The sequence below is a fragment of the Schistocerca serialis genome, unplaced genomic scaffold (genome assembly GCF_023864345.2).
Source record: "Schistocerca serialis cubense isolate TAMUIC-IGC-003099 unplaced genomic scaffold, iqSchSeri2.2 HiC_scaffold_1362, whole genome shotgun sequence".
Taxonomy (NCBI): Eukaryota; Metazoa; Arthropoda; class Insecta; order Orthoptera; family Acrididae; genus Schistocerca; species Schistocerca serialis.
The window spans coordinates 16,451,056-16,523,144 of NW_026047583.1; positions in this window are offsets into that span (position 1 = coordinate 16,451,056).

Sequence of the window (72,089 nt, forward strand, 5' to 3'; positions counted from 1 at the left end):
ATTCCGATGCTTCACTTCAGGTTTACTTTATACCTCGGAACTTCTTATTGACGATGAATCACAGAAATTCCTGCCGAATTTTATACAAAAGGCACAATGCCGACTTAAGTACAAGAGGACTGACACTCTCACTTTCCATGATTTGAACCTCTCCTGTGAGTCCAGTTTTAGATTTCGAAGCTTCACTTCAGGTTTACTGTATCCCTTGGACCTTCTTATTGACGATGAAACACAGAAATTGCATCCGAATTTAATACAAAAGGCACAAAGCCGACTTAAGTACAAGAGGACTGACACTCTCACATTCTATGTTTTGAACCTCTCCTGTGAGTCCAGTTTTAGATTCCGATGCTTCACTTCAGGTTTACTGTATCCCTTGTACCATCTTATTGACGAACAAACAAGGAAATAGCATCGGAATTTAATACAAAAGGCCCTATGCCGACTTAAGTACAAGAGGACTGACACTCTCACTATCTATGATTTGTACCTCTCCTGTGAGTCCAGTTTTTGAATCCGATGCTTCACTTCAGGTTTACTGTATACCTTGGCCCTTCTTATTGACGATGAAACACAGAAATTGCATCGGAATTTAATACAAAAGGCACAATGCCGACTTAAGTACTAGAGGACTGACACTCTAACTTTCTATGATATGAACCACTCCTGTGAGTCCAGTTTTAGATTCCGATGCTTCATTTCCGGTTTGCTGTATACCTTCGACCTTCCTATTGACGATGAAACACAGAAATAGCATCCGAATTTAATAAAAAAGGCACGATGCCGACTTAAGTACAAGAGGACTGACATTCTCACTTTCCATGATTTGAACCTCTCCTGTGAGTCCAGTTTTAGAATCCGATGCTTAACATCAGGTTTACTGTATCCCTTGGACCTTCTTATTGACGATGAAACACAGAAATTGCATCCGAATTTAATACAAAAGATACAATGCCGACTTAAGTACAGGTGGACTGCCACTCTCACTTTCTATCATTTGAACCTCTCCTGTGAGTCCAGTTAAAGATTCCGATACTTCACTTCAGTTTTACTGTATCCCTAGGACCTTCTTATTGACGATGAAACACAGAAATTGCATCCGAATTTAATACAAAAGGCACAATGCCGTCTTAAGTACAAGGGGACTGACACTCTAACTTTCTATGATTTGAACCTTTCCTGTGAGTCCAGTTTTAGATTCCGATGCTTCACTTCAGGTTTACTTTATACCTCGGAACTTCTTATTGACGATGAATCACAGAAATTCCAGCCGAATTTTATACAAAAGGCACAAAGCCGACTTAAGTACAAGAGGACTGACACTCTCACATTCTATGTTTTGAACCTCTCCTGTGAGTCCAGTTTTAGATTCCGATGCTTCACTTCAGGTTTACTGTATCCCTTGTACCATCTTATTGACGAACAAACAAGGAAATTGCATCGGAATTTAATACAAAAAGCCCTATGCCGACTTAAGTACAAGAGGACTGACACTCTCACTATCTATGATTTGTACCTCTCCTGTGAGTCCAGTTTTTGGTTCCGATGCTTCACTTCAGGTTTACTGTATACCTTGGACTTTCTTATTGACGATGAAACACAGATATTGCATCGGAATTTAATACAAAAGGAACAATGCCGACTTAAGTACAAGAGGACTGACACTCTAACTTTCTATGATTTGAACCACTCCTGTGAGTACAGTTTTAGATTCCGATGTTTCACTTCAGGTTTACTGTATCCCTTGGACCATCTTATTGACGATGAAACACAGAAATTGCATCCGAATTTAATACAAAAGGCACAATGCCGACTTAAGTACAAGAGGACAGACACTCTAACTTTCTATGATTTGAACCTCTCCTGTGAGTCCAGTTTTAGATTCCGATGCTTCACTGCAGGTTTACTGTATCCCTTGGACCTTCTTATTGACGATGAATCACAGAAATTGCATCCGAATTAAATATAAAAGGCACAATGCCGATTTAAGTACAAGAGCACTGACACTCTCACTTTAGATGATTTGAACCTCTCCTGTGAGTCCAGTTTTAGAATCCGATGCTTAACATCAGGTTTACTGTATCCCTTGCACCTTCTTATTGACGATGAAACACAGAAATTGCATCCGAATTTAATACAAAAGGCACAATGCCAACTTAAGTACAGGTGGACTGTCACTCTCACTTTCTATCATTTGAACCTCTCCTGTGAGTCCTGTTTAAGATTCCGATGCTTCACTTCAGTTTTACTGTATCCCTAGGACCTTCTTATTGACCATGAAACACAGAAATTGCATCCGAATTTAATACAAAAGGCACAATGCCGACTTAAGTACAAGAGGACTGACACTCTAATTTTCTATGATTTGAACCTTTCCTGTGAGTCCACTTTTAGATTCCGATGCTTCACTTCAGGTTTACTTTATACCTCGGAACTTCTTAGTGACGATGAAACACAGAAAAAGCATCGGAATTAAATTCAAAAGGCACAATGCCGACTTAAGTACAAGAGGACTGACACTCTAACTTCCTAAGATTTGAACCTCTTCTGTGAATCAAGTTTTAGAATCAGATGCTTCACTTCAGGTTTACTGTATCCCTTGGACCTTCTTTTTGACGATGAATCACAGAAATTCCAGCCGAATTTAATACAAAAGGCACAATGCCGACTTAAGTACAAGAGGACTGACACTCTCACTTTCTATGATTTGAACCTCTCCTGTGAGTCCAGTTTTAGATTCCGACGCTTCACTTCAGGGTTACTGTTTCCCTTGGACCATCTTATTGACAATGAAACACAAAAATTGCTTCCGAATTTAATACAAAAGGCACAATGCCGCCTTAAATACAAGAGGACAGACACTCTAACTTTCTATGATTTGAACCTCTCCTGTGAGTCCAGTTTTAGATTCCGATGCTTCACGTCAGGTTTACTGTGTACCTTGGACGTTCTTATTGACGATGAGGCACAGAAATTGCATCGGAATTAAATTCAAAAGGCACAATGCCGACTTAAGTACAAGAGGACTGACACTCTAACTTTCTGTAAATTGAACCTCTCCTGTGAGTCCAGTTTTAGATTCCGACGCTTCGCTTCAGGGTTACTGTATCACTTGGACCATCTTATTGACGATGAAACACAGAAATTGCATCCGAATTCAATACAAAAGGCACAATGCCGACTTAAGTACAAGAGGACTGACACCCTCACTTTCCATGATTTGAACCTCTCCTGTGAGTACAGTTTTAGATTCCGATGTTTCACTTCAGGTTTACTGTATCACTTGGACCATCTTATTGACGATGAAACACAGAAATTGCATCCAAATTTAATACAAAAGGCACAATGCCGACCTAAGTACAAGAGGACCGACACACTCACGTTCTATGATTTGAACCTCTCCTGTGAGTCCAGTTTTAGATTCCGATGCTTCACTTCAGGTTTACTGTATACCTTGGACCTTCTTATTGACGATGAAACACAGAAATTGCATCCGACATTAATACAAAACGCACAATGCCGACTTAAGCACAAGAGGACCGACACTCAAACATTCTATGATTTGAACCTCTCCTGTGGGACAAGTTTTAGATTCCGATTCCTGACTTCAGGTTTATCGTATCCCTTGGACCATCTTATTGACCATGAGACACAGAAATTGCATCCGAATTTAATACAATAGGCACAATGCCGACTTAAGTACAAGAGGACTGAAACTCTCACTTTCTATGATTTGAACCTCTCCTGTGAGTCCAGTTTTAGATTCCGATGCTTCACATCAGGGTTACTGTATCCCTTGTACCATCTTATTGACGATGAAACAAAGAAATCGCATCCGAATTTAATACAAAAGCACAATGCCGACTTCAGTACAAGAGGACTGACACTCTAACTTTCTATAATTTGAACCTTTCCTGTGAGTCGAGTTTTAGATTCCGATGCTTCACTTCTGGTGTCCTTTATACCTTGGACCCTCTTATTGAGAATGAGACACAGAAATTGCATCCGAATTTAATACAAAAGGCACAATGCCGACTTAAGAACAAGTCGACTGACACTCTCCCTTTCTATGATTTGAACCTCTCCTGTGAGTCCAGTTTTAGATTCCGAAGTTTCACTTCAGGTTTACTGTATCCCTTGGACCTTCTTATTGACGATGAAACACAGAAATTGCATCCGAATTTAATACAAAAAGCACAATGCCGACTCAGGTACAAGAGGACTGACACTCAATCTTTCTATGATTAGAACCTCTCCTGTGAGTCCAATTTTAGAATCCCATGCTTCACTTCAGGTTTACTGTATACCTTGGACTTTCCTATTGACGATGAAACACAGATATTGCATCGGAATTAAATTCAAAAGGCACAATGCCGACTTAAGTACAAGAGGACTGACACTCTAACTTTCTATGATTCGAACCTCTCCTGTGAGTCCAGTTTTATATTCCGATGCTTCACTCCAGGTTTACTGTGTACCTTGGAACTTCTTATTGACGATGATGCAAGGAAATTGCATCCGAATTTAATACAAAAGGCACAATGCAGACTTAAGTACAAGAGGACTGACACTCTAATTTTCTATGATTTGAACCTATCCTGTGATTCCAGTTTTAGATTCCGATGCTTCACTTCAGGTTTACTTTATTCCTCGGAACTTCTTATTGACGATGAAACACAGAAATTGCATCGGAATTAAATTCAAAAGGCACAATGCCGACTTAAGTACAAGAGGACTGACACTCTAACTTCCTATGATTTGAACCTCTTCTGTGAATCCAGTTTTAGAATCAGATGCTTCACTTCAGGTTTACTGTATCCCTTGGACCTTCTTTTTGACGATGAATACCAGAAATTCCAGCCGAATTTAATACAAAAGGCACAATGCCGACTTAAGTACAAGAGGACTGACACTCTCACTTTCTATGATTTGAACCTCTCCTGTTAGTCCAGTTTTAGATTCCGACGCTTCACTTCAGGGTTACTGTATCCCTTGGACCTTCTTATTGACGATGAAACACAGAAATTGCATCCGAATTTAATACAAAAGGCACAATGCCGACTTAAGTACAAGAGGACTGACACTCTCACTTTCTATGATTTGAACCTCTCCTGTGAGTCCAGTTTTAGAATCCGATGCTTCACTTCAGGTTTACTGCATACCTTGGGCTTTCTTATTGACGATGAAACACAGAAATTGCATCGGAATTAAATTCAAAAGGCACAATGCCGACTTAAGTACAAGAGGACTGACACTCTAACTTTCTATGATTTTAACCTCTCTTTTGACACCAGTTTTAGATTTCGATGCTTCACTTCTGGTTTACTGTATCCCTTGGACCTTCTTAATGACGATGAAACACAGAAATTGCGTCCGAATTTAATACAACAGGCACAATGCCGACTTAAGTACAAGAGGACTGACACTCTAACTTTCTATGATTAGAACCTCTCCTGTGAGTCCAGTTTTAGATTCCGATGCTTCACTTCAGGTTTACTGTATCCCTTGGACCTTCTTATTGACGATGAATCACAGAAATTGCATACGAATTTAATACAAAAGGCACAATGCCGACTTAAGTACAAGAGGACTGACACTCTCACTTTCCATGATTTGAACCTCTCCTGTGAGACCAGTTTTAGATTCCGATGCTTCACTTCAGGTTTAATGTGTCCCTTGTACCTTCTTTTTGACGATGAATCACAGAAATTGCATCCGAATTTAATACAAAAGGCACAATGCCGACTTAAGTACAAGACGACTGACACTCTCACTTTCTATGATATGAACCTGTCCTGTGAGTCCAGTTTTAGATTCCGATGTTTCACTTCAGGTTCACTCTATCCCTTGGACTTTCTTATTGACGATGAAACACAGAAATTGCATCCGAATTAAATAGAAAAGGCACAATGCCGACTTAAGTACAAGAGGACAGACACTCTAACTTTCTATGATTTGAACCTCTCCTGTGAGTCCAGTTTTAGATTCCGATGCTACACTTCAGGTTTACTGTATCCCTTGCACCTTCTAATTGTCGATGAAACACAGAAATTGCATCCCAATTTAATACAAAAGGCGGAATGCCGACATAAGTGCAAGAGGACTGACACTCTAACTTTCTGTGATTTAAACCACTCCTGTGAGTCCAGTTTTAGATTCTGACGCTTCACTTCAGGGTTACTGAATCCCTTGGACCTTCTTATTGACGATGAAACACAGAAATTGCATCCGAATTTAATACAAAAGGCACAATGCTGACTGAAGTACAAGAGGTCTGACACTCTCACTTTCTATGATTTGAACCTCTCCTGTGAGTCCAGTTTTAGATTCCAATGCTTCACTTCAGGTTTACTGTATCCCTTGGACCTTCCTATTGACGATGAAACACAGAAATTGCATCCGAATTAAATACAAAAGGCACAATGCCGACTTAAGTACAAGAGGACAGACACTCTAACTTTCTATGATTTGAACCTCTCCTGTGAGTCCAGTTTTAGATTCCGATGCTGCACTTCAGGTTTACTGTATCCCTTGCACCTTCTAATTGTCGATGAAACACAGAAATTGCATCCCAATTTAATACAAAAGGCGCAATGCCGACTTAAGTGCAAGAGGACTGACACTCTAACTTTCTGTGATTTAAACCACTCCTGTGAGTCCAGTTTTAGATTCCGACGCTTCACTTCAGGGTTACTGAATCCCTTGGACCTTCTTATTGACGATGAAACACAGAAATTGCATCCGAATTTAATACAAAAGGCACAATGCCGACTTAAGTACAAGAGGACTGACACTCTCACTTTCTATGATTTGAACCTTTCCTGTGAGTCCAGTTTTAGATTCCGATGCTTCACTTCAGGTTTACTGTATACCTTGGACCTTCTTATTGACGATGAAGCACAGAAATTGCATCGGAATTAAATTCAAAAGGCACAATGCCGACTTAAGTACAAGAGGACTGACACTCTAACTTTCTATGATTTGAACCTCTCCTGTGACTCCAGTTTTAGATGCCGATGCTTCACTTCTGGTTTACTATATCCCTTGGACCTTCTTATTGACGATGAAATACAGAAATTGCGTCCGAATTTAATACAACAGGCACAATGCCGACTTAAGTACAAGACGACTGACACTCTCATTTTCCATGATTTGAACCTCTCCTGTGAGACCAGTTTTAGATTCCGATGCTTCACTTCAGGTTTACTGTATCCCTTGTACCTTCTTTTTGACGATGAGACACAGAAATTGCATCCGAATTTAATACAAAAGGCACAATGCCGACTTAAGTACAAGACGACTGGCACTCTCATTTTCTATGATATGAACCTCTCCTGTGAGTCCAGTTTTAGATTCCGATGCTTCACTTCAGGTTCACTGTATCCCTTGGACTTTCTTATTGACGATGAAACACAGAAATTGCATCCGAATTTAATACAAAAAACACAATGCTGACTGAAGTACAAGAGGACTGACACTCTCACTTTCTATGACTTGAACCTCTCCTGTGAGTCCAGTTTTAGATTCCAATGCTTCACTTCAGGTTTACTGTATCCCTTGGACCTTCTTATTGACGATGAAACACAGAAATTGCATCCGAATTAAATACAAAAGGCACAATGCCGACTTAAGTACAAGATGACAGACTCTCTAACTTTCTATGATTTGAACCTCTCCTGTGAGTTTAGTTTTAGATTCCGATGTTACACTTCAGGTTTACTGTATCCCTTGGACCTTCTAATTGACGATGAAACACAGAAATTGCATCCCAATTTAATACAAAAGGCGCAATGCCGACATAAGTACAAGACGACTGACACTCTAGCTTTCTATGATTAGAACCTCTCCTGTGAGTCCAGTTTCAGATTCCGATGCTTTACTTCAGGTTTACTGTACACCTCGGAACTTCTTATTCACGAGGAAACACAGAAATTGCATCGGATTTAAATTGAAAAGGCACAATGCCGACTTAAGTACAAGAGGACAGACACTCTCACTTTCCATGATTTGAATCTCTCCTGTGAGTCTAGTTTTAGATTCCGATGCTTCACTTCAGGTATACTGTATACCTCGGAACTTCTTATTGACGATGAAACACAGAAATTGAATCGGAATTAAATTCAAAAGGCACAATGCCGACTTACGAACAAGAGGACTGACACTCTAACTTTCTATGATTAGAACCTCTCCTGTGAGTCCAGTTTTAGATTCAGATGCTTAACTTCAGGTTTGCTGTATCCCTTTGGACTTTCTTATTGACGATGAAACACAGAAATTGCATCCGAATTTAATACAAAAGGCACAATGCCGACTTAAGTACAGGTGGACTGTCACTCTCACTTTCTATCATTTGAAGCTCTCCTGTGAGTCCAGTTTAAGATTCCGATGCTTCACTTCAGTTTTACTGTATCCCTAGGACCATCTTATTGACGATGAAACACAGAAATTGCATCCGAATTTAATACAAAAGGCACAATACCGACTTAAGTACAAGAGGACTGACACTCTATCTTTCTATAATTTGAACCTCTCCTGTGAGTCCAGTTTTAGATTCCGATGCTTCACTTCAGGTTTACTGTATCCCTTGGACCTTCCTATTGACGATGAAACACAGAAATTGCATCCGAATTTAATACAACAGGCACAATGCCGACTTATGCACAAGAGGACTGACACTCTAACTTTCTATGATTGGAACCTCTCCTGTGAGTCCAGTTTTAGATTCCGATGCTTCACTTCAGGTTTACTGTATCCCTTGGACCTTCTTATTGACGATGAATCACAGAAATTGCATCCGAATTTAATACAAAAGGCACAATGCCGACTTAAGTACAAGAGGACTGACACTCTCACTTTCCATGATTTGAACCTCTCCTGTGAGTCCAGTTTTAGAATCCGATGCTTCACTTCAGGTTTACTGTATCCCTTGGACCTTCTTATTGACGATGAAACACAGAAATTGCATCCGAATTTAATACAAAAGGCACAATGCCGACTTAAGTACAAGAGGACTGACACTCTAATTGTCTATGATTTGAACCTCTCCTGTGAGTCCAGTTTTAGATTCCGATGCTTCACTTCAGGTTTACTTTATACCTCGAAACTTCTTATTGACGAAGAGACACAGAAATTGCATCGGAATTAAATTCAAAAGGCACAATGCCGCCTTAAATACAAGAGGACAGACACTCTAACTTTCTATGATTTGAACCTCTCCTGTGAGTCCAGTTTTAGATTCCGATGTTTCACTTCAGGTTTACTGTGTCCCTAGGACCTTCTTATTAACGATGAAACACAGTAATTGCATCCGAATATAATACAAAAGGCACAACGCCGACTTAAATACAAGAGGACTGACACTCTGATTTTCTATGATTTGAACCTCTCCTGTGAGTCCAGTTTTAGATTCCGATGCTTCACTTCAGGTTTACTTTATACCTCGGAACTTCTTATTGACGATGAAACACAGAAATTGCATCGGAATTAAATTCAAAAGGCACAATGCCGACTTAAGTACAAGCGGACTGACACTCTAACTTTCTATGATTTGAACCTCTTCTGTGAATCCAGCTTTAGAATCAGATGCTTCACTTCAGGTTTACTGTATCCCTTCGACCTTCTTGTTGACGACGAATCACAGAAATTGCATCCGAATTTAATACAAAAGGCACAATGCCGACTTAAGTACAAGACAACAGACACTCACACTTTCCATGATTTGAACCTCTCCTGTGAGTCTAGCTTTAGATTCCGATGCTTCACTTCAGGTATACTGTATACCTCGGAACTTCTTATTGACGATGAAACACAGAAATTGCATCGGAATTAAATTCAAAAGGCACAATGCCGACTTAAGAACAAGAGGACTGACACTCTAACTTTCTATGATTAGAACCTCTCCTGTGAGTCCAGATTTAGATTCCGATGCTTCACTTCAGGTTTACTGTATCCCTTGGACCTTCTTATTGACGATGAATCACAGAAATTGCATCCGAATTTAATACAAAAGGCACAATGCCGACTTAAGTACAGGTGGACTGTCACTCTCACTTTCTATCATTTGAACCTCTCCTGTGAGTCCAGTTTAAGATTCCGATGCCTCACTTCAGTTTTACTGTATCCCTAGGACCTTCTTATTGACGATGAAACACAGAAATTGCATCCGAATTTAATACAAAAGGCACAATGCCGACTTAAATACAAGAGGACTGACCCTCTAATTTTCTGTGATTTCAACCTCTCCTGTGAGTCCAGTTTTAGATTCCGATGCTTCACTTCAGGTTTACTGTGTACCTTGGACGTTCTTATTGACGATGAGGCACAGAAATTGCATCGGATTTAAATTCAAAAGGCACAATGCCGACTTAAGTACAAGAGGACTGACACTCTAACTTTCTATAATTTGAACCTCGCCTGTGAGTCCAGTTTTAGATTCCGATGCTTCACTTCAGGTGTACTGTATCCCTTGGACCTTCCTATTGACGATGAAACACAGAAATTGCATTCGAATTTAATACAACAGGCACAATGCCGACTTAAGCACAAGAGGACTGTCGCTCTAACTTTCTATGATTAGAACCTCTCCTGTGGGTCCAGTTTTAGATTCCGATGCTTCACTTCAGGTTCACTGTATCCCTTGGACCTTCTTATTGACGATGAATCACAGAAATTGCATCCGAATTTAATACAAAAGGCTCAATTCCGACTTAAGTACAAGAGGACTGACACTCTCACTTTCCATGATTTGAACCTCTCCTGTGAGTCCAGTTTTAGAATCCGATGTTTCACTTCAGGTTTACTGTATCCCTTGGACCTTCTTATTGACGATGAAACAAAGAAATTGCATCCGAATTAAATACAAAAGGCACAATGCCGATTTAAGTACAGGAGGACTGTCACTCTCACTTTCTATGAACTGAACCTCTCCTGTGAGTCCAGTTTTAGATTCTGATGCTTCACTTCAGGTTTACTGTATCCCGAGGACCTTCTCATTGACGATGAAACACAGTAATTGCATCCGAATATAATACAAAAGGCACAATGCCGACTTAAGTACAGGTGGACAGTCACTCTCACTTTCTATGATTTGAACCTCTCCTGTGAGTCCAGTTTAAGATTCCGATGCTTCACTTCAGGTTTACTGTATCCCTAGGACCTTCTTATTGACAATGAAACACAGAATCTGCATCCGAATTTAATACAAAAGGCACATTGCCGACTTAAGTACAAGAGGACTGACACTCTAATTTTCTATGATTTGAACCTCTCCTGTGAGTCCAGTTTTAGATTCCGATGCTTCACTTCAGGTTTACTTTATACCTCGGAACTTCTTATTGACGATGAAACACAGAAATTGCATCGGAATTAAATTCAAAATGCACAATGCCGACTTAAGTACAAGAGGACTGACACTCTCACTTTCTATGATTTGAACCTCTCCTGTGAGTCCAGTTTTAGATTCCGACGCTTCACTTCAGGGTTACTGAATCCCTTGGACATTCTTATTGACAATGAAACACAGAAATTGCTTCCGAATATAATACAAAAGGCACAATGCCGCCTTAAATACAAGAGGACAAACACTCTAACTTTCTATGATTTGTACCTCTCCTGTGAGTCCAGTTTTTGATTCCGATGCTTCACTTCAGGTTTACTGTACACCTTGGAACTTCTTATTCAGGATGAAACACAGAAATTGTATCGGAATTAAATTCAAAAGGCACAATAACGACCTAAGTACAAGAGGACTGACACTCTCACTTTCTATGATTTGAACCTCTCCTGTGAGTCCAGTTTTAGATCCCGATGCTTCACTTCAGGGTCACTGTATCCCTTGGACCTTCTTAATGACGATGAAAAACAGAAATTGCATCCGAATTTAATATAAAATTCACAATGCCGACTTAAGTACAGGAGGACTGACACTCTCACGTTCTATGATTTGGACCTCTCCTGTGAGTACAGTTTTAGATTCCGATGTTTCACTTCAGGTTTATTGTATCCCTAGGACCTTCTTATTGACGATGAAACACAGTAATTGCATCCGAATATAATACAAAAGGCACAATGCCGACTTAAATACAAGAGGACTGACACTCTAATTTTCTATGATTTGAACCTCTCCTGTGAGTCCAGTTTTAGATTCCGATGCTTCACTTCAGGTTTACTTTATACCTCGGAACTTCTTATTGACGATAAAACACAGAAATTGCATCGGAATTTAATTCAAAAGGCACAATGCCGACTTAAGTACAAGCGGACTGACACTCTAACTTTCTATGATTTGAACCTCTTCTGTGAATCCAGCTTTAGAATCAGATGCTTCACTTCAGGTTTACTGTATCCCTTAGACCTTCTTTTTGACGACGAATCACAGAAATTGCATCCGAATTTAATACAAAAAGCACAATGCCGACTTAAGTACAAGAGGACAGACACTCTCACTTTCCATGATTTGAACCTCTCCTGTGAGTCTAGTTTTAGATTCCGATGCTTCACTTCAGGTATACTGTATACCTCGGAACTTCTTATTGACGATGAAACACAGAAATTGCATCGGAATTAAATTCAAAAGGCACAATGCCGACCTAAGAACAAGAGGACTGACACTCTCACTTTCCATGATTTGAACCTCTCTTGTGAGTCCAGTTTTAGAATCCGATGCTTAACTTCAGGTTTGCTGTATCCCTTGGACCTTCTTATTGACGGTGAAACACAGAAATTGCATCCGAATTTAATACAAAAGGCACAATGCTGACGTAAGTACAGGTGGACTGTCACTCTCACTTTCTATCATTTGAACTTCTCCTGTGAGTCCAGTTTAAGATTCCGATGCTTCACTTCAGTTTTACTGTATCCCTAGGACCTTCTTATTGACGATGAAACACAGAAATTGCATCCGAATTTAATACAAAAGGCACAATGCCGACTTAAGTACAAGAGGACTGACTCTCTAATTTTCTATGATTTGAACCTCTCCTGTGAGTCCAGTTTTAGATTCCGATGCTTCACTTCAGGTTTACTTTATACCTCGGAACTTCTTATTGACGATGAAACACAGAAATTGCATCGGAATTACATTCAAAAGGCACAATGCCGACTTAAGTACAAGAGGACTGACACTCTAACTTTCTAAGATTTGAACCTCTTCTGTGAATCCAGTTTTAGAATCAGATGCTTCACTTCAGGTTTACTGTATCCCTAGGACCTTCTTTTTGACGCTGAATCACAGTAATTGCAGCTGAATTTAATACAAAAGGCACAATGCCGACTTAAGTACAAGAGGAGTGACACTCTCACTTTCTATGATTTGAACCTCTCCTGTGAGTCCAGTTTTAGATTCCGACGCTTCACTTCAGGTATACTGTATACCTCGGAACTTCTTATTGACGATGAAACACAGAAATTGCATCGGAATTAAATTAAAAAGGCACAATGCCGACTTAAGAACAAGAGGACTGACACTCTAACTATCTATGATTAGAACCTCTCCTGTGAGTCCAGTTTTAGATTCCGATGCTTCACTTCAGTTTTACTGTATCCCTTGGACCTTCTTATTGACGATGAATCACAGAAATTGCATCCGAATTTAATACAAAAGGCACAATGCCGACTTAAGTACAAGAGGACTGACACTCTCACTTTCCATGATTTGAACCTCTCTTGTGAGTCCAGTTTTAGAATCCGATGCTTAACTTCAGGTTTGCTGTATCCCTTTGGACCTTCTTATTGACGATGAAACACAGAAATTGCATCCGAATTTAACCCAAAATTCACAATGCCGACTTAAGTACAGGTGGACTGTCACTCTCACTTTCTATCATTTGAACCTCTCATGTGAGTCCAGTTTAAGATTCCGATGCTTCACTTCAGTTTTACTGTATCCCTAGGACCTTCTTAATGATGATGAAACACAGAAATTGCATCCAAATTTAATACAAAAGGCACAATGCCGACTTAAGTACAAGAGGACTAACACTCTAATTTTCTATGATTTGAACCTCTCCTGTGAGTCCAGTTTTAGATTCCGATGCTTCACTTCAGGTTTACTGTGTACCTTGGACGTTCTTATTGACGATGAGGCACAGAGATTGCATCGGATTTAAATTCAAAAGGCACAATGCCGACTTAAGTACAAGAGGACTGACACTCTAACTTTCTATAATTTGAACCTCTCCTGTGAGTCCAGTTTTAGATTCCGATGCTTCACTTCAGGTTTACTATATCCCTTGGACCTTCCTATTGACGATGAAACACAGAAATTGTATCCGAATTTAATACAACAGGCACAATGCCGACTTAAGCACAAGGGGACTGACACTCTAACTTTCTATGATTAGAACCTCTCCTGTGAGTCCAGTTTTAGGTTCCGATGCTTCACTTCAGGTCTACTGTATCCCTTGGACCTTCTTATTGTCGATGAATCACAGAAATTGCATCCGAACGTAATACAAAAGGCACAATGCCGACTTAAGTACAGGAGGACTGTCACTCTCACTTTCTATGATCTGAACCTCTCCTGTGAGTCCAGTCTTAGATTCTGATGCTTCACTTCAGGTTTACTGTATCCCTAGGACCTTCTTATTGACGATGGAACACAGTAATTGCATCCGAATATAATACAAAAGGCACAATGCCGACTTAAGTACAGGTGGACTGTCACTCTCACTTTCTATGATTTGAACCTCTCCTGTGAGTCCAGTTTAAGATTCCGATGCTTCACTTCAGGTTTACTGTATCCCTAGGACCTTCTTATTGACAATGAAACACAGAATTTGCATCCGAATTTAATACAAAAGGCACATTGCCGACTTAAGTACAAGAGGACTGACACTCTAATTTTCTATGATTTGAACCTCTCCTGTGAGTCCAGTTTTAGATTCCCATGCTTCACTTCAGGTTTACTTTATACCTCGGAACTTCTTATTGACGATGAAACACAGAAATTGCATCGGAATTAAATTCAAAATGCACAATGCCGACTTAAGTACAAGAGGACTGACACTCTAACTTTCTATGATTTGAACCTCTTCTGTGAATCCAGTTTTAGAATCAGATGCTTCACTTCAGGTTTACTGTATCCCTTAGACCTTCTTTTTGACGATGTATCACAGAAATTGCATCGGAATTAAATTCAAAAGGCACAATGCCGACTTAAGTACAAGCGGACTGACACTCTAACTTTCTATGATTTGAACCTCTTCTGTGAATCCAGCTTTAGAATCAGATGCTTCACTTCAGGTTTACTGTATCTCTTGGACCTTCTTTTTGACGACGAATCACAGAAATTGCATCCGAATTTAATAAAAAAGGCACAATGCCAACTTAAGTACAAGAGGACAGACACTCTCACTTTCCATGATTTGAACCTCTCCTGTGAGTCTAGTTTTAGATTCCGATGCTTCACTTCAGTTATACTGTATACCTCAGAACTTCTTATTGACGATGAAACACAGAAATTGCATCGGAATTAAATTCAAAAGGCACAATGCCGACTTAAGAACAAGAGGACTGACACTCTAACTTTCTATGATTAGAACCTCTCCTGTGAGTCCAGTTTTAGATTCCGATGCTTCACTTCAGGTTTACTGTATCCCTTGGACCTTATTATTGACGATGAATCACAGGTATTGCATCCGAATTTAATACAAAAGGCACAATGCCGACTTAAGTACAAGAGGTCTGACACTCTCACTTTCCGTGATGTGAACCTCTCTTGTGAGTCCAGTTTTAGAATCCGATGCTTAACTTCAGGTTTGCTGTATCCCTAGGACCTTCTTATTGACGATGAAACACAGAAATTGCATCGGAATTTAATACAAAAGGCACAATGCCGACTTAAGTACAAGAGGACTGACACTCTCACTTTCTATGATTTGAACCTCTCCTGTGAGTCCAGTTTTAGATTCCGACGCATCACTTCAGAGTTACTGTATCCCTTGGTCCTTCTTATTGACAATGAAACACAGAATTTGCATCCGAATTTAATACAAAAGGCACAATGCCGACTTAAGTACAAGAGGACTGACACTCTAATTTTCTATGATTTGAACCTGTCCTGTGAGTCCAGTTTTAGATTCCGATGCACCACTTCAGGTTTACTTTATACCTCGGAACTTCTTATTGACGATGAAACACAGAAATTGCATCGGAATTAAATTCAAAATGCACAATGCCTACTTAAGTACAAGAGGACTGACACTTTAACTTTCTATGATTTGAACCTCTTCTGTGAATCCAGTTTTAGAATCAGATGCTTCACTTCAGGTTTACTGTATCCCTTGGACCTTCTTTTTGACGACGAATCACAGAAATTGCAGCCGAATTTAATACAAAAGGCACAGTGCCGACTTAAGTACAAGAGGACTGACACTCTCACTTTCTATGATTTGAACCTCTCCTGTGAGTCCAGTTTTAGATTCCGACGCTTCACTTCAGGGTTACTGAATCCCTTGGACCTTCTTATTGACAATGAAACACAGAAATTGCTTCCGAATTTAATACAAAAGGCACAATGCCGCCTTAAATACAAGAGGACAGACACTCTAACTTTCTATGATTTGTACCTCTCCTGTGAGTCCAGTTTTTGATTCCGATGCTTCACTTCAGGTTTACTGTACACCTCGGAACTTCTTATTCACGATGAAACACAGAAATTGCATCGGAATTAAATTCAAAAGGCACAATGCCGACCTAAGTACAAGAGGACTGACACTCTCACTTTCTATGATTTGAACCACTTGTGTGAGTCCAGCTTTAGAATCAGATGCTTCACTTCAGGTTTACTGTATCCCTTGGACCTTCTTTTTGACGACGAATCACAGAAATTGCAGCCGAATTTAATACAAAAGGCACAATGCCGACTTAAGTACAAGAGGACTGACACTCTCACATTCTATGATTTGAACCTCTCCTGTGAGTCCAGTTTTAGATTCCGATGCTTCACTTCAGGGTCACAGTATCCCTTGGACCTTCTTATTGACAATGAAACACAGAAATTGCTTCCGAATTTAATACAAAAGGCACAATGCCGACTTAAGTACAAGAGGACTGACACTCCAACTTTCTATGATTTGAACCTCTCCTGTGAGTCCAGTTTTAGATTTTGATGCTTCACTTCAGGTATACTGTATACCTCGGAACTTCTTATTGACGATGAAACACAGAAATTGCATCGGAATTAAATTCAAAAGGCACAATGCCGACGTAAGTACAAGAGGACTGACACTCTAACTTTCTATGATATGAACCTCTCCTGTGAGTCCAGTTTTAGATTCCGATGCTTCACTTCAGGTTTACTGTATTCCTTGGACCTTCCTATTGACGATGAAACACAGAAATTGCATCCGAATTTAATACAACAGGCACAATGCCGACTTAAGTACAAGAGGACTGACACTCTAACATTCTATGATTAGAACCTCTCCTGTGAGTCCAGTTTTCGATTCCGATGCTTCACTTCAGGTTTACTGTATCCCTTGGACCTTCTTATTGACGATGAATCACAGAAATTGCAACCGAACCTAATACAAAAGGCACATAGCCGACTTAAGTACAAGAGGACTGACACTCTCACTTTCCATGATTTGAACCTCTCCTGTGAGTCCAGTTCTAGAATCGGATGCTTAACTTCAGGTTTACTGTATCCCTTGGACTTTCTTATTGACGATGAAACACAGAAATTACATCCGAATATAATATAAAAGGCACAATGCCGACTTAAGTATAGGTGGACTGTCACTCTCACTTTCTATGATTTGAACCTCTCCTGTGAGTCCAGTTTAAGATTCCGATGCTTCACTTCAGGTTTTCTGTATCCCTAGGACCTTCTTATTGACAATGAAACACAGAAATTGTATCCGAATTTAATACAAAAGGCACAATGCCGACGTAAGTACAAGAGGACTGACACTTTAATTTTCTATGATTTGAACCTCTCCTGTGAGTCCAGTTTTAGATTCCGACGCTTCACGTCAGGTTTACTTTATACCTCGGAACTTCTTATTGACGATGAAACACAGAAATTACATCCGAATATAATATAAAAGGCACAATGCCGACTTAAGTATAGGTGGACTGTCACTCTCACTTTCTATGATTTGTACCTCTCCTGTGAGTCCAGTTTTTGATTCCGATGCTTCACTTCAGGTTTACTGTACACCTCGGAACTTCTTATTCACGATGAAACACAGAAATTGCATCGGAATTAAATTCAAAAGGCACAATGCCGACCTAAGTACAAGAGGACTGACACTCTCACTTTCTATGATTTGAACCTCTTCTGTGAGTCCAGTTTTAGATTCCGATGCTTCACTTCAGGTTTACTGTGTACCTTGGACGTTCTTATTGACGATGAGGCACAGAAATTGCATCGGATTTAAATTCAAAAGGCACAATGCCGACTTATGTACAAGAGGACTGACACACTAACTTTCTATAATTTGAACCTCTCCTGTGAGTACAGTTTTAGATTCCGATGCTTCACTTCAGGTTTACTGTATCCCTTGGACCTTCCTACTGACGATGAAACACAGAAATTGCATCCGAATTTAATACAACAGGCACAATGCCGACTTAGGCACAAGAGGACTGACACTCTAACTTTCTATGATTAGAACCTCTCTTGTGAGTCCAGTTTTAGATTCCGATGCTTCACTTCAGGTTTACTGTATCCCTTGGACCTTCTTATTGACGATGAATCATAGAAATTGCATCCGAATTTAATACAAAAGGCACAATGCCGACTTAAGTACAAGAGGACTGACACTCTCAATTTCCATGATTTGAACCTCTATTGTGAGTCCAGTTTTAGAATCCGATGCTTCACTTTAGGTTTACTTTATACCTCGGAACTTCTTATTGACGATGAAACACAGATATTGCATCGGAATTAAATTCAAAATGCACAATGCTGACTTAAGTACAAGAGGACTGACACTCTAACTTTCTATGATTTGAACCTCTTCTGTGAATCCAGTTTTAGAATCAGATGCTTCACTTCAGGTTTACTGTATCCCTTGGACCTTCTTTTTGACGACGAATCACAGAAATTGCAGCCGAATGTAATACAAAAGGCACAATGCCGACTTAAGTACAAGAGGACTGACACTCTCACTTTCTATGATTTGAACCTCTCCTGTGAGTCCAGTTTTAGATTCCGACGCTTCACTTCAGGGTTACTGAATCCCTTGGACCTTCTTATTGACAATGAAACACAGAAATTGCTTCCGAATTTAATACAAAAGGCACAATGCCGCCATAAATACAAGAGGACAGACACTCTAACTTTCTATGATTTGTACCTCTCCTGTGAGTCCAGTTTTTGATTCCGATGCTTCACTTCAGGTTTACTGTACACCTCGGAACTTCTTATTCACGATGAAACACAGAAATTGCATCGGAATTAAATTCAAAAGGCACAATGCCGACCTAAGTACAAGAGGACTGACACTCTCACTTTCTATGCTTTGAACCTCTTCTGTGAGTCCAGTTTTAGATTCCGATGCTTCACTTCAGGTTTACTGTATCCCTAGGACCTTCTTATTGACGATGAAACACAGTAATTGCATCCGAAAATAATACAAAAGGCACAATGCCGAATTAAATGCAAGAGGACTGACACTCTAATTTTCTATGATTTGAACCTCTCCTGTGAGTCTAGTTTTAGATTCCGATGCTTCACTTCAGGTTTACTTCATACCTCGGAACTTCTTATTGACGATGAAACACAGAAATTGCATTGGAATTAAATTCAAAAGGCACAATGCCGACTTAAGTACAAGCGGACTGACACTCTAAATTTCTATGATTTGAAGCTCTTCTGTGAATCCAGCTTTAGAATCAGATGCTTCACTTCAGGTTTACTGTATCCCTTGGACCTTCTTTTTGACGACGAATCACAGAAATTGCAGCCGAATTTAATACAAAAGGCACAATGCCGACTTAAGTACAAGAGGACTGACACTCTCACATTCTATGATTTGAACCTCTCCTGTGAGTCCAGTTTTAGATTCCGATGCTTCACTTCAGGGTCACTGTATCCCTTGGACCTTCTTATTGACAATGAAACACAGAAATTGCTTCCGAATTTAATACAAAAGGCACAATGCCGACTTAAGTACAAGAGGACTGACACTCCAACTTTCTATGATTTGAACCTCTCCTGTGAGTCCAGTTTTAGATTTTGATGCTTCACTTCAGGTATACTGTATACCTCGGAACTTCTTATTGACGATGAAACACAGAAATTGCATCGGAATTAAATTCAAAAGGCACAATGAAGACCTAAGTACAAAAGGACTGACACTCTCACTTTCTATGCTTTGAACCTCTTCTGTGAGTCCAGTTTTAGATTCCGATGCTTCACTTCAGGTTTACTGTATCCCTAGGACCTTCTTATTGACGATGAAACACAGTAATTGCATCCGAAAATAATACAAAAGGCACAATGCCGAATTAAATGCAAGAGGACTGACACTCCAACTTTCTATGATTTGAACCTCTCCTGTGAGTCCAGTTTTAGATTTTGATGCTTCACTTCAGGTATACTGTATACCTCGGAACTTCTTATTGACGATGAAACACAGAAATTGCATCGGAATTAAATTCAAAAGGCACAATGCCGACGTAAGTACAAGAGGACTGACACTCTAACTTTCTATGATTTGAACCTCTCCTGTGAGTCCAGTTTTAGATTCCGAAGCTTCACTTCAGGTTTACTGTATTCCTTGGACCTTCCTATTGACGATGAAACACAGAAATTGCATCCGAATTTAATACAACAGGCACAATGCCGACTTAAGTACAAGAGGACTGACACTCTAACATTCTATGATTAGAACCTCTCCTGTGAGTCCAGTTTTCGATTCCGATGCTTCACTTCAGGTTTACTGTATCCCTTGGACCTTCTTATTGACGATGAATCACAGAAATTGCAACCGAACCTAATACAAAAGGCACATAGCCGACTTAAGTACAAGAGGACTGACACTCTCACTTTCCATGATTTGAACCTCTCCTGTGAGTCCAGTTCTAGAATCGGATGCTTAACTTCAGGTTTACTGTATCCCTTGGACTTTCTTATTGACGATGAAACACAGAAATTACATCCGAATATAATATAAAAGGCACAATGCCGACTTAAGTATAGGTGGACTGTCACTCTCACTTTCTATGATTTGAACCTCTCCTGTGAGTCCAGTTTAAGATTCCGATGCTTCACTTCAGGTTTTCTGTATCCCTAGGACCTTCTTATTGACAATGAAACACAGAAATTGTATCCGAATTTAATACAAAAGGCACAATGCCGACGTAAGTACAAGAGGACTGACACTCTAATTTTCTATGATTTGAACCTCTCCTGTGAGTCCAGTTTTAGATTCCGACGCTTCACGTCAGGTTTACTTTATACCAAGGTACTTCTTATTGACGATGAAACACAGAAATTGCATCGGAATTAAATTCAAAATGCACAATGCCGACTTAAGTACAAGAGGACTGACACTCTAACTTTCTATGATTTGAACCTCTTCTGTGAATCCAGTTTTAGAATCAGATGCTTCACTTCAGGTTTACTGTATCCCTTGGACCTTCTTTTTGGCGATGAATCACAGAAATTGCAGCCGAATGTAATACAAAAGGCACAATGCCGACTTAAGTACAAGAGGACTGACACTCTCACATTCTATGATTTGAACCTCTCCTGTGAGTCCAGTTTTAGATTCCGACGCTTCACTTCAGGGTTACTGAATCCCTTGGACCATCTTATGGACAATGAAACACAGAAATTGCTTCCGAATTTAATACATAAGGCACAATGCCGCCTTAAATACAAGAGGACAGACACTCTAACTTTCTATGATTTGTACCTCTCCTGTGAGTCCAGTTTTTGATTCCGATGCTTCACTTCAGGTTTACTGTACACCTCGGAACTTCTTATTCACGATGAAACACAGAAATTGCATCGGAATTAAATTCAAAAGGCACAATGCCGACCTAAGTACAAGAGGACTGACACTCTCACTTTCTATGATTTGAACCTCTTCTGTGAGTCCAGTTTTAGATTCCGATGCTTCACTTCAGGTTTACTGTGTACCTTGGACGTTCTTATTGACGATGAGGCACAGAAATTGCATCGGATTTAAATTCAAAAGGCACAATGCCGACTTATGTACAAGAGGACTGACACACTAACTTTCTATAATTTGAACCTCTCCTGTGAGTACAGTTTTAGATTCCGATGCTTCACTTCAGGTTTACTGTATCCCTTGGACGTTCCTATTGACGATGAAACACAGAAATTGCATCCGAATTTAATACAACAGGCACAATGCCGACTTAGGCACAAGAGGACTGACACTCTAACTTTCTATGATTAGAACCTCTCTTGTGAGTCCAGTTTTAGATTCCGATGCTTCACTTCAGGTTTACTGTATCCCTTGGACCTTCTTATTGACGATGAATCATAGAAATTGCATCCGAATTTAATACAAAAGGCACAATGCCGACTTAAGTACAAGAGGACTGACACTCTCAATTTCCATGATTTGAACCTCTATTGTGAGTCCAGTTTTAGAATCCGATGCTTCACTTTAGGTTTACTTTACACCTCGGAACTTCTTATTGACAATGAAACACAGAAATTGCATCGGAATTAAATTCAAAATGCACAATGCCGACTTAAGTACAAGAGGACTGACACTCTAACTTTCTATGATTTGAACCTCTTCTGTGAATCCAGTTTTAGAATCAGATGCTTCACTTCAGGTTTACTGTATCCCTTGGACCTTCTTTTTGACGACGAATCACAGAAATTGCAGCCGAATGTAATACAAAAGGCACAATGCCGACTTAAGTACAAGAGGACTGACACTCTCACTTTCTATGATTTGAACCTCTCCTGTGAGTCCAGTTTTAGATTCCGACGCTTCACTTCAGGGTTACTGAATCCCTTGGACCTTCTTATTGACAATGAAACACAGAAATTGCTTCCGAATTTAATACAAAAGGCACAATGCCGCCTTAAATACAAGAGGACAGACACTCTAACTTTCTATGATTTGTACCTCTCCTGTGAGTCCAGTTTTTGATTCCGATGCTTCACTTCAGGTTTACTGTACACCTCGGAACTTCTTATTCACGATGAAACACAGAAATTGCATCGGAATTAATTTCAAAAGGCACAATGCCGACCTAAGTACAAGAGGACTGACTCTCTCACTTTCTATGCTTTGAACCTCTTCTGTGAGTCCAGTTTTAGATTCCGATGCTTCACTTCAGGTTTACTGTATCCCTAGGACCTTCTTATTGACGATGAAACACAGTAATTGCATCCGAAAATAATACAAAAGGCACAATGCCGAATTAAATGCAAGAGGACTGACACTCTAATTTTCTATGATTTGAACCTCTCCTGTGAGTCTAGTTTTAGATTCCGATGCTTCACTTCAGGTTTACTTCATACCTCGGAACTTCTTATTGACGATGAAACACAGAAATTGCATTGGAATTAAATTCAAAAGGCACAATGCCGACTTAAGTACAAGCGGACTGACACTCTAACTTTCTATGATTTGAAGCTCTTCTGTGAATCCAGCTTTAGAATCAGATGCTTCACTTCAGGTTTACTGTATCCCTTGGACCTTCTTTTTGACGACGAATCACAGAAATTGCAGCCGAATTTAATACAAAAGGCACAATGCCGACTTAAGTACAAGAGGACTGACACTCTCACATTCTATGATTTGAACCTCTCCTGTGAGTCCAGTTTTAGATTCCGATGCTTCACTTCAGGGTCACTGTATCCCTTGGACCTTCTTATTGACAATGAAACACAGAAATTGCTTCCGAATTTAATACAAAAGGCACAATGCCGACTTAAGTACAAGAGGACTGACACTCCAACTTTCTATGATTTGAACCTCTCCTGTGAGTCCAGTTTTAGATTTTGATGCTTCACTTCAGGTATACTGTATACCTCGGAACTTCTTATTGACGATGAAACACAGAAATTGCATCGGAATTAAATTCAAAAGGCACAATGCCGATTTAAGTACAAGAGGACTGACACTCTAACTTTCTATGATTTGAACCTCTCCTGTGAGTCCAGTTTTAGATTCCGATGCTTCACTTCAGGTTTACTGTATCCCTTGGACCTTCGTATTGACGATGAAACACAGAAATTGCATCCGAATTTAATACAACAGGCACAATGCCGACTTAAGTACAAGAGGACTGACACTCTAACATTCTATGATTAGAACCTCTCCTCTGAGTCCAGTTTTCGATTCCGATGCTTCACTTCAGGTTTACTGTATCCCTTGGACCTTCTTATTGACGATGAATCACAGAAATTGCAACCGAATCTAATACAAAAGGCACAATGCCGACTTAAGTACAAGAGGACTGACACTCTCACTTTCCATGATTTGAACCTCTCCTGTGAGTCCAGTTCTAGAATCCGATGCTTAACTTCAGGTTTACTGTATCCCTTGGACTTTCTTATTGACGATGAAACACAGAAATTGCATCGGAATTAAATTCAAAATGCACAATGCCGACTTAAGTACAAGAGGACTGACACTCTAACTTTCTATGATTTGAACCTCTTCTGTGAATCCAGTTTTAGAATCAGATGCTTCACTTCAGGTTCACTGTATCCCTTGGACCTTCTTTTTGACGACGAATCACAGAAATTGCAGCCGAATGTAATACAAAAGGCACAATGCCGACTTAAGTACAAGAGGACTGACACTCTCACTTTCTATGATTTGAACCTCTCCTGTGAGTCCAGTTTTAGATTCCGACGCTTCACTTCAGGGTTACTGAATCCCTTGGACCTTCTTATTGACAATGAAACACAGAAATTGCTTCCGAATTTAATGCAAAAGGCACAATGCCGCCTTAAATACAAGACGACAGACACTCTAACTTTCTATGATTTGTGACTCTCCTGTGAGTCCAGTTTTTGATTCCGATGCTTCACTTCAGGTTTACTGTACACCTCGGAACTTCTTATTCATGATGAAACACAGAAATTGCATCGGAATTAAATTCAAAAGGCACAATGCCGACCTAAGTACAAGAGGACTGACACTCTCACTTTCTATGATTTGAACCTCTTCTGTGAGTCCAGTTTTAGATTCCGATGCTTCACTTCAGGTTTACTGTATCCCTAGGACCTTCTTATTGACGATGAAACACAGTAATTGCACCTGAATATAATACAAAAGGCACAATGCCGAATTAAATACAAGAGGACTGGCACTCTAATTTTCTATGATTTGAACCTCTCCTGTGAGTCTAGTTTTAGATTCCGATGCTTCACTTCAGGTTTACTTTATACCTCGGAACTTCTTATTGACGATGAAACACAGAAATTGCATCGGAATTAAATTCAAAAGGCACAATGCCGACTTAAGTACAAGCGGACTGACACTCTAACTTTCTATGATTTGAACCTCTTCTGTGAATCCAGCTTTAGAATCAGCTGCTTCACTTCAGGTTTACTGTATCCCTTGGCCCTTCTTTTTGACGACGAATCACAAAAATTGCAGCCGAATTTAATACAAAAGGCACAATGCCGACTTAAGTACAAGAGGACTGACACTCTCACATTCTATGATTTGAACCTCTCCTGTGAGTCCAGTTTTAGATTCCGATGCTTCACTTCAGGGTCACTGTATCCCTTGGACCTTCTTATTGACAATGAAACACAGAAATTGCTTCCGAATTTAATACAAAAGGCACAATGCCGACTTAAGTACAAGAGGACTGACACTCCAACTTTCTATGATTTGAACCTCTCCTGTGAGTCCAGTTTTCGATGTTGATGCTTCACTTCAGGTATACTGTATACCTCGGAACTTCTTATTGACGATGAAACACAGAAATTGCATCGGAATTAAATTCAAAAGGCACAATGCCGACTTAAGTACAAGAGGACTGACACTCTAACTTTCTATGATTTGAACCTCTCCTGTGTGTCCAGTTTTAGATTCCGATGCTTCACTTCAGGTTTACTGTATCCCTTGGACCTTCGTATTGACGATGAAATACAGAAATTGCATCCGAATTTAATACAACAGGCACAATGCCGGCTTAAGTACTAGAGGACTGACACTCTAACATTCTATGATTTGAACCTCTCCTGTGAGTCCAGTTTTCGATTCCGATGCTTCACTTCAGGTTTACTGTATCCCTTGGACCTTCTCATTGACGATGAATCACAGAAATTGCAACCGAATCTAATACAAAAGGCACAATGCCGACTTAAGTACAAGAGGACTGACACTCTCACTTTCCATGATTTGAACCTCTCCTGTGAGTCCAGTTCTAGAATCCGATGCTTAACTTCAGGTTTACTGTATCCCTTGGACTTTCTTATTGACGTGAAAAACACAGAAATTACATCCGAATATAATATGAAAGGCACAATGCCGCCTTAAATACAAGAAGACTGACACTCTCACTTTCTATGATTTGAAACTCTCCTATGAGACAAGTTCTAGATTCCGATGCTTCACCTCAGGTTTACTGTACACCTCGGAACTTCTTATTCACGATGAAACACGGAAATTGCATTGGAATTAAATTCAAAAGGCACAATGCCGACTTAAGTACAAGAAGACTGACACTCTCACTTTCTATGATTTGAACCTCTTCTGTGAGTCCAGTTTTAGATTCCGATGTTTCACTTCAGGTTTACTGTATCCCTTGGACCTTCTTATTGTCGATGAATCACAGAAATTGCATCCGAACTTAATACAAAAGGCACAATGCCGACTTAAGTACAGGAGGACTGTCACTCTCACTTTCTATGATCTGAACCTCTCCTGTGAGTCCAGTCTTAGATTCTGATGCTTCACTTCAGGTTTACTGTATCCCTAGGACCTTCTTATTGACGATGGAACACAGTAATTGCATCCGAATATAATACAAAAGGCACAATGCCGACTTAAGTACAGGTGGTCTGTCACTCTCACTTTCTATGATTTGAACCTCTCCTGTGAGTCCAGTTTAAGATTCCGATGCTTCACTTCAGGTTTACTGTATCCCTAGGACCTTCTTATTGACAATGAAACACAGAATTTGCATCCGAATTTAATACAAAAGGCACATTGCCGACTTAAGTACAAGATTACCGACACTCTAACTTTCTATGATTTGAACCTCTTCTGTGAATCCAGTTTTAGAATCAGATGCTTCACTTCAGGTTTACTGTATTCCTTAGACCGTCTTTTTGACGATGTATCACAGAAATTGCATCGGAATTAAATTCAAAAGGCACAATGCCGACTTAAGTACAAGCGGACTGACACTCTAACTTTCTATGATTTGAACCTCTTCTGTGAATCCAGCTTTAGAATCAGATGCTTCACTTCAGGTTTACTGTATCTCTTGGACCTTCTTTTTGACGACGAATCACAGAAATTGCATCCGAATTTAAAAAAAAGCACAATGCCAACTTATGTACAAGAGGACAGACTCTATCACTTTCCATGATTTTAACCTCTCCTGTGAGTCTAGTTTTAGATTCCGATGCTTCACTTCAGTTATACTGTATACCTCAGAACTTCTTATTGACGATGAAACACAGAAATTGCATCGGAATTAAATTCAAAATGCACAATGCCGACTTAAGTACAAGAGGACTGACACTCTAACTTTCTATGATTTGAACCTCTTCTTTGAATCCAGTTTTAGAATCAGATGCTTCACTTCAGGTTTACTGTATCCCTTAGACCTTCTTTTTGACGATGTATCACAGAAATTGCATCGGAATTAAATTCAAAAGGCACAATGCCGACTTAAGTACAAGCGGACTGACACTCTAACTTTCTATGATTTGAACCTCTTCTGTGAATCCAGCTTTAGAATCAGATGCTTCACTTCAGGTTTACTGTATCTCTTGGACCTTCTTTTTGACGACGAATCACAGAAATTGCATCCGAATTTAATAAAAAAGGCACAATGCCAACTTAAGTCCAAGAGGACAGACACTCTCACTTTCCAAGATTTGAACCTCTCCTGTGAGTCTAGTTTTAGATTCCGATGCTTCACTTCAGTTATACTGTATACCTCAGAACATCTTATTGACGATGAAACACAGAAATTGCATCGGAATTAAATTCAAAAGGCACAATGCCGACTTAAGAACAAGAGGACTGACACTCTAACTTTCTATGATTAGAACCTCTCCTGTGAGTCCAGTTTTAGATTCCGATGCTTCACTTCAGGTTTACTGTATCCCTTGGACCTTCTTATTGACGATGAATCACAGAAATTGCATCCGAATTTAATACAAAAGGCACAATGCCGACTTAAGTACAAGAGGTCTGACACTCTCACTTTCCGTGATGTGAACCTCTCTTGTGAGTCCAGTTTTAGAATCCGATGCTTAACTTCAGGTTTGCTGTATCCCTAGGACCTTCTTATTGACGATGAAACACAGAAATTGCATCGGAATTTAATACAAAAGGCACAATGCCGACTTAAGTACAAGAGGACTGACACTCTCACTTTCTATGATTTGAACCTCTCCTGTGAGTCCAGTTTTAGATTCCGACGCATCACTTCAGGGTTACTGTATCCCTTGGTCCTTCTTATTGACAATGAAACACAGAAATTGCTTCCGAATTTAATACAAAAGGCACAATGCCGCATTAAATACAAGAGGACAGACACTCTAACTTTCTATGATTTGAACCTCTCCTGTGAGTCCAGTTTTGGATTCCGATGCTTCACTTCAGGTTTACTGTACACCTCGGAACTTCTTATCCACGATGAAACACAGAAATTGCATCGGAATTAAATTCAAAAGGCACAATGCCGACCTAAGTTCAAGAGGACTGGCACTCTCACTTTCTATAATTTGAACCTCTCCTGTGAGTACAGTTTTAGATTCCGATGCTTCACTTCCGGTTTACTGTATCCCTTGGACCTTCCTATTGACGATGAAACACAGAAATTGCATCCGAATTTAATACAACAGGCACAATGCCGACTTAGGCACAAGAGGACTGACCTTCTAACTTTCTATGATTAGAACCTCTCTTGTGAGTCCAGTTTTAGATTGCAATGCTTCACTTCAGGTTTACTGTATCCCTTGGACCTTCTTATTGACGATGAATCACAGAAATTGCATCCGAATTTAATACAAAAGGCACAATGCCGACTTAAGTACAAGAGGACTGACACTCTCACTTTCCATGATTTGAACCTCTATTGTGAGTCCAGTTTTAGAATCCGATGCTTCACTTCAGGTTTACTGTATCCCTTGGACCTTCTTATTGACGATGAAACACAGAAATTGCATCCGAATTCAATACAAAAGGCACAATGCCGACTTACGTACAGGAGGACTGTCACTCTCACTTTCTATGATTTGAACCTCTCCTGTGAGTCCAGTTTTAGATTCTGATGCTTCACTTCAGGTTTACTGTATCCCTAGGACCTTCTTATTGACGATGAAACACAGTAATTGCATCCGAATATAATAGAAAAGGCACAATGCCGACTTAAGTACAGGTGGACTGTCACTCTCACTTTCTATGATTTGAATCTCTCCTGTGAGTCCAGTTTAAGATTCCGATGCTTCACTTCAGGTTTACTGTATCCCTAGGACCTTCTTATTGACAATGAAACACAGAATTTGCATCCGAATTTAATACAGAAGGCACATTGCCGACTTAAGTACAAGAGGACTGACACTCTAATTTTCTATGATTTGAACCTGTCCTGTGAGTCCAGTTTTAGATTCCGATGCACCACTTCAGGTTTACTTTATACCTCGGAACTTCTTATTGACGATGAAACACAGAAATTGCATCGGAATTAAATTCAAAATGCACAATGCCTACTTAAGTACAAGAGGACTGACACTTTAACTTTCTATGATTTGAACCTCTTCTGTGAATCCAGTTTTAGAATCAGATGCTTCACTTCAGGTTTACTGTATCCCTTGGACCTTCTTTTTGACGACGAATCACAGAAATTGCAGCCGAATTTAATACAAAAGGCACAGTGCCGACTTAAGTACAAGAGGACTGACACTCTCACTTTCTATGATTTGAACCTCTCCTGTGAGTCCAGTTTTAGATTCCGACGCTTCACTTCAGGGTTACTGAATCCCTTGGACCTTCTTATTGACAATGAAACACAGAAATTGCTTCCGAATTTAATACAAAAGGCACAATGCCGCCTTAAATACAAGAGGACAGACACTCTAACTTTCTATGATTTGTACATCTCCTGTGAGTCCAGTTTTTGATTCCGATGCTTCACTTCAGGTTTACTGTACACCTCGGAACTTCTTATTCACGATGATACACAGAAATTGCATCGGAATTAAATTCAAAAGGCACAATGCCGACCTAAGTACAAGAGGAATGACACTCTCACTTTCTATGATTTGAACCTCTTGTGTGAGTCCAGCTTTAGAATCAGATGCTTCACTTCAGGTTTACTGTATCCCTTGGACCTTCTTTTTGACGACGAATCACAGAAATTGCAGCCGAATTTAATACAAAAGGCACAATGCTGACTTAAGTACAAGAGGACTGACACTCTCACATTCTATGATTTGAACCTCTCCTGTGAGTCCAGTTTTAGATTCCGATGCTTCACTTCAGGGTCACAGTATCCCTTGGACCTTCTTATTGACAATGAAACACAGAAATTGCTTCCGAATTTAATACAAAAGGCACAATGCCGACTTAAGTACAAGAGGACTGACACTCCAACTTTCTATGATTTGAACCTCTCCTGTGAGTCCAGTTTTAGATTTTGATGCTTCACTTCAGGTATACTGTATACCTCGGAACTTCTTATTGACGATGAAACACAGAAATTGCATCGGAATTAAATTCAAAAGGCACAATGCCGACGTAAGTACAAGAGGACTGACACTCTAACTTTCTATGATTTGAACCTCTCCTGTGAGTCCAGTTTTAGATTTTGATGCTTCACTTCAGGTATACTGTATACCTCGGAACTTCTTATTGACGATGAAACACAGAAATTGCATCGGAATTAAATTCAAAATGCACAATGCCGACGTAAGTACAAGAGGACTGACACTCTAACTTTCTATGATTTGAACCTCTCCTGTGAGTCCAGTTTTAGATTCCGATGCTTCACTTCAGGTTTACTGTATTCCTTGGACCTTCCTATTGACGATGAAACACAGAAATTGCATCCGAATTTAATACAACAGGCACAATGCCGACTTAAGTACAAGAGGACTGACACTCTAACATTCTATGATTAGAACCTCTCCTGTGAGTCCAGTTTTCGATTCCGATGCTTCACTTCAGGTTTACTGTATCCCTTGGACCTTCTTATTGACGATGAATCACAGAAATTGCAACCGAACCTAATACAAAAGGCACATAGCCGACTTAAGTACAAGAGGACTGACACTCTCACTTTCCATGATTTGAACCTCTCCTGTGAGTCCAGTTCTAGAATCGGATGCTTAACTTCAGGTTTACTGTATCCCTTGGACTTTCTTATTGACGATGAAACACAGAAATTACATCCGAATATAATATAAAAGGCACAATGCCGACTTAAGTATAGGTGGACTGTCACTCTCACTTTCTATGATTTGAACCTCTCCTGTGAGTCCAGTTTAACATTCCGATGCTTCACTTCAGGTTTTCTGTATCCCTAGGACCTTCTTATTGACAATGAAACACAGAAATTGTATCCGAATTTAATACAAAAGGCACAATGCCGACGTAAGTACAAGAGGACTGACACTCTAATTTTCTATGATTTGAACCTCTCCTGTGAGTCCAGTTTTAGATTCCGACGCTTCACATCAGGTTTACTTTATACCTCGGAACACTTATTGACGATGAAACACAGAAATTGCATCGGAATTAAATTCAAAATGCACAATGCCGACTTAAGTACAAGAGGACTGACACTCTAACTTTCTATGATTTGAACCTCTTCTGTGAATCCAGTTTTAGAATCAGATGCTTCACTTCAGGTTTACTGTATCCCTTGGACCTTCTTTTTGGCGATGAATCACAGAAATTGCAGCCGAATGTAATACAAAAGGCACAATGCCGACTTAAGTACAAGAGGACTGACACTCTCACATTCTATGATTTGAACCTCTCCTGTGAGTAAAGTTTTAGATTCCGACGCTTCACTTCAGGGTTACTGAATCCCTTGGACCATCTTATGGACAATGAAACACAGAAATAGCTTCCGAATTTAATACATAAGGCACAATGCCGCCTTAAATACAAGAGGACAGACACTCTAACTTTCTATGATTTGTACCTCTCCTGTGAGTCCAGTTTTTGATTCCGATGCTTCACTTCAGGTTTACTGTACACCTCGGAACTTCTTATTCACGATGAAACACAGAAATTGCATCGGAATTAAATTCAAAAGGCATAACGCCGACCTAAGTACAAGAGGACTGACACTCTCACTTTCTATGATTTGAACCTCGTCTGTGAGTCCAGTTTTAGATTCCGATGCTTCACTTCAGGTTTACTGTGTACCTTGGACGTTCTTATTGACGATGAGGCACAGAAATTGCATCGGATTTAAATTCAAAAGGCACAATGCCGACTTATGTACAAGAGGACTGACACACTAACTTTCTATAATTTGAACCTCTCCTGTGAGTACAGTTTTAGATTCCGATGCTTCACTTCAGGTTTACTGTATCCCTTGGACCTTCCTATTGACGATGAAACACAGAAATTGCATCCGAATTTAATACAACAGGCACAATGCCGACTTAGGCACAAGAGGACTGACACTCTAACTTTCTATGATTAGAACCTCTCTTGTGAGTCCAGTTTTAGATTCCGATGCTTCACTTCAGGTTTACTGTATCCCTTGGACCTTCTTATTGACGATGAATCATAGAAATTGCATCCGAATTTAATACAAAAGGCACAATGCCGACTTAAGTACAAGAGGACTGACACTCTCAATTTCCATGATTTGAACCTTTATTGTGAGTCCAGTTTTAGAATCCGATGCTTCACTTCAGGTTTACTTTATACCTCGGAACTTCTTATTGACGATGAAACACAGAAATTGCATCGGAATTAAATTCAAAATGCACAATGCTGACTTAAGTACAAGAGGACTGACACTCTAACTTTCTATGATTTGAACCTCTTCTGTGAATCCAGTTTTAGAATCAGATGCTTCACTTCAGGTTTACTGTATCCCTTGGACCTTCTTTTTGACGACGAATCACAGAAATTGCAGCCGAATGTAGTACAAAAGGCACAATGCCGACTTAAGTACAAGAGGACTGACACTCTCACTTTCTATGATTTGAACCTCTCCTGTGAGTCCAGTTTTAGATTCCGACGCTTCACTTCAGGGTTACTGAATCCCTTGGACCTTCTTATTGACAATGAAACACAGAAATTGCTTCCGAATTTAATACAAAAGGCACAATGCCGCCTTAAATACAAGAGGACAGACACTCTAACTTTCTATGATTTGTACCTCTCCTGTGAGTCCAGTTTTTGATTCCGATGGTTCACTTCAGGTTTACTGTACACCTCGGAACTTCTTATTCACGATGAAACACAGAAATTGCATCGGAATTAAATTCAAAAGGCACAATGCCGACCTAAGTACAAGATAACTGACACTCTCACTTTCTATGCTTTGAACCTCTTCTGTGAGTCCAGTTTTAGATTCCGATGCTTCACTTCAGGTTTACTGTATCCCTAGGACCTTCTTATTGACGATGAAACACAGTAATTGCATCCGAAAATAATACAAAAGGCACAATGCAGAATTAAATGCAAGAGGACTGACACTCTAATTTTCTATGATTTGAACCTCTCCTGTGAGTCTAGTTTTAGATTCCGATGCTTCACTTCAGGTTTACTTCATACCTCGGAACTTCTTATTGACGATGAAACACAGAAATTGCATTGGAATTAAATTCAAAAGGCACAATGCCGACTTAAGTACAAGCGGACTGACACTCTAACTTTCTATGATTTGAACCTCTTCTGTGAATCCAGCTTTAGAATCAGATGCTTCATTTCAGGTTTACTGTATCCCTTGGACCTTCTTTTTGACGACGAATCACAGAAATTGCAGCCGAATTTAATACAAAAGGCACAATGCCGACTTAAGTACAAGAGGACTGACACTCTCACATTCTATGATTTGAACCTCTCCTGTGAGTCCAGTTTTAGATTCCGATGCTTCACTTCAGGGTCACTGTATCCCTTGGACCTTCTTATTGACAATGAAACACAGAAATTGCTTCCGAATTTAATACAAAAGGCACAATGCCGACTTAAGTACAAGAGGACTGACACTCCAACTTTCTATGATTTGAACCTCTCCTGTGAGTCCAGTTTTAGATTTTGATGCTTCACTTCAGGTATACTGTATACCTCGGAACTTCTTATTGACGATGAAACACAGAAATTGCATCGGAATTAAATTCAAAAGGCACAATGCCGATTTAAGTACAAGAGGACTGACACTCTAACTTTCTATGATTTGAACCTCTCCTGTGAGTCCAGTTTTAGATTCCGATGCTTCACTTCAGGTTTACTGTATCCCTTGGACCTTCGTATTGACGATGAAACACAGAAATTGCATCCGAATTTAATACAACAGGCACAATGCCGACTTAAGTACAAGAGGACTGACACTCTAACATTCTATAATTAGAACCTCTCCTGTGAGTCCAGTTTTCGATTCCGATGCTTCACTTCAGGTTTACTGTATCCCTTGGACCTTCTTATTGACGATGAATCACAGAAATTGCAACCGAATCTAATACAAAAGGCACAATGCCGACTTAAGTACAAGAGGACTGACACTCTCACTTTCCATGATTTGAACCTCTCCTGTGAGTCCAGTTCTAGAATCCGATGCTTAACTTCAGGTTTACTGTATCCCTTGGACTTTCTTATTGACGATGAAACACAGAAATTGCATCGGAATTAAATTCAAAATGCACAATGCCGACTTAAGTACAAGAGGACTGACACTCTAACTTTCTATGATTTGAACCTCTTCTGTGAATCCAGTTTTAGAATCAGATGCTTCACTTCAGGTTTACTGTATCCCTTGGACCTTCTTTTTGACGGCGAATCACAGAAATTGCAGCCGAATGTAATACAAAAGGCACAATGCCGACTTAAGTACAAGAGGACTGACACTCTCACTTTCTATGATTTGAACCTCTCCTGTGAGTCCAGTTTTAGATTCCGACGCTTCACTTCAGGGTTACTGAATCCCTTGGACCTTCTTATTGACAATGAAACACAGAAATTGCTTCCGAATTTAATACAAGAGGCACAATGCCGCCTTAAATACAAGACGACAGACACTCTAACTTTCTATGATTTGTACCTCTCCTGTGAGTCCAGTTTTTGATTCCGATGCTTCACTTCAGGTTTACTGTACACCTCGGAACTTCTTATTCATGATGAAACATAGAAATTGCATCGGAATTAAATTCAAAAGGCACAATGCCGACCTAAGTACAAGAGGACTGACACTCTCACTTTCTATGATTTGATCCTCTTCTGTGAGTCCAGTTTTAGATTCCGATGCTTCACTTCAGGTTTACTGTATCCCTAGGACCTTCTTATTGACGATGAAACACAGTAATTGCACCTGAATATAATACAAAAGGCACAATGCCGAATTAAATACAAGAGGACTGACACTCTAATTTTCTATGATTTGAACCTCTCCTGTGAGTCTAGTTTTAGATTCCGATGCTTCACTTCAGGTTTACTTTATACCTCGGAACTTCTTATTGACGATGAAACACAGAAATTGCATCGGAATTAAATTCAAAAGGCACAATGCCGACATAAGTACAAGCGGACTGACACTCTAACTTTCTATGATTTGAACCTCTTCTGTGAATCCAGCTTTAGAATCAGATGCTTCACTTCAGGTTTACTGTATCCCTTGGACCTTCTTTTTAACGACGAATCACAGAAATTGCAGCCGAATTTAATACAAAAGGCACAATGCCGACTTAAGTACAAGAGGACTGACACTCTCACATTCTATGATTTGAACCTCTCCTGTGAGTCCAGTTTTAGATTCCGATGCTTCACTTCAGGGTCACTGTATCCCTTGGACCTTCTTATTGACAATGAAACACAGAAATTGCTTCCGAATTTAATACCAAAGGCACAATGCCGACTTAAGTACAAGAGGACTGACACTCTAATTTTCTATGATTTGAACCTCTCCTGTGAGTCCAGTTTTAGATTCCGACGCTTCACATCAGGTTTACTTTATACCTCTTAATTTCTTATTGACGATGAAACACAGAAATTGCATCGGAATTTAATACAAAAGGCACAATGCCGACTTAAGTACAAGAGGACTGACACTCTCACTTTCCATGATTTGAACCTCTCCTGTGAGTCCAGTTCTAGAATCGGATGCTTAACTTCAGGTTTACTGTATCCCTTGGACTTTCTTATTGACGATGAAACACAGAAATTACATCCGAATATAATATAAAAGGCACAATGCCGACTTAAGTATAGGTGGACTGTCACTCTCACTTTCTATGATTTGAACCTCTCCTGTGAGTCCAGTTTAAGATTCCGATGCTTCACTTCCGGTTTTCTGTATCCCTAGGACCTTCTTATTGACAATGAAACACAGAAATTGCATCCGAATTTAATACAAAAGGCACAATGCCGACGTAAGTACAAGAGGACTGACACTCTAATTTTCTATGATTTGAAACTCTCCTGTGGGTCCAGTTTTAGATTCCGACGCTTCACATCAGGTTTACTTTATACCTCGGAATTTCTTATTGACGATGAAACACAGAAATTGCATCGGAATTAAATTCAAAAGGCACAATGCCGACTTAAGTACAAGAGGACTGACACACAAACTTTCTATGATTTGAACCTCTTCTGTGAATCCAGTTTTAAAATCAGATGCTTCACTTCACTTTTACTGTATCCCTTTTACCTTCTTTTTGACGATGAATCACAGAAATTGCAGATGAATTTTATACAAACGGCACAATGCCGACTGAAGTACAAGAGGACTGACACTCTCACTTTCTATGATTTGAACCTCTGCTGTGAGTCCAGTTTTAGATTCCGATGCCTCACTTCAGGGTTACTGTATCCCTTGGACCTTCTTATTGACAATGAAACACAGAAATTGCTTCCGAATTTAATACAAAAGGCACAATGCCGCCTTAAATACAAGAGGTCCGACACTCTAACTTTCTATGATTTGAAACTCTCCTGTGAGACAAGTTCTAGATTCCGATACTTCACCTCAGGTTTACTGTACACCTCGGAACTTCTTATTCACGATGAAACACGGAAATTGCATTGGAATTAAATTCAAAAGGCACAATGCCGACTTAAGTACAAGAGGACTGACACTCTCACTTTCTATGATTTGAACCTCTTCTGTGAGTCCAGTTTTAGATTCCGATGCTTCACTTCAGTTTTACTGTGTACCTTGGAAGTTCTTATTGACGATGAGGCACAGAGATTGCATCGGAATTAAATTCAAGAAGCACAATGCCAACTTAAGTACAAGTGGACTGACACTCTAACTTTCTATGATTTGAACCTCTCCTGTGAGTCCAGGTTTAGATTTCGATGCTTCACATCAGGTTTACTGTATTCCTTGGACCTTCTTATTGACGATGAAACACAGAAATTGCATCCGAATTTAATACAACAGGGACAATGCCGACATAATTACAAGAGGACTGACACTCTAACTTTCTATGATTAGAAGCTCTCCTGTGAGTCCACTTTTAGATTCCGATGCCTCACTTCAGGTTTACTGTATCCCTTGGACCTTCTTATTGACGATGAATCGCAGAAATTGCATCCGAACTTAATACAAAAGGCACAATGCCGACCTAAGTACAAGATTACTGTCACTCTTACTTTCTATGATTTGAACCTCTCCTGTGAGTCCAGTTTTAGATTCCGATGTTTCACTTCAGGTTTACTGTATCCCTAGGACCTTCTTAATGACGATGAAACACAGTAATTGCATCCGAATTCAATACAAAAGGCACAATGCCGACCTAAGTACAAGAGGACTGACACTCTAATGTTCTATGATTTGAACCTCTCCTGTGAGTCCAGTTTTAGATTCCGCTGCTTCACTTCAGGTTTACTTTATACCCCGGAACTTCTTATTGACGATGAAACACAGAAATAGCATCGGAATTAGATTCAAAAGCCACAATGCCGACTTATGTACAAGAGGACTGACCCTCTCACTTTCTATGATTTGAACCTCACCTGTGAATCCAGTTTTAGATTCCGATGCTTCACTTCAGGTTTACTGTATCCCTTGGACCTTCTTATTGACGATGAATCACAGAAATTGCAACCGAATCTAATACAAAAGGCACAATGCCGACATAAGTACAAGAGGACTGACCTTCTCACTTTCCATGATTTGAACCTCTCCTGTGAGTCCAGTTCTAGAATCCGATGCTTAACTTCAGGTTTACTGTATCCCTTGGACTTTCTTATTGACGATGAAACACAGAAATTACATCCGAATATAATATAAAAAGCACAATGCCGACTTAAGTATAGGTGGACTGTCACTCTCACTTTCTATGATTTGAACCTCTCCTGTGAGTCCAGTTTAAGATTCCGATGCTTCACTTCAGGTTTACTGTATCCCTAGGACCTTCTTATTGACATTGAAACACAGAAATTGCAGATGAATTTAATACAAAAGCCACAATGCCGACTTAGGTACAAGAGGACTGACACTCTCACTTTCTATGATTTGAACCTCTGCTGTGAGTCCAGTTTTAGATTCTGATGCTTCACTTCAGGGTTACTGTATTCCTTGGACCTTCTTATTGACAATGAAACACAGAAATTGCTTCCGAATTTAATACAAAAGGCACAATGCCGCCTTAAATACAAGAGGACCGACACTCTAACTTTCTATGATTTGAAACTCTCCTGTGAGACAAGTTCTAGATTCCGATGTTTCACCTCAGGTTTACTGTACACCTCGGAACTTCTTATTCACGATGAAACACAGAAATTGCATTGGAATTAAATTCAAAAGGCACAATGCCGACTTAAGTACAAGAGGACTGATACTCTCACTTTCTATGATTTGAACCTCTCCTGTGAGTCCAGGTTTAGATTCCGATGCTTCACTTCAGGTTTAATGTATTCCTTGGACCTTCTTATTGACGATGAAACACAGAAATTGCATCCGAATTTAATACAACAGGGACAATGCCGACATAAGTACAAGAGGACTGACACTCTAACTTTCTATGATTAGAAGCTCTCCTGTGAGTCCAGTTTTAGATTCCGATGCTTCACTTCAGGTTTACTGTATCCCTTGGACCTTCTAATTGACGATGAATCGCAGATATTGCATCCGAACTTAATACAAAACGCACAATGCCGACCTAAGTACAAGAGGACTGTCACTCTTACTTTCTATGATTTGAACCTCTCCTGTGAGTCCAGTTTTAGGTTCCGATGCTTCACTTCAGGTTTACTGTATCCCTTGTACCTTCTTATTGATGATGAAACAAAGAAATCGCATCCGAATTTAATACAAAAGCACAATGCCGACTTAAGTACAAGAGCACTGACACTCTAACATTCTATGATTTGAACCTCTCCTGTGAGTCCAGTTTTAGATTCCGATGCTTCAGTTCAGATTTACTGTATACCTTCGACCCTCCTATTGACGATGAAACACAGAAATTACATCCGAATTTAATACAAAAGGCACAATTCCTACTTAAGTACAAGTGGACTGACACTCTAACTTTCTATGATTAGAACCTCTCCTGTGAGTCCAGTTTCAGATTCCGATGCTTCACTTCAGGTTTACTGTATCCCTTGGACCTTCTTATTGACGATGAATCACAGAAATTGCTTCCGAATTTAATACAAAAGACACAATGCCGCCTTAAATACAAGAGGATAGACACTCTAACTTCTATGATTTGAAACTCTCCTGTGAGTCCAGTTTTAGATTCCGATTCTTCACCTCAGGTTTACTGTACACCTCGGAACTCCTTATTCACGATGAAACACAGAAATTGCATCGGAATTAAATTAAAAAGGCACAATGCCGACTTAAGTACAAGAGGACTGACACTCTCACTTTCTATGATTTGAACCTCTTCTGTGAGTCCAGTTTTAGATTCCGATGCTTCACTTCAGGTTTACTGTGTACCTTGGACGTTCTTATTGACGATGAGGCACAGAAATTGCATCGGAATTAAATTCAAAAAACCAAATGCCGACTTAAGTACAAGTGGACTGACACTCTAACTTTCTATGATTTGAACCTCTCCTGTGAGTCCAGGTTTAGATTCCGATGCTTCACTTCAGGTTTACTGTATTCCTTGGACCTTCTTATTGACGATGAAACACAGAAATTGCATCCGAATTTAATACAAAAGGCACAATGGCGACTTAAGTACAAGAGGACTGAGACTCTCACTTTCTATGATTTGAACCTCTCCTGTGAGTCCAGTTTTAGATTCCGATGCTTCACTTCAGGTTTACTGTATACCTTGGAGCTTCTTATTGACGATGACACGCAGAAATTGCATCCGAATTTAATACAAAAGGCACAATGGCTACTTAAGTACAAGTGGACTGACACTCTAACTTTCTATGATTAGAACATCACCTGTGAGTACAGTTTCTATTTCGATGCTTCACTTCAGGTTTACTGTATCCCTAGGACCTTCTTATTGACATTGAAACACAGAAATTGCAGATGAATTTAATACAAAAGGCACAATGCCGACTTACGTACAAGAGGACTGACACTCTCACTTTCTATGATTTGAACCTCTGCTGTGAGTCCAGTTTTAGATTCTGATGCTTCACTTCAGGGTTACTGTATCCCTTGGACCTTCTTATTGACAATGAAACACAGAAATTGCTTCCGAATTTAATACAAAAGGCACAATGCCGCCTTAAATACAAGAGGACCGACACTCTAACTTTCTATGATTTGAAACTCTCCTGTGAGACAAGTTCTAGATTCCGATGTTTCACCTCAGGTTTACTGTACACCTCGGAACTTCTTATTCACGATGAAACACAGAAATTGCATTGGAATTAAATTCAAAAGGCACAATGCCGACTTAAGTACAAGAGGACTGACACTCTCACTTTCTATGATTTGAACCTCTGCTGTGAGTCCAGTTTTAGATTCCGATGCTTCACTTCAGGTTTACTGTGGACCTTGGACGTACTTATTGACGATGAGGCACAGAAATTGCATCGGAATTAAATTCAAAAAGCACTATGCCGACTTAAGTACAAGTGGACTGACACTCTAACTTTCTATGATTTGAACCTCTCCTGTGAGTCCAGGTTTAGATTCCGATGCTTCACTTCAGGTTTACTGTATTCCTTGGACCTTCTTATTGACGATGAAACACAGAAATTGCATCCGAATTTAATACAACAGGGACAATGCCGACATAAGTACAAGAGGACTGACACTCTAACTTTCTATGATTAGAAGCTCTCCTGTGAGTCCAGTTTTAGATTCCGATGCTTCACTTCAGGTTTACTGTATCCCTTGGACCTTATAATTGACGATGAATCGCAGATATTGCATCCGAACGTAATACAAAAGGCACAATGCCGACCTAAGTAAAAGAGGACTGTCACTCTTACTTTCTATGATTTGAACCTCTCCTGTGAGTCCAGTTTTAGATTCCGATGCTTCACTTCAGGTTTACTGTATCCCTAGGACCTTCTTAATGACGATGAAACACAGTAATTGCATCCGAATTCAATACAAAAGGCACAATGCCGACTTAAGTACAAGAGGACTGACACTCTAATTTTCTATGATTTGAACCTCTCCTGTGAGTCCAGTTTTAGATTCCGCTGTTTCACTTCAGCTTTAGTTTATACCTCGGAACTTCTTATTGACGATGAAACACAGAAATTACATAGGAATTAGATTCAAAAGGCACAATGCCGACTTAAGTACAAGAGGACTGACACTCTCACTTTCTATGATTTGAACCTCACCAGTGAGTCCAGTTTTAGATTCCGATGCTTCACTTCAGGTTTACTGTATCCCTTGTACCTTCTTATTGATGATGAAACAAAGAAATCGCATCCGAATTTAATACAAAAGCACAATGCCGACTTAAGTACAAGAGCACTGACACTCTAACATTCTATGATTTGAACCTCTCCTGTGAGTCCAGTTTTAGATTCCGATGCTTCAGTTCAGATTTACTGTATACCTTCGACCCTCCTATTGACGATGAAACACAGAAATTACATCCGAATTTAATACAAAAGGCACAATTCCTACTTAAGTACAAGTGGACTGACACTCTAACTTTCTATGATTAGAACCTCTCCTGTGAGTCCAGTTTCAGATTCCGATGCTTCACTTCAGGTTTACTGTATCCCTTGGACCTTCTTATTGACGATGAATCACAGAAGTTGCTTCCGAATTTAATACAAAAGACACAATGCCGCCTTAAATACAAGAGGATAGACACTCTAACTTTCTATGATTTGAAACTCTCCTGTGAGTCCAGTTTTAGATTCCGATGCTTCACGTCAGGTTTACTGTACACCTCAGAACTCCTTATTCACGATGAAACACAGAAATTGCATCGGAATTAAATTAAAAAGGCACAATGCCGACTTAAGTACAAGAGGACTGACACTCTCACTTTCTATGATTTGAACCTCTTCTGTGAGTCCAGTTTTAGATTCCGATGCTTCACTTCAGGTTTACTGTGTACCTTGGACGTTCTTATTGACGATGAGGCACAGAAATTGCATCGGAATTAAATTCAAAAAACCAAATGCCGACTTAAGTACAAGTGGACTGACACTCTAACTTTCTATGATTTGAACCTCTCCTGTGAGTACAGTTTCAGATTCCGATGCATCACTTCAGGTTTACTGTATCCCTAGGACCTTCTTATTGACATTGAAACACAGAAATTGCAGATGAATTTAATACAAAAGGCACAATGCCGACTTAAGTACAAGAGGACTGACACTCTCACTTTCTATGATTTGAACCTCTGCTGTGAGTCCAGTTTTAGATTCTGATGCTTCACTTCAGGGTTACTGTATCCCTTGGACCTTCTTATTGACAATGAAACACAGAAATTGCTTCCGAATTTAATACAAAAGGCACAATGCCGCCTTAAATACAAGAGGACCGACACTCTAACTTTCTATGATTTGAAACTCTCCTGTGAGACAAGTTCTAGATTCCGATGTTTCACCTCAGGTTTACTGTACACCTCGGAACTTCTTATTCACGATGAAACACAGAAATTGCATTGGAATTAAATTCAAAAGGCACAATGCCGACTTAAGTACAAGAGGACTGACACTCTCACTTTCTATGATTTGAACCTCTGCTGTGAGTCCAGTTTTAGATTCCGATGCTTCACTTCAGGTTTACTGTGTACCTTGGACGTTCTTATTGACGATGAGGCACAGAAATTGCATCGGAATTAAATTCAAAAAGCACAATGCCGACTTAAGTACAAGTGGACTGACACTCTAACTTTCTATGATTTGAACCTCTCCTGTGAGTCCAGGTTTAGATTCCGATGCTTCACTTCAGGTTTACTGTATTCCTTGGACCTTCTTATTGACGATGAAACGCAGAAATTGCATCCGAATTTAATACAACAGGGACAATGCCGACATAAGTACAAGAGGACTGACACTCTAACTTTCTATGATTAGAAGCTCTCCTGTGAGTCCAGTTTTAGATTCCGATGCTTCACTTCAGGTTTACTGTATCCCTTGGACCTTCTAATTGACGATGAATCGCAGATATTGCATCCGAACTTAATACAAAAGGCACAATACCGACCTAAGTACAAGAGGACTGTCACTCTTACTTTCTATGATTTGAACCTCTCCTGTGAGTCCAGTTTTAGATTCCGATGCTTCACTTCAGGTTTACTGTATCCCTAGGACCTTCTTAATGACGATGAAACACAGTAATTGCATCCGAATTCAATACAAAAGGCACAATGCCGACTTAAGTACAAGAGGACTGACACTCTAATTTTCTATGATTTGTACCTCTCCTGTGAGTCCAGTTTTAGATTCCGCTGCTTCACTTCAGCTTTAGTTTATACCTCGGAACTTCTTATTGACGATGAAACACAGAAATTACATCGGAATTAGATTCAAAAGGCACAATGCCGACTTAAGTACAAGAGGACTGACACTCTCACTTTCTATGATTTGAACCTCACCTGTGAGTCCAGTTTTAGATTCCGATGCTTCACTTCAGGTTTACTGTATCCCTTGTACCTTCTTATTGATGATGAAACAAAGAAATCGCATCCGAATTTAATACAAAAGCACAATGCCGACTTAAGTACAAGAGCACTGACACTCTAACATTCTATGATTTGAACCTCTCCTGTGAGTCCAGTTTTAGATTCCGATGCTTCAGTTCAGATTTACTGTATACCTTCGACCCTCCTATTGACGATGAAACACAGAAATTACATCCGAATTTAATACAAAAGGCACAATTCCTACTTAAGTACAAGTGGACTGACACTCTAACTTTCTATGAGTAGAACCTCTCCTGTGAGTCCAGTTTCAGATTCCGATGCTTCACGTCAGGTTTACTGTATCCCTTGGACCTTCTTATTGACGATGAATCACAGAAATTGCTTCCGAATTTAATACAAAAGACACAATGCCGCCTTAAATACAAGAGGATAGACACTCTAACTTTCTATGATTTGAAACTCTCCTGTGAGACCAGTTTTAGATTCCGATGCTTCACCTCAGGTTTACTGTACACCTCGGAACTCCTTATTCACGATGAAACACAGAAATTGCATCGGAATTAAATTAAAAAGGCACAATGCCGACTTAAGTACAAGATGACTGACACTCTCACTTTCTATGATTTGAACCTCTTCTGTGAGTCCAGTTTTAGATTCCGATGCTTCACTTCAGGTTTACTGTGTACCTTGGACGTTCTTATTGACGATGAGGCACAGAAATTGCATCGGAATTAAATTCAAAAAACCAAATGCCGACTTAAGTACAAGTGGACTGACACTCTAACTTTCTATGATTTGAACCTCTCCTGTGAGTCGAGGTTTAGATTCCGATGCTTCACTTCAGGTTTACTGTATTCCTTGGACCTTCTTATTGACGATGAAACACAGAAATTGCATCCGAATTTAATACAAAAGGCACAATGCCGACTTAAGTACAAGAGGACTGAGACTCTCACTTTCTATGATTTGAACCTCTCCTGTGAGTCCAGTTTTAGATTCCGATGCTTCACATCAGGTTTACTGTATACCTTGGACCTTCTTATTGACGATGAAACACAGAAATTGCTTTGGAATTAAATTCAAAAGGCACAATGCCGACTAAGGTACAAGAGGACTGACACTCTAACTTACTATGATTTGAACCTCTCCTGTGAGTCCAGTTTTATATTCCGAAGCTTCACTTCAGGTTTACTGTGTACCTTGGTCCTTCTTATTGACGATGAGGCACAGAAATTGCATCCGAATTCAATACAAAAGGCACAATGCCGACTTAAGTACAAGAGGACTGACACTCTCACTTTCTATGATTTGAACCCCTTCTGTGAGTCCAGTTTTTGATTCCGATGCTTCACTTCAGGTTTACTATGTACCTTGGACGTTCTTATTGACGATGAGGCACAGAAATTGCATCAAAAATGAAATTCAAATGGCACAATGCCGACTTAAGTACAAGAGGACTTACACTCTAACTTTCTATGATTTAAACCTCTCCTGTGAGACCAGTTTTAGATTCCGGCGCTTCACTTCAGGTTTACTGTATCCCTTGGACCTTCTTATTGACGATGAAACACTGAAATTGCATCCGAATTTAATACAACAGGCACAATGCCGACATAAGTACAAGAGGACTGACACTCTAACTTTCTATGATTAGAACCTCTCTTGTGAGTCCAGTATTAGATTCCGATGCTTCACTACAGGTTTACTGTATCCCTTGGACCTTCTTATTGACGATGAATCGCAGAAATTGCATCCGAATTTAATACAAAATTCACAATGCCGACTTAAGTACAAGAGGACTGTCACTCTTACTTTCTATGATTTGAACCTCTCCTGTGAGTCCAGTTTTAGATTCCGATGCTTCACTTCAGGTTCACTGTATCCCTAGGACCTTCTTAATGACGATGAAACACAGTAATTGCATCCGAATTCAATACAAAAGGCACAATGCCGACTTAAGTACAAGTGGACTGACACACTAACTTTCTATGATTTGAACCTCTCCTGTGAGTCCAGTTTTAGATTCCGCTGCTTCACTTCAGGTTTACTTTATACCTCGGAACTTCTTATTGACGATGAAACACAGAAATTGCATCGGAATTAGATTCAAAAGGCACAATGCCGACTTAAGTACAAGAGGACTGACACTCTCACTTTCTATGATTTGAACCTCTCCTGTGAGTCCATTTTACATTCCGATGCTTCACTTCAGGTTTACTGTATCCCTTGCACCTTCTTATTGATGATGAAACAAAGAAATCGCATCTGAATTTAATACAAAAGCACAATGCCGACTTAAGTACAAGAGGACTGACACTCTAACTTTCTATGATTTGAACCTCTCCTGTGAGTCGAGTTTTAGATTCCGATGCTTCACTTCAGGTTTCCTTTATACCTTGGACCCTCTTATTGACAATGAATCACAGAAATTGCATCCGAATTTAATACAAGAGGCACAATGCCGACTTAAGTACAAGAGGACTGACACTATAACTTCTATGATTTGAACATCTCCTGTGAGTCCAGTTTTAGATTCCGATGCTTCAGTTCAGATTTACTGTATACCTTCGACCCTCCTATTGACGATGAAACACAGAAATTACATCCGAATTTAATACAAAAGGCACAATGCCAACTTAAGAACAAGACGACTTACACTCTCACTTTCTATGATGTGAACATCTCCTGTGAGTCCAGTTTAAGATTCCGATGTTTCACTTCAGGTTTACTGTATCCCTTGGACCTTCTTATTGACTAAGAAACACAGAAATTGCATCCGAATTTAATACAAAAGGCACAATGCCGACTTAAGTACAAGAGGACTGAGACTCTCACTTTCTATGATTTGAACCTCTCCTGTGAGTCCAGTTTTAGTTTCCGATGCTTCACTTCAGGTTTACTGTATACCTTGGACCTTCTTATTGACGATGAAACACAGAAATTACTTTGGAATTAAATTCAAAAGGCACAATGCCGACTTAAGTACAAGAGGACTGACACTCTAACTTACTATGATTTGAACCTCTCCTGTGAGTCCAGTTTTAGATTCCGATGCTTCACTTCAGGTTTACTGTATCCCTTGGAGCTTCTTATTGACGATGACACGCAGAAATTGCATCCGAATTTAATACAAAAGGCACAATGCCTACTTAAGTACAAGTGGACTGACACTCTAACTTTCTATGATTAGAACCTCTCCTGTGAGTCCAGTTTCAGATTCCGATGCTTCACTTCAGGTTTACTGTATCCCTTGGACCTTCTTATTGACGATGAATCACAGAAATTGCTTCCGAATTTAATACAAAAGACACAATGCCGCCTTAAATACAAGAGGATAGACACTCTAACTTTCTATGATTTGAAACTCTCCTGTGAGTCCAGTTTTAGATTCCGATGCTTCACTTCAGGTTTACTGTATTCCTTGGACCTTCTTATTGACGATGAAACACAGAAATTGCATCCGAATTTAATACAAAAGGCACAATGCCGACTTAAGTACAAGAGGACTGAGACTCTCACTTTCTATGATTTGAACCTCTCCTGTGAGTCCAGTTTTAGATTCCGATGCTTCACATCAGGTTTACTGTATACCTTGGACCTTCTTATTGACGATGAAACACAGAAATTGCTTTGGAATTAAATTCAAAAGGCACAATGCCGACTAAGGTACAAGAGGACTGACACTCTAACTTACTATGATTTGAACCTCTCCTGTGAGTCCAGTTTTATATTCCGAAGCTTCACTTCAGGTTTACTGTGTACCTTGGTCCTTCTTATTGACGATGAGGCACAGAAATTGCATCCGAATTCAATACAAAAGGCACAATGCCGACTTAAGTACAAGAGGACTGACACTCTCACTTTCTATGATTTGAACCCCTTCTGTGAGTCCAGTTTTTGATTCCGATGCTTCACTTCAGGTTTACTATGTACCTTGGACGTTCTTATTGACGATGAGGCACAGAAATTGCATCAAAAATGAAATTCAAATGGCACAATGCCGACTTAAGTACAAGAGGACTTACACTCTAACTTTCTATGATTTAAACCTCTCCTGTGAGACCAGTTTTAGATTCCGGCGCTTCACTTCAGGTTTACTGTATCCCTTGGACCTTCTTATTGACGATGAAACACTGAAATTGCATCCGAATTTAATACAACAGGCACAATGCCGACATAAGTACAAGAGGACTGACACTCTAACTTTCTATGATTAGAACCTCTCTTGTGAGTCCAGTATTAGATTCCGATGCTTCACTTCAGGTTTACTGTATCCCTTGGACCTTCTTATTGACGATGAATCGCAGAAATTGCATCCGAATTTAATACAAAATTCACAATGCCGACTTAAGTACAAGAGGACTGTCACTCTTACTTTCTATGATTTGAACCTCTCCTGTGAGTCCAGTTTTAGATTCCGATGCTTCACTTCAGGTTCACTGTATCCCTAGGACCTTCTTAATGACGATGAAACACAGTAATTGCATCCGAATTCAATACAAAAGGCACAATGCCGACTTAAGTACAAGTGGACTGACACACTAACTTTCTATGATTTGAACCTCTCCTGTGAGTCCAGTTTTAGATTCCGCTGCTTCACTTCAGGTTTACTTTATACCTCGGAACTTCTTATTGACGATGAAACACAGAAATTGCATCGGAATTAGATTCAAAAGGCACAATGCCGACTTAAGTACAAGAGGACTGACACTCTCACTTTCTATGATTTGAACCTCTCCTGTGAGTCCATTTTACATTCCGATGCTTCACTTCAGGTTTACTGTATCCCTTGCACCTTCTTATTGATGATGAAACAAAGAAATCGCATCTGAATTTAATACAAAAGCACAATGCCGACTTAAGTACAAGAGGACTGACACTCTAACTTTCTATGATTTGAACCTCTCCTGTGAGTCGAGTTTTAGATTCCGATGCTTCACTTCAGGTTTCCTTTATACCTTGGACCCTCTTATTGACAATGAATCACAGAAATTGCATCCGAATTTAATACAAGAGGCACAATGCCGACTTAAGTACAAGAGGACTGACACTATAACTTCTATGATTTGAACATCTCCTGTGAGTCCAGTTTTAGATTCCGATGCTTCAGTTCAGATTTACTGTATACCTTCGACCCTCCTATTGACGATGAAACACAGAAATTACATCCGAATTTAATACAAAAGGCACAATGCCAACTTAAGAACAAGACGACTTTCACTCTCACTTTCTATGATGTGAACATCTCCTGTGAGTCCAGTTTAAGATTCCGATGTTTCACTTCAGGTTTACTGTATCCCTTGGACCTTCTTATTGACTAAGAAACACAGAAATTGCATCCGAATTTAATACAAAAGGCACAATGCCGACTTAAGTACAAGAGGACTGAGACTCTCACTTTCTATGATTTGAACCTCTCCTGTGAGTCCAGTTTTAGTTTCCGATGCTTCACTTCAGGTTTACTGTATACCTTGGACCTTCTTATTGACGATGAAACACAGAAATTACTTTGGAATTAAATTCAAAAGGCACAATGCCGACTTAAGTACAAGAGGACTGACACTCTAACTTACTATGATTTGAACCTCTCCTGTGAGTCCAGTTTTAGATTCCGATGCTTCACTTCAGGTTTACTGTATCTCTTGGAGCTTCTTATTGACGATGACACGCAGAAATTGCATCCGAATTTAATACAAAAGGCACAATGCCTACTTAAGTACAAGTGGACTGACACTCTAACTTTCTATGATTAGAACCTCTCCTGTGAGTCCAGTTTCAGATTCCGATGCTTCACTTCAGGTTTACTGTATCCCTTGGACCTTCTTATTGACGATGAATCACAGAAATTGCTTCCGAATTTAATACAAAAGACACAATGCCGCCTTAAATACAAGAGGATAGACACTCTAACTTTCTATGATTTGAAACTCTCCTGTGAGTCCAGTTTTAGATTCCGATGCTTCACTTCAGGTTTACTGTACACCTCGGAACTCCTTATTCACGATGAAACACAGAAATTGCATCGGAATTAAATTAAAAAGGCACAATGCCGACTTAAGTACAAGAGGACTGACACTCTCACTTTCTATGATTTGAACCTCTTCTGTGAGTCCAGTTTTTGATTCCGATGCTTCACTTCAGGTTTACTGTGTACCTTGGACGTTCTTATTGACGATGAGGCACAGAAATTGCATCAAAATTCAAATTCAAAAGGCACAATGCCGACTTAAGTACAAGAGGACTTACACTCTAACTTTCTATGATTTAACCCTCTCCTGTGAGACCAGGTTTAGATTCCAGTGCTTCGCTTCAGGTTTACTGTATCCCTTGGACCTTCTTATTGACGATGAAACACTGAAATTGCATCCGAATTTAATACAACAGGCACAATGCCGACATAAGTACAAGAGGACTGACACTCTAACTTTCTTTGATTAGAACCTCTCCTGTGAGTATAGTTTCAGATTCCGATGCTTCACTTCAGGTTTACTGTATCCCTTGGACCTTCTTATTGACGATGAATCACAGACATTGCTTCCGAATTTAATACAAAAGACACAATGCCGCCTTAAATACAAGAGGATAGACAATCTAACTTTCTATAATTTGAAACTCTCCTGTGAGTCCAGTTTTAGATTCCGATGCTTCACTTCAGGTTTTACCGTACACCTCCGAACTCCTTATTCACGATGAAACACAGAAATTGCATCGAAATTAAATTAAAAAGGCACAATGCCGACTTAAGTACAAGAGGACTGACACTCTCACTTTCTATGATTTGAACCTCTTCTGTGAGTCCAGTTTTAGATTCCGATGCTTCACTTCAGGTTTACTGTGTACCTTGGACGTTCTTATTGACGATGCGGCACAGAAATTGCATCGGAATTAAATTCAAAAAGCACAATGCCGACTTAAGTACAAGAGGACTTACACTCTAACTTTCTATGATTTAAACCTCTCCTGTGAGACCAGTTTTAGATTCCGGCGCTTCACTTCAGGTTTACTGTATCCCTTGGACCTTCTTATTGACGATGAAACACTGAAATTGCATCCGAATTTAATACAACAGGTACAATGCCGACATAAGTACAAGAGGACTGACACTCTAACTTTCTATGATTAGAACCTCTCTTGTGAGTCCAGTTTTAGATTCCGATGCTTCACTTCAGGATTACTGTATCCCTCGGACCTTCTTATTGACGATGAATCACAGAAATTGCATCCGAATTTAATAAAAAAGGCACAATGCCTACATAAGTACAAGAGGACTGACACTCTAACTTTCTATGATTAGAAGCTCTCCTGTGAGTCCAGTTTTAGATTCCGATGCTTCACTTCAGGTTTACTGTATCCCTTGGACCTTCTTATTGACGATGAATCGCAGAAATTGCATCCGAATTTAATACAAAAGGCACAATGCCGACTTACGTACAAGAGGACTGTCACTCTTACTTTCTATGATTTGAACCTCTCCTGTGAGTCCAGTTTTAGATTCCGATGCTTCACTTCAGGTTCACTGTATCCCTAGGGCCTTCTTACGACGATGAAACACAGTAATTGCATCCGAATTCAATACAAAAGGCACAATGCCGACTTAAGTACAAGAGGACTGACACTCTAATTTTCTATGATGTGGACCTCTCCTGTGAGTCCAGTTTTAGATTCCGCTGCTTCACTTCAGGTTTACTTTATACCTCGGAACTTCTTATTGACGATGAAACACAGAAATTGCATCGGAATTAGATTCAGAAGGCACAATGCCGACTTAAGTACAAGAGGACTGACACTCTCACTTTCTATGATTTGAACCTCTCCTGTGAGTCCAGTTTTAGATTCCGATGCTTCACTTCAGGTTTACTGTATCCCTTGTACCTTCTTATTGATGATGAAACAAAGAAATCGCATCCGAATTTAATACAAAAGCACAATGCCGACTTAAGTACAAGAGGACTGACACTCTAACTTTCTATGATTTGAACCTCTCCTGTGAGTTGAGTTTCAGATTCCGATGCTTCACTTCAGGTTTCCTTTATACCTTGGACCCTCTTATTGACAATGAATCACAGAAATGGCATCCGAATTTAATACAAGAGGCACAATGCCGACTTAAGTACAAGAGGACTGACACTATAACTTTCTATGATTTGAACCCCTCCTGTGAGTCCAGTTTTAGATTCCGATGCTTCAGTTCAGATTTACTGTATACCTTCGACCCTCCTATTGACGATGAAACACAGAAATTACATCCGAATTTAATACAAAAGGCACAATGCCAACTTGAGAACAAGACGACTTACACTCTCACTTTCTATGATGTGAACATCTCCTGTGAGTCCAGTTTAAGATTCCGATGTTACACTTCAGGTTTACTGTATCCCTTGGACCTTCTTATTGACGATGAAACACAGAAATTGCATCCGAATTTAATACAAAAGGCACAATGCCGACTTAAGTACAAGAGGACTGAGACTCTCACTTTCTATGATTGGAACCTCTCCTGTGAGTCCAGTTTTAGATTCCGATGCTTCACTTCAGGTTTACTGTATACCTTGGACCTTCTTATTGACGATGAAACACAGAAATTGCTTTGGAATTAAATTCAAAAGGCACAATGCCGACTTAAGTACAAGAGGACTGACACTCTAACTTTCTATGATTTGAACCTCTCCTGTGAGTCCAGTTTTAGATTCCGATGCTTCACTTCAGGTTTACTGTATCCCTTGGAGCTTCTTATTAACGATGACATGCAGAAATTGCATCCGAATTTAATACAAAAGGCACAATGCCTACTTAAGTACAAGTGGACTGACACTCTAACTTTCTATGATTAGAACCTCTCCTGTGAGTCCAGTTTCAGTTTCCGATGCTTGACTTCAGGTTTACTGTATCCCTTGGACCTTCTTATTGACGATGAATCACAGAAATTGCTTCCGAATTTAATACAAAAGACACAATGTCGCCTTAAATACAAGAGGATAGACACTCTAACTTTCTATGATTTGAAACTCTCCTGTGAGTCCAGTTTTAGATTCCGATGTTTCACTTCAGGTTTACTGTACACGTCGGAACTCCTTATTCACGATGAAACACAGAAATTGCATCGGAATTTAATTAAAAAGGCACAATGCCGACTTAAGTACAAGAGGACTGACACTCTCACTTTCTATGATTTGAACCTCTTCTGTGAGTCCAGTTTTTGATTCCGATGCTTCACTTCAGGTTTACTGTGTACCTTGGACGTTCTTATTCACGATGAGGCACAGAAATTGCATCAAAATTCAAATTCAAAAGGCACAATGCCGACTTAAGTACAAGAGGACTTACACTCTAACTTTCTATGATTTAAACCTCTCCTGTGAGTCCAGTTTTAGATTCCGATGCTTCACTTCGGGTTTACTGTGTACTTTGGACCTTCTTATTGACGATGAATCACAGAAATTGCTTCCGAATTTAATACAAAAGACACAATGCCGCCTTAAATACAAGAGGATAGACACTCTAACTTTCTATGATTTGAAACTCTCCTGTGAGTCCAGTGTTAGATTCCGATGCTTCACTTCAGGTTTTACCGTACACCTCGGAACTCCTTATTCCTTATATGAAACACAGAAATTGCATCGGAATTAAATTAAAAAGGCACAATGCCGACTTAAGTACAAGAGGACTGACACTCTCACTTTCTATGATTTGAACCTCTTCTGTGAGTCCAGTTTTAGATTCCGATGCTTCACTTCAGGTTTACTGTGTACCTTGGACGTTCTTATTGACGATGAGGCACAGAAATTGCATCGGAATTAAATTCAAAAAGCACAATGTCGACTTAAGTACAAGTGGACTGACACTCTAAATTTCTATGATTTGAACCTCTCCTGTGCGTCCAGGTTTAGATTCCGATGCTTCACTTCAGGTTTACTGTATTCCTTGGGCCTTCTTATTGACGATGAAACACAGAAATTGCATCCGAATTTAATACAACAGGCACAATGCCGACATAAGTACAAGAGGACTGACACTCTAACTTTCTATGATTAGAAGCTCTCTTGTGAGTCCAGTTTTAGATTCCGATGCTTCACTTCAGGTTTACTGTATCCCTTGGACCTTCGTATTGACGATGAATCGCAGATATTGCATCCGAATTTAATACAAAAGGCACAATGCCGACTTAAGTACTAGAGGACTGTCACTCTTACTTTCTATGATTTGAACCTCACCTGTGAGTCCAGTTTTAGATTCCGATGCTTCACTTCAGGTTTACTGTATCCCTAGGACCTTCTTAATGACGATGAGACACAGTAATTGCATCCGAATTCAATACAAAAGGCACAATGCCGACTTAAGTACAAGAGGACTGACACTCTAATTTTCTATGATTTGAACCTCTCCTGTGAGTCCAGTTTTAGATTCCGCTGCTTCACTTCAGGTTTACTTTATACCTCGGAACTTCTTATTGACGATGAAACACAGAAATTGCATCGGAATTAGATTCAAAAGGCACAATGCCGACTTAAGTACAAGAGGACTGACACTCTCACTTTCTATGATTTGAACCTCTCCTGTGAGTCCAGTTTTAGATTCCGATGCTTCACTTCAGGTTTGCTGTATCCCTTGTACCTTCTTATTGATGATGAAACAAAGAAATCACATCCGAATTTAATACAAAAGCAAAATGCCGACTTAAGTACAGGAGGACTGACACTCTAACTTTCTATGATTTGAACCTCTCCTGTGAGTCCAGTTTTAGATTCCGATGCTTCAGTTCAGATTTACTGTATACCTTCGACCATCCTATTGACGATGAAACACAGAAATTACATCCGAATTTAATACAAAAGGCACAATGCCAACTTAAGAACAAGACGACTTGCACTCTCACTTTCTATGATGTGAACATCTCCTGTGAGTCCAGTTTAAGATTCCGATGTTTCACTTCAGGTTTACGGTATCCCTTGGACCTTCTTATTGACGATGAAACACAGAAATTGCATCCGAATTTAATACAAAAGGCACAATGCCGACTTAAGTACAAGAGGACTGAGACTCTCACTTTCTATGATTTGAACCTCTCGTGTGAGTCCAGTTTTAGATTCCGATGCTTCACTTCAGGTTTACTGTATACCTTGGACCTTCTTATTGACGATGAAACACAGAAATTGCTTTGGAATTAAATTCAAAACGCACAATGCCGACTTAAGTACAAGAGGACTGACACTCTAACTCACTATGATTTGAACCTCTCCTGTGAGTCCAGTTTTAGATTCCGATGCTTCACTTCAGGTTTACTGTATACCTTGGACCTTCCTATTGACGATGAAACACAGAAATTGCTGTGGAATTAAATTGAAAAGGCACAATGTCGACTTAAGTACAAGTGGACTGACACTATAAATTTCTATGATTTGAACCTCTCCTGTGCGTCCAGGTTTAGATTCCGATGCTTCACTTCAGGTTTACTGTATTCCTTGGGCCTTCTTATTGACGATGAAACACAGAAATTGCATCCGAATTTAATACAACAGGCACAATGCCGACATAAGTACAAGAGGACTGACACTCTAACTTTCTATGATTAGAAGCTCTCTTGTGAGTCCAGTTTTAGATTCCGATGCTTCACTTCAGGTTTACTGTATCCCTTGGACCTTCGTATTGACGATGAATCGCAGATATTGCATCCGAATTTAATACAAAAGGCACAATGCCGACTTAAGTACTAGAGGACTGTCACTCTTACTTTCTATGATTTGAACCTCACCTGAGAGTCCAGTTTTAGATTCCGATGCTTCACTTCAGGTTTACTGTATCCCTAGGACCTTCTTAATGACGATGAAACACAGTAATTGCATCCGAATTCAATACAAAAGGCACAATGCCGACTTAAGTACAAGAGGACTGACACTCTAATTTTCTATGATTTGAACCTCTCCTGTGAGTCCAGTTTTAGATTCCGCTGCTTCACTTCAGGTTTACTTTATACCTCGGAACTTCTTATTGACGATGAAACACAGAAATTGCATCGGAATTAGATTCAAAAGGCACAATGCCGACTTAAGTACAAGAGGACTGACACTCTCACTTTCTATGATTTGAACCTCTCCTGTGAGTCCAGTTTTAGATTCCGATGCTTCACTTCAGGTTTGCTGTATCCCTTGTACCTTCTTATTGATGATGAAACAAAGAAATCACATCCGAATTTAATACAAAAGCAAAATGCCGACTTAAGTACAGGAGGACTGACACTCTAACTTTCTATGATTTGAACCTCTCCTGTGAGTCCAGTTTTAGATTCCGATGCTTCAGTTCAGATTTACTGTATACCTTCGACCATCCTATTGACGATGAAACACAGAAATTACATCCGAATTTAATACAAAAGGCACAATGCCAACTTAAGAACAAGACGACTTGCACTCTCACTTTCTATGATGTGAACATCTCCTGTGAGTCCAGTTTAAGATTCCGATGTTTCACTTCAGGTTTACGGTATCCCTTGGACCTTCTTATTGACGATGAAACACAGAAATTGCATCCGAATTTAATACAAAAGGCACAATGCCGACTTATGTACAAGAGGACTGAGACTCTCACTTTCTATGATTTGAACCTCTCCTGTGAGTCCAGTTTTAGATTCCGATGCTTCACTTCAGGTTTACTGTATACCTTGGACCTTCTTATTGACGATGAAACACAGAAATTGCTTTGGAATTAAATTCAAAACGCACAATGCCGACTTAAGTACAAGAGGACTGACACTCTAACTTACTATGATTTGAACCTCTCCTGTGAGTCCAGCTTTAGATTCCGATGCTTCACTTCAGGTTTACTGTATACCTTGGACCTTCCTATTGACGATGAAACACAGAAATTGCTGTGGAATTAAATTCAAAAGGCACAATGCCGACTTAAGTACAAGAGGACTGACACTCTAACTTACTATGATTTGAACCTCTCCTGTGAGTTGAGTTTTAGATTCCGATGCTTCACTTCAGGTTTCCTTTATACCTTGGACCCTCTTATTGACAATGAATCACAGAAATGGCATCCGAATTTAATACAAGAGGCACAATGCCGACTTAAGTACAAGAGGACTGACACTATAACTTTCTATGATTTGAACCCCTCCTGTGAGTCCAGTTTTAGATTCCGATGCTTCAGTTCAGATTTACTGTATACCTTCGACCCTCCTATTGACGATGAAACATAGAAATTACATCCGAATTTAATACAAAAGGCACAATGCCAACTTGAGAACAAGACGACTTACACTCTCACTTTCTATGATGTGAACATCTCCTGTGAGTCCAGTTTAAGATTCCGATGTTACACTTCAGGTTTACTGTATCCCTTTGACCTTCTTATTGACGATGAAACACAGAAATTGCATCCGAATTTAATACAAAAGGCACAATGCCGACTTAAGTACAAGAGGACTGAGACTCTCACTTTCTATGATTTGAACCTCTCCTGTGAGTCCAGTTTTAGATTCCGATGCTTCACTTCAGGTTTACTGTATACCTTGGACCTTCTTATTGACGATGAAACACAGAAATTGCTGTGGAATTAAATTCAAAAGGCACAATGCCGACTTAAGTACAAGAGGACTGACACTCTAACTTTCTATGATTTGAACCTCTCCTGTGAGTCCAGTTTTAGATTCCGATGCTTCACTTCAGGTTTACTGTATCCCTTGGAGCTTCTTATTAACGATGACATGCAGAAATTGCATCCGAATTTAATACAAAAGGCACAATGCCTACTTAAGTACAAGTGGACTGACAGTCTAACTTTCTATGATTAGAACCTCTCCTGTGAGTCCAGTTTCAGTTTCCGATGCTTGACTTCAGGTTTACTGTATCCCTTGGACCTTCTTATTGACGATGAATCACAGAAATTGCTTCCGAATTTAATACAAAAGACACAATGCCGCCTTAAATACAAGAGGATAGACACTCTAACTTTCTATGATTTGAAACTCTCCTGTGAGTCCAGTTTTAGATTCCGATGCTTCACTTCAGGTTTACTGTACACCTCGGAACTCCTTATTCACGATGAAACACAAAAATTGCATCGGAATTTAATTAAAAAGGCACAATGCCGACTTAAGTACAAGAGGACTGACACTCTCACTTTCTATGATTTGAACCTCTTCTGTGAGTCCAGTTTTTGATTCCGATGCTTCACTTCAGGTTTACTGTGTACCTTGGACGTTCTTATTCACGATGAGGCACAGAAATTGCATCAAAATTCAAATTCAAAAGGCACAATGCCGACTTAAGTACAAGAGGACTTACACTCTAACTTTCTATGATTTAAACCTCTCCTGTGAGACCAGTTTTAGATTCCAGTGCTTCACTTCAGGTTTACTGTATCCCTTGGACCTTCTTATTGACGATGAAACACTGAAATTGCATCCGAATTTAATACAACAGGCACAATGCCGACATAAGTACAAGAGGACTGACACTCTAACTTTCTATGATTAGAACCTCTCCTGTGAGTCCAGTTTCAGATTCCGTGCTTCACTTCAGGTTTACTGTATCCCTTGGACCTTCTTATTGACGATGAATCACAGAAATTGCTTCCGAATTTAATACAAAAGACACAATGCCGCCTTAAATACAAGAGGATAGACACTCTGACTTTCTATGATTTGAAACTCTCCTGTGAGTCCAGTTTTAGATTCCGATGCTTCACTTCAGGTTTTACCGTACACCTCGGAACTCCTTATTCACGATGAAACACGGAAATTGCATCGGAATTAAATTAAAAAGGCACAATGCCGACTTAAGTACAAGAGGACTGACACTCTCACTTTCTATGATTTGAACCTCTTCTGTGAGTCCAGTTTTAGATTCCGATGCTTCACTTCAGGTTTACTGTGTACCTTGGACGTTCTTATTGACGATGAGGCACAGAAATTGCATCGGAATTAAATTCAAAAAGCACAATGTCGACTTAAGTACAAGTGGACTGACACTCTAAATTTCTATGATTTGAACCTCTCCTGTGCGTCCAGGTTTAGATTCCGATGCTTCACTTCACGTTTACTGTATTCCTTGGGCCTTCTTATTGACGATGAAACACAGAAATTGCATCCGAATTTAATACAACAGGCACAATGCCGACATAAGTACAAGAGGACTGACACTCTAACTTTCTATGATTAGAAGCTCTCTTGTGAGTCCAGTTTTAGATTCCGATGCTTCACATCAGGTTTACTGTATCCCTTGGACCTTCGTATTGACGATGAATCGCAGATATTGCATCCGAATTTAATACAAAAGGCACAATGCCGACTTAAGTACTAGAGGACTGTCACTCTTACTTTCTATGATTTGAACCTCACCTGTGAGTCCAGTTTTAGATTCCGATGCTTCACTTCAGGTCTACTGTATCCCTAGGACCTTCTTAATGACGATGAAACACAGTAATTGCATCCGAATTCAGTACAAAAGGCACAATGCCGACTTAAGTACAAGAGGACTGACACTCTAATTTTCAATGATTTGAACCTCTCCTGTGAGTCCAGTTTTAGATTCCGCTGCTTCACTTCAGGTTTACTTTATACCTCGGAACTTCTTATTGACGATGAAACACAGAAATTGCATCGGAATTAGATTCAAAAGGCACAATGCCGACTTAAGTACAAGAGGACTGACACTCTCACTTTCTATGATTTGAACCTCTCCTGTGAGTCCAGTTTTAGATTCCGATGCTTCACTTCAGGTTTGCTGTATCCCTTGTACCTTCTTATTGATGATGAAACAAAGAAATCACATCCGAATTTAATACAAAAGCAAAATGCCGACTTAAGTACAGGAGGACTGACACTCTAACTTTCTATGATTTGAACCTCTCCTGTGAGTCCAGTTTTAGATTCCGATGCTTCAGTTCAGATTTACTGTATACCTTCGACCATCCTATTGACGATGAAACACAGACATTACATCCGAATTTAATACAAAAGGCACAATGCCAACTTAAGAACAAGACGACTTGCACTCTCACTTTCTATGATGTGAACATCTCCTGTGAGTCCAGTTTAAGATTCCGATGTTTCACTTCAGGTTTACGGTATCCCTTGGACCTTCTTATTGACGATGAAACACAGAAATTGCATCCGAATTTAATACAAAAGGCACAATGCCGACTTAAGTACAAGAGGACTGAGACTCTCACTTTCTATGATTTGAACCTCTCCTGTGAGTCCAGTTTTAGATTCCGATGCTTCACTTCAGGTTTACTGTATACCTTGGACCTTCTTATTGACGATGAAACACAGAAATTGCTTTGGAATTAGATTCAAAACGCACAATGCCGACTTAAGTACAAGAGGACTGACACTCTAACTTACTATGATTTGAACCTCTCCTGTGAGTCCAGTTTTAGATTCCGATGCTTCACTTCAGGTTTACTGTATACCTTGGACCTTCCTATTGACGATGAAACACAGAAATTGCTGTGGAATTAAATTCAAAAGGCACAATGTCGACTTAAGTACAAGTGGACTGACACTATAAATTTCTATGATTTGAACCTCTCCTGTGCGTCCAGGTTTAGATTCCGATGCTTCCCTTCAGGTTTACTGTATTCCTTGGGCCTTCTTATTGACGATGAAACACAGAAATTGCATCCGAATTTAATACAACAGGCACAATGCCGACATAAGTACAAGAGGACTGACACTCTAACTTTCTATGATTAGAAGCTCTCTTGTGAGTCCAGTTTTAGATTCCGATGCTTCACTTCAGGTTTACTGTATCCCTTGGACCTTCGTATTGACGATGAATCGCAGATATTGCATCCGAATTTAATACAAAAGTCACAATGCCGACTTAAGTACTAGAGGACTGTCACTCTTACTTTCTATGATTTGAACCTCACCTGTGAGTCCAGTTTTAGATTCCGATGCTTCACTTCAGGTTTACTGTATCCCTAGGACCTTCTTAATGACGATGAAACACAGTAATTGCATCCGAATTCAATACAAAAGGCACAATGCCGACTTAAGTACAAGAGGACTGACACTCTAATTTTCTATGATTTGAACCTCTCCTGTGAGTCCAGTTTTAGATTCCGCTGCTTCACTTCAGGTTTACTTTATACCTCGGAACTTCTTATTGACGATGAAACACAGAAATTGCATCGGAATTAGATTCAAAAGGCACAATGCCGACTTAAGTACAAGAGGACTGACACTCTCACTTTCTATGATTTGAACCTCTCCTGTGAGTCCAGTTTTAGATTCCGATGCTTCACTTCAGGTTTGCTGTATCCCTTGTACCTTCTTATTGATGATGAAACAAAGAAATCACATCCGAATTTAATACAAAAGCAAAATGCCGACGTAAGTACAGGAGGACTGACACTCTAACTTTCTATGATTTGAACCTCTCCTGTGAGTCCAGTTTTAGATTCCGATGCTTCAGTTCAGATTTACTGTATACCTTCGACCATCCTATTGACGATGAAACACAGAAATTACATCCGAATTTAATACAAAAGGCACAATGCCAACTTAAGAACAAGACGACTTGCACTCTCACTTTCTATGATGTGAACATCTCCTGTGAGTCCAGTTTAAGATTCCGATGTTTCACTTCAGGTTTACGGTATCCCTTGGACCTTCTTATTGACGATGAAACACAGATATTGCATCCGAATTTAATACAAAAGGCACAATGCCGACTTAAGTACAAGAGGACTGAGACTCTCACTTTCTATGATTTGAACCTCTCCTGTGAGTCCAGTTTTAGATTCCGATGCTTCACTTCAGGTTTACTGTATACCTTAGACCTTCTTATTGACGATGAAACACAGAAATTGCTTTGGAATTAAATTCAAAACGCACAATGCCGACTTAAGTACAAGAGGACTGACACTCTAACTTACTATGATTTGAACCTCTCCTGTGAGTCCAGTTTTAGATTCCGATGCTTCACTTCAGGTTTACTGTATACCTTGGACCTTCCTATTGACGATGAAACACAGAAATTGCTGTGGAATTAAATTCAAAAGGCACAATGCCGACTTAAGTACAAGAGGACTGACACTCTAACTTACTATGATTTGAACCTCTCCTGTGAGTCCAGTTTTAGATTCCGATGCTTCACTTCAGGTTTACTGTGTACCTTGGTCCTTCTTATTGACGATGAGGCACAGAAATAGCATCAGAATTAAATTCAAAAGGCACAATGCCGACTTAAGTACAAGAGGACTGACACTCAAACTTTCTATGATTTGAACCTCTTCTGTGAGTCCAGTTTTAGATTCCGATGCTTCACTTCAGGTTTACTGTATCCCTTTGGAGCTTCTTATTGACGATGACACGCAGAAATTGCATCCGAATTTAATACAAAAGGCACAATGCCTACTTAAGTACAAGTGGACTGACACTCTAACTTTCTATGATTAGAACCTCTCCTGTGAGTCCAGTTTCAGATTCCGATGCTTCACTTCAGGTTTACTGTATCCCTTGGACCTTCTTATTGACGATGAATCACAGAAATTGCTTCCGAATTTAATACAAAAGACACAATGCCGCCTTAAATACAAGAGGATAGACACTCTAACTTTCTATGATTTAAACCTCTCCTGTGAGACCAGTTTTAGATTCCGGTGCTTCACTTCAGGTTTACTGTATCCCTTGGACCTTCTTATTGACGATGAAACACTGAAATTGCATCCGAATTTAATACAACAGGCACAATGCCGACTTAAGTACAAGAGGACTGACACTCTTACTTTCTATGATTAGAACCTCTCCTGTGAGTCCAGTTTTCGATTCCGATGCTTCACTTTACGTTTACTGTATCCCTTGGACCTTCTTATTGACGATGAATCACAGAAATTGCAACTGAATCTAATACAAAAGGCACAATGCCGACTTAAGTACAAGAGGACTGACACTCTCACTTTCCGTGATTTGAACCTCTCCTGTGGGTCCAGTTCCAGAATCCGATGCTTAACTTCAGGTTTATGTATCCTTTGGACTTTCTTATTGACGATGAAACACAGAAATTGCATCCGAATATAATATAAAAGGCACAATGCCGACTTAAGTATAGGTGGACTGTCACTCTCACTTTCTATGATTTGAACCTCTCCTGTGAGTCCAGTTTAAGATTCCGATGCTTCACTTCAGGTTTACTGTATCCCTAGGACCTTCTTATTGACAATGAAACACAGAAATTGCATCCGAATTTAATACAAAAGGTACAATGCCGACTTAAGTACAAGAGGACTGACACTCTAATTTTCTATGATTTGAACCTCCCCTGTGAGTCCAGTTTTAGATTCCGACGCTTGACATCTGGTTTACTTTATACCTCGGAACTTCTTATTGACGATGAAACAAAGAAATTGCATCGGAATTAGTTTCAAAAGGCACAATGCCGACTTAAGTACAGGAGGACTGACACTCTCACTTTCTATGATTTGAACCTCTGCAGTGAGTCCAGTTTTAGATGCCGATGCTTCACTTCAGGGTTACCTTCTTATTGTCAATGAAACACAGATATTGCTTCCGAATTTAATACAAAAGGCACAATGCCGCCTTAAATACAAGAGGACCGACACTCTAACTTTCTATGATTTGAAACTCTCCTGTGAGTCCAGTTTTAGATTCCGTTGCTTCACCTCAGGTTTACTGTACACCTCGGAACTTCTTATTCGCGATGAAACACAGAAATTGCATCGGGATTACATTCAAAAGGCACAATGCCGACTTAAGTACAAGAGGACTGACACTCTCACTTTCTATGATTTGAACCTCTTCTGTGAGTCCAGTTTTAGATTCCGATGCTTCACTTCAGGTTTACTATGTACCTTGTACGTTCTTATTGACGATGAGGCACAGAAATTGCATCAGAATTAAATTCAAAAAGCACAATGCCGACTTAAGTAAAAGAGGACTGACACACTAACTTTCTATGATTAGAACCCCTCCTGTGAGTCCAGTTTTAGATTCCGATGCTTCACTTCAGGATTACTGTATTCCTTGGACCTTCTTATTGACGATGAATCACAGAAATTGCCACCGAATTAAACACAAAAGGCACAATGCCGACATAAGTACAAGAGGACTGACACTCTAACTTTCTATGATTAGAAGCTCTCCTGTAAGTCCAGTTTTAGATTCCGATGCTTCACTTTAGGTTTACTGTATCCCTTGGACCTTCTTATTGACGATGAATCGCAGAAATTGCATCCGAATATAATACAAAAGGCACAATGCCGACTTAAGTACAAGAGGACTGACACTCTAATTTTCTATGATTTGAACCTCCCCTGTGAGTCCAGTTTAGATTCCGACGCTTCACATCTGGTTTACTTTATATCTCGGAACTTCTTATTGACTATGAAACACAGAAATTGCATCGGAATTAGATTCAAAAGGCACAATGCCGACTTAAGTACAAGAGGACTGACACTCTAACTTTCTATGATTTGAACCTCTTCTGTGAATCCAGTTTTAGAATCAGATGCTTGACTTAAGGTTTACTGTATACCTTGGACCTTCTTTTTGACGATGAATCACAGAAATTGCAGCCGAATTAAATACAAAAGGCACAATGCCGACTTAAGTACAAGAGGACTGACACCCTCACATTCTATGATTTGATCCTCTGCAGTGAGTCCAGTTTTAGATTCCGATGCTTCACTTCAGGGTTACCTTCTTATTGACAATGAAACACAGAAATTGCCTCCGAATTTAATACAAAAGGCACAATGCCGCCTTAAATACAAGAGGATCGACACTCTAACTTTCTATGATTTGAACTCTCCTGTGAGTCCAGTTTTAGATTCCGTTGCTTCACCTCAGGTTTACTGTACACCTCGGAACTTCTTATTCACGATGAAACACAGAAATTGCATCGGGATTAAATTCAAAAGGCACAATGCCGACTTAAGTACAAGAGGACTGACACTCTCACTTTCTATGATTTGAACCTCTTCTGTGAGTCTAGTTTTAGATTCCGATAATTCACTTCAGGTTTACTGTGTACCTTGGACGTTCTTATTGACGATGAGGCACAGAAATTGCATCGGAATTAAATTCAAAAAGCACAATGCCGACTTAAGTACAAGAGGACTGACACTTTAACTTTCTATGATTTGAACCTCTCCTGTTGGTCCAGGTTTAGATTCCGATGCTTCACTTCAGGTTTACTGTATTCCTTGGACCTTCTTATTGACGATGAAACACAGAAATTGCATCCGAATTTAATACAAAAGGCACAATGCCGACATAAGTACAAGAGTACTGACACTCTATCTTTCTATGATTAGAAGCTCTCCTGTGAGTCCAGTTTTAGATTCCGATGCTTCACTTCAGGTTTATTGTATCCCTTGGACCTTCTTATTGACGATGAATCACAGAAATTGCATCCGAATTTAATACAAAAGGCACAATGCCGACTCAAGTACAAGAGGACTGTCACTCTTACTTTCTATGATTTGATCCTCTCCTGTGAGTCCAGTTTTAGAATCCGATGCTTCACCTCAGGTTTGCTGTATACCTAGGACCTTCTTAATGACGATGAAACACAGTAATTGCATCCGAATTCAATACAAAAGGCACAATGCCGACTTAAGTACAAGAGGACTGACACTCTAATTTTCTATGATTTGAACCTCTCCTGTGAGTCCAGTTTTAGATTCCGATGCTTCACTTCAGGTTTACTTTGTACCTCGGAACTTCTTATTGACCATGAAACACAGAAATTGCATCGGAATTAGATTCAAAAGGCACAATGCCGACTTAAGTACAAGAGCACTGACACTCTCACTTTCTATGATTTGAACCTCTCCTGTGAGTCCAGTTTTAGATTCCGATGCTTCACTTCAGGTTTACTGTATCCCTTGTACCTTCTTATTGATGATGAAACAAAGAAATCGCATCCGAATTTAATACAAAAGCACAATGCCGACTTAAGTACAAGAGGACTGACACTCTAACTTTTTATGATTTGAACCTCTCCTGTGAGTCGAGTTTTAGATTCCGATGCTTCACTTCAGGTTTCCTTTATACCTTGGACCCTCTTATTGACAATGCACCACAGAAATTGCATCCGAATTTAATACAAAAGGCACAATGCCGACTTAAGTACAAGAGGACCGACACTATAACTTTCTATGATTTGAACCTCTCCTGTGAGTCCAGTTTTAGATTCCGATGCTTCAGTTCAGATTTACTGTATACCTTCGACCCTCCTATTGACGATGAAACACAGAAATTACATCCGAATTTAATACAAAAGGCACAATTGCCAACTTAAGAACAAGACGACTTACACTCTCACTTTCTATGATGTGAACCTCTCCTGTGAGTCCAGTTGAAGATTCCGATGTTTCACTTCAGGATTACTGTATCCCTTGGACCTTCTTATTGACGATGAAACACAGAAATTGCATCCGAATTTAATACAAAAGGCACAATGCCGACTTAAGTACAAGAGGACTGAGACTCTCACTTTCTATGATTTGGACCTCTCCTGTGAGTCCAGTTTTAGATTCCGATGCTTCACTTCAGGTTTACTGTATACCTTGGACCTTCTTACTGACGATGAAACACAGAAATTGCATCGGAATTACATTCAAGAGGCACAATGCCGACTTAAGTACAAGAGGACTGTTACTCTAACTTACTATGATTTGAACCTCTCCTGTGAGTCCAGTTTTAGATTCCGATGCTTCACTTCAGGTGTACTGTTTACCTTGGTCCTTCTTATTGACGATGAGGCACAGAAATTGCATCGGAATTAAATTCAAAAGGCACAATGCCGACTTAAGTACAAGAGGACTGGCACTCTAACTTTCTAGGATTTGAACCTCTCCTGTGAGTCCAGTTTTAGATTCCGATGCTTCACTTCAGGTTTACTGTATCCCTTGGACCTTCTTATTGACGATGAAACGCAGAAATTGCATCCGAATTTAATACAAAAGGCACAATGCCGACTTAAGTAGAAGAGGACTGTCACTCTTACTTTCTATGATTTGAACCTCTCCTGTGAGTCCAGTTTTCGATTCCGATGCTTCACGTCAGGTTTACTGTATCCCTTGGACCTTCTTATTGACGATGAATCACAGAAATTGCAACTGAATCTAATACAAAAGGCACAATGCCGACCTAAGTACAAGAGGACTGACTCTCTCACTTTCCATGATTTGAACCTCTCCTGTGAGTCCAGTTCCAGAATCCGATGCTTAACTTCAGGTTTACTGTATCCCTTTGGACTTTCTTATTGACGATGAAACACAGAAATTGCATCCGAATATAATATAAAAGGCACAATGCCGACTTAAGTATAGGTGGACTGTCACTCTCACTTTCTATGATTTGAACCTCTCCTGTGAGTCCAGTTACGATTCAGATGCTTCACTTCAGGTTTACTGTATCCCTAGGACCTTCTTATTGACAATGAAACACAGAAATTGCATCCGAATTTAATACAAAAGGCACAATGCCGACTTAAGTACAAGAGGACTGACACACTAATTTTCTATGATTTGAACCTCCCCTGTGAGTCCAGTTTAGATTCCGACGCTTCACATCTGGTTTACTTTATATCTCGGAACTTCTTATTGACTATGAAACACAGAAATTGCATCGGAATTAGATTCAAAAGGCACAATGCCGACTTAAGTACAAGAGGACTGACACTCTAACTTTCTATGATTTGAACCTCTTCTGTGAATCCAGTTTTAGAATCAGATGCTTGACTTCAGGTTTACTGTATACCTTGGACCTTCTTTTTGACGATGAATCACAGAAATTGCAGCCGAATTAAATACAAAAGGCACAATGCCGACTTAAGTACAAGAGGACTGACACTCTCACATTCTATGATTTGATCCTCTGCAGTGAGTCCAGTTTTAGATTCCGATGCTTCACTTCAGGGTTACCTTCTTATTGACAATGAAACACAGAAATTGCTTCCGAATTTAATACAAAAGGCACAATGCCGCCTTAAATACAAGAGGATCGACACTCTAACTTTCTATGATTTGAAACTCTCCTGTGAGTCCAGTTTTAGATTCCGTTGCTTCACCTCAGGTTTACTGTACACCTCGGAACTTCTTATTCACGATGAAACACAGAAATTGCATCGGGATTAAATTCAAAAGGCACAATGCCGACTTAAGTACAAGAGGACTGACACTCTCACTTTCTATGATTTGAACCTCTTCTGTGAGTCCAGTTTTAGATTCCGATGCTTCACTTCAGGTTTACTGTGTACCTTGGACGTTCTCATTGACGATGAGGCACAGAAATTGCATCGGAATTAAATTCAAAAAGCACAATGCCGACTTAAGTACAAGAGGACTGACACTTTAACTTTCTATGATTTGAACCTCTCCTGTTGGTCCAGGTTTAGATTCCGATGCTTCACTTCAGGTTTACTGTATTCCTTGGACCTTCTTATTGACGATGAAACACAGAAATTGCATCCGAATTTAATACAAAAGGCACAATGCCGACATAAGTACAAGAGTACTGACAATCTATCTTTCTATGATTAGAAGCTCTCCTGTGAGTCCAGTTTTAGATTCCGATGCTTCACTTCAGGTTTACTGTATCCCTTGGACCTTCTTATTGACGATGAATCACAGAAATTGCATCCGAATTTAATACAAAAGGCACAATGCCGACTCAAGTACAAGAGGACTGCCACTCTTACTTTCTATGATTTGGACCTCTCCTGTGAGTCCAGTTTTAGATTCCGATGCTTCACTTCAGGTTTACTGTATACCTTGGACCTTCTTACTGACGATGAAACACAGAAATTGCATCGGAATTACATTCAAGAGGCACAATGCCGACTTAAGTACAAGAGGACTGTTACTCTAACTTACTATGATTTGAACCTCTCCTGTGAGTCCAGTTTTAGATTCCGATGCTTCACTTCAGGTGTACTGTTTACCTTGGTCCTTCTTATTGACGATGAGGCACAGAAATTGCATCGGAATTAAATTCAAAAGGCACAATGCCGACTTAAGTACAAGAGGACTGGCACTCTAACTTTCTAGGATTTGAACCTCTCCTGTGAGTCCAGTTTTAGATTCCGATGCTTCACTTCAGGTTTACTGTATCCCTTGGACCTTCTTATTGACGATGAAACGCAGAAATTTCATCCGAATATAATACAAATGACACAATGCCTCCTTAAATACAAGAGGATAGACACACTAACTTTCTACGATTTGAAACTCTCCTGTGAGTCCAGTTTTAGATTCCGATGCTTCACTACAGGTTCACTGTACACCTCGGAACTCCTTATTCACGATGAAACACAGAAATTCAATCGGAATTATATTAAAAAGGCACAATGCCAACTTAAGTACAAGAGGACTGACACTCTAACTTTCTATGATTAGAACCTCTCCTGTGAGTCCAGTTTTAGATTCCGATGCTTCACTTCAGGTGTACTGTTTACCTTGGTCCTTCTTATTGACGATGAGGCACAGAAATTGCATCGGAATTAAATTCAAAAGGCACAATGCCGACTTAAGTACAAGAGGACTGACACTCTAACTTTCTATGATTAGAACCTCTCCTGTGAGTCCAGTTTCTGATTCCGATGCTTCACTTCATGTTTACTGTATCCCTTGGACCTTCTTATTGACGATGAATCACAGAAATTGCTTCCGAATGTAATACAAATGACACAATGCCTCCTTAAATACAAGAGGATAGACACTCTAACTTTCTACGATTTGAAACTCTCCTGTGAGTCCAGTTTTAGATTCCGATGCTTCACTACAGGTTTACTGTACACCTCGGAACTCCTTATTCACGATGAAACACAGAAATTCCATCGGAATTAAATTAAAAAGGCACAATGACGACTTAAGTACAAGAGGACTGACACTCTCACTTTCTATGATTTGAACCTCTTCTGTGAGTCTAGTTTTTGATTCCGATGCTTCACTTCAGGTTTACTGTGTACCTTGGACGTTCTTATTGACGATGAGGCACAGAAATTGCATCAAAATTAAAATTCAAAAGGCACAATGCCGACTTAAGTACAAGAGGACTGATACTCTCACTTTCTATGATTTGAACCTCTCCTGTGAGTCCAGTTTAAACTTCCGATGTTTCACTTCAGGTTTACTTTATCCCTTGGACCTTCTTATTGACGATGAAACACAGAAATTGCATCCGACTTTAATACAAAAGGCACAATGCCGACTTAAGTACAACAGGACTGACACTCTCACTTTCTATGATTTGAACCTCTCCTGTGAGTCCAGTTTTAGATTCCGATGCTTCACTTCAGGTTTACTTTATACCTCGGATTTTCTTATTGACGATGAAACACAGAAATTGCATCGGAATTAAATTCAAAAGGCACAATGCCGACTTAAGTACAAGAGGACTGACACTTTAACTTTCTATGTTTTGAACCTCTCCTGTGAGTCCTGTTTTAGATTCCGATGCTTCACTTCAGGGTTACTGTATCCCTTGGACCTTCTTATTGACGATGAAACGCAGAAATTGCATTCGAATTTAATACAAAAGGCATAAAGCCGACTTAAGTACAAGAGGACTGACACTCTAACTTTCTATGATTAGAGCCTCTCCTGTGAGTCTAGTTTTAGATTCCGATGCTTCACTTCAGGCTTACTGTATCCCTTGGACCTTCTTATTTACGATGAATCACAGAAATTTCATCCGAATTTAATACAAAAGGCACAATGCCGACTTATGTACAAGAGGACTGTCACTCTCACTTTCTATGATTTGAACCTCTCCTGTGAGTCTAGTTTTAGATTCCGATGCTTCACTTCAGGTTTACTGTATCCCTAGGACCTTCTTATTGACGATGAAACACAGAAATTGCATCGGTATTTAATACAAAAGGCACAATGCCGACTTAAGTACAAGAGGACTGACACTCTAAATTTCTATGATTTGAACCTCTCCTGTGAGTCCAGTTTTAGATTCCGATGCTTCACTTCAGGTTTACTGTATACCTCGGAACTTCTTATTGACGATGAAACACAGAAATTGCAGCCGAATTTAATACAAAAGGCACAATGCCGACTTAAGTACAGGAGGACTGACACTCTCACTATCTATGATTTGAACCTCTCCTGTGAGTCCAGTTTTAGATTCCGATGCATCACTTCAGGGTTACTGTATCCCTTGGACCTTCTTATTGACAATGAAACACAGAAATTGCTTCCGAATTTAATACAAAAGGTACAATGCCGCCTTAAGTACAAGAGGACAGACACTCTAACTTACTATGATTTGAACCTCTCCTGTGAGTCGAGTTTTAGATTCCGATGCTTCACTTCAGGTTTCTTTTATACCTTCGACCTTCCTATTGACGATGAAACACAGAAATTGCATCCGAATTTAATACAAAAGGCACAATGCCGACTTAAGAACAAGACGAATGACACTCTCACTTTCTATGTTTTGAACCTCTCCTGTGAGTCCAGTTTTAGATTCCGATGTTTCACTTCAGGTTTACTGTATACCTGGGACCTTCTTATTGACGATGAAACACAGTAATTGCATCGGAATTAAATTCAAAAGGCACAATGCCGACTGAAGTACAAGAGGACTGACACTCTAACTTTCTATGATTTGAACCTCTCCTGCGAGTCCAGTTTTAGATTCTGATGCTTCTCTTCAGGTTTACTGTGTACCTTGGGCCTTCTTATTGACGATGAGGCACAAAAATTGCATAAAAATTAAATTCAAAAGGCACAATGCCGACTTAAGTACAAGAGGACTGACACTCTAACTTTCTATGATTTGAACCTC